Below are 72,089 nucleotides of genomic sequence, written 5' to 3'. Positions count from 1 at the left end.
AGGATAAGATCATGGATTTGCTCCTGGAGGAACTCAATGATCGTGTTGCATTGAGTGATTATTGCATCACTCTCATTGATCTGATCCTCCCGTTGAAGAATAGTCTCCTCACGTGCGGCGATAATCTCCTCCTTCTCGGTTACCAAGGCTTGAAGCTCCACTATCTGCGTGACCTGTCGATCAGCATTGCGATAATGATCTTGAGCTATGCCAATCAACTAACCCATATCGCGACGTAGCAGAAGCTGATAGTGGTGCTGGACATTCACGAACCTAATGGTACCACGAAGCGTTTCTTCAGCTGAATCTCCCAACATATGGCCATAATGGGCTATCCAGAACTTCCACCCAGGATCACTGGAATCTATTGCAGGAAACAGACCGATGGGATGCCCACCAACTTCCATGGGATGCTGGTTGCAGAAGATATGGATGGCCTCAAGAGCGGTAGTCTCGATGGTGTCGACAAGATGATAGCCAACCACATCGACCTCAATGGGCTGCCACAGAGAACGAAAAGGATGCTGAGGAATAGTCATCTTGAATCTGCACTGGGGAACACCTTCCTCTCTATACTCCACTCCATCGTACTGGGGAGGCTTGGTGTAGAACAATAGACTAAGTGATTCCCATAAAAGTCGGGGAAAACCCTCCCAGTGCAAGGCATTGGTATGGAGATGCCCTGCATGATCCCAGAAGATATTTGAAGGAGCCGCCATCTGAAACAAGAATTCAGATGGTGAGATTTGGAAGAATACTAAAAATCCAACTAAGGTTGTCATAGAAATCCTATTAAAACCATACTAAAGATAGACAACACTTTACCTATCCTTAAAAGAACAACACATTGAAGCATTCATTTTGTTTATTAATGGATTATGCATGCATGTACTATTCGACCTTACAACCAAAACAACTGCCGAATATCTTTGGACTTACGTGGTTAATTTCGGTGGCACAACACATACGTCTCTCACTAATATCTAGTCGATAAGTCCTATCCGTCTTAACCTTCTAATCATGGTTCGTGTACCTGCAGACCACAATTATATAATCTGAACCTTTCATGGTAGCACATCATGAAAGCATCCCCAAACAGTACTGTTCACTATAGAAACAACATATGTACCATTACCGCCGTACAGACAATGTTAACATACGTCATCGAAACAACGTATTCACGGGGGTACCGCAAAATGCGGGGGTATGAACAGCGATCGCCATACCCTGCGCCGAACCATATACTCCCAATATACTCAACCTAAGTTGATATATTGGCAGCATCTCAAGTAGGCCACTGCTTGAGAAACAGCGTTCGGTTCGCATCACCAACGTTAACATACGTCATCAAAACAGCGTTCGGTTCGCATAAACTTTTAATTCACAGCATATTAAACATTATTACAAACCGTTTCAAATTTAAGGTAATAAACAAACATTGTTTAAAGCGACAAGCTAAACATGCCTGTCAAGTTCATAGCGGAAGAAAATTAACACGCGACTACACACGTCGTGAAGGTTGACACCACACTCAGCCCGAAGTATGGCGTCATTCAGGAGGGTCGCTGCCAGCCGGGGACGGATCCCACTCCACGGACCAGCCAAATGGAATAGAAGTTCGCCATGCAGGACTATCCGTGGGGTTCTCAAAGGTCATACCTAAAAATTCATTAGCAAGACTGAGTATACTAATACTCAGTAAGGCTTACCCGGGATTAGGGTATACTTAGCCCATAACTAGACTCATGAAGGCTTGAAATGGTTCTGGGTTTAATTTCAACTAAAAAGCAACAAAGAGTATGATCTACTTTCATGTTTTAGCTTTCAGATTCTAGTCTCATTAACCATTCTAGTTTTACCTATTCTAGACAAGCAAGGTAGAGATTATCATTCATCAAGATTATTCCAACAATAGTTACTGTTATTACTCTATGTGGCAGAAGGAATAAGCAGTCTCAATCTCCGCGAGAAACGGACGATTCTAAATCGAATTTCTAAACCTTGCAAGGGTAAACCTAACTCACACGCTTGGAACATCCAAAGATCGTTCTGAAGCAACCGTTTCCCTCATATTCCGGGTTATGGATCAGGGCCACCACAAGTGACTGCAGGACCGTACGCACACCAATTGTGCAGGACATACGTCTGTAGTGCGACTACATGATCGTACTCCTATCTGCTTTGCCGAACGTACTCCCACATGTCGGTGCGTGTGTACAACAGAAACCAAATAATTGAGTGGTGGAGACATGTCCATTTTCCGGGCCAATCAGGTACTAGGCTTGCCGCTTTACCATATTTCGCGGCATGTGGCTAATACTTTCAAATGCTTAGCCACCACTACCACACACTGCGACCTTATCAACTTTTATCAACACAGACGGGGTAACCTTCCGAGTCATGATATTGCACATACTCCCGTTCATGATGTTTATAGTGACTGCAGAATAGTAAACATTCAACTCCTATATCGCGCGAGTGACAGGAAATCACCCGACTTCTACCGGTCCTATTAGCGAAGCATCTATTCGATAAGAACTCAGACACAATACATAGGCTCCTAGTATCAATGCCTCTAGGGTTCCATTTCAATTCCTAGACTTAATGCAAGATATAATATATAAGCATAAAATTATAGTAAATTGAAATACTGGTTATGCACCGGGGCTTGCCTTCTTGAGCGGGGCTAGGGTCAGTGGTGTCAGAGACTTCCGAACTTTGGTTTGGGGCTTCAGTTATAACCTCGGCGACGTTTGCAGGATCTTCAGAAAATCCTTGCTCGTGTTCCGGGACTAGCTCGTAGTCTCCGTCGTCGAGTGTCGTTGACTCTACATGATATGCAATGCTTTGATTAGATGGTTCTCGAGTTAAGGATTTTACTTCACAATAAAGTTGCAATCCAACAAATTAACAAACATAAACTCATGAAACAAGGCGTTGGATCCAATTCTACTATTTGTGTCGTGATTCGATTATCATATTAGTTGAATTACTTTGAAGTAATTTGACTAGTTTGATTTATATTTTGAAAACCATAAAGGCTATGGCCTTGAATTTTTGTGGATAAGCTTATTTCTATTGGATAAACTTATTATGAATTTTTCATAATTTTCAGAAAATAGAAGCTATAGTGTTTAAACTAAATTCAAATTTCAAGTTTAAATACAAACTTTAATTAAAACAGTGTTGTAAATTCCTAAAATATTTACTATGGACTATTCTACTGTAGATCATCACATGGTAAAAATATCTAAGCATGAAAGGCTTAGGGACATGTTTGAATAAATTCAATCCCTTTCAAGCTTGATTTGCATAAAATTAAATTAGCTGAAGCTAGGGTGGAGTACTGGTGCTGAAATTTTTACACAAGCTTTTATTCACTTTAAACAGACTACACACCAAAATTCGCAGGTAACAAAGTTAGCATACAAAAGTTACACAGAAAACACTCTTTTGCTTGACTTTAAAATAACTTAAAAAGCTTTGGGTTTCAAACCATACTCTATTAATCAAAGTTGTAGAGCTAAACTTTAGGAGTATAACAAAGTTTGTTTGACAATTTTTGGATTTTTCTGCATTTTCCTATGGATTTTACAATTTGATAGCTTTTACAAACAACACTAAATGAGAAACTTGCAGAGAGGCCCTCGGATTTTTGCACCTGGAACCCTAATACGAAAACTTAGATTACAATGGGGTCCTTGCCAGGTCAATATGACGGCTGTGGTGTTTGACCAGCGTGTTCTCGCCGGTGGCGAGGGTTTGGCCGAGGGGAAACGGGTCCTACACGACCTACAGGATGAGGTGCACATGTTGGTGGGTGGTGTACACGAAGAAAGGCGTGGAACAATGTCGACGGTGAGGAATGGCGGCGGCCGTAGCGGCGCGTCCATGTACCCGACGAAGGGCTGGCGAACATGGAGGGATGGAGCACGCACGAGCATCGTGGAGTCGTGGGGATGCTATTCCGGTACCTGATTCGGCTGGAGGTGGGGCAGAAGGGGTTTGTCGACGTGGAGGTGGCTCGGGTTTTCACCAGCGGCGATGGCGGCACGGTGTTCTGGTGGCTGGGTTGTCGGAGGGCGGTGAAGGAGTAGCTGGAACGCTTTTGCTGGATGATGTAGTACTACTAGTGCCCTTGGTTGGGGCTGAGGGGTAGTGTAGCGTCGGGTCGACGGCGAGGCCGAGCAGCGGTGGAGCTTGAGCTCACCAGCGCTGCGGGAGACGACGCTCAGGTGCGAGAAAGTGAAATTAGATGGGCTAGTGAGCTGCAAGGAGTCACGGTGGTGCTCTAGGAGTGCTGGACTGGGGATGGGAAACAGCGTGGGCGGCTGACGACGGTGAGCCGAGGCAGCGGCAGTGCTCCAGCGGGGTGTGGTGGTCGGGAAAAGGAAATCCCGTGGAAATGCACTTCTATGAGAGCAAGGAGTCTGTGGGAAGCTCCAGGACATGCTTAAGGCCTAGAAGAAGGTGTGGTCGTGCGGGAGCAGGAGCTGGCGGCCGGCAGGAGTCGTGGCGGCTCGGGCGACGGCGGCGCGACGTGGAGAGGCAGGAGCAGGCCAGCGCGAGGCCGGGAAGGCGGCGGGCAAGGCGTAGGAGGGCACGTGGCACAGCTCAGAGCGGTGTGGAGGCAGCGGGTGCATGGCACATGGCCGGCGAGGGTGGCGAGGGCGGCGCAGAGAAGAAACAGAGGAGGGGGATTGGAGGTAGACGAAGGAGGATCTGTTTGCAAATTCCCGAAAGTATAGGGACTCCACTGTAAAGCCTAGATAACTTTCAAACCATAGCTCAAATGAAAAAGTGCCCAAAAGGAAAAGTGTAGGGTTCAACAAGATCTACAACTTTGCTTTAAGGTTTAGTTGCAAAAGAGCTAAGGATTTGAGACTAACATAAAACTTGGCAAAGTTTTAAACTTTAATTAAATCCTATTTGAAAACTACACTACACTTACATCCTATATGTAGTTTCATCTATATTTACGATTTAAAAGCAAGTTCTTGACTTTTGCAAAACAACCTTCATATATTTGGATTCTACCTCCCATTCTCACCCATTTAACACTAAAGGACCTATATTTTACAAAACTACACAAATACCCTTTTTCCTTTGCATTCAAATGTTAGCACACCTATACAAAATCAAACATACATACTTTCTACTAGCATTTAGTGTGTTTTCATTCTAAGCACCTGAATGTCACAGCAGATCATTACAAAAGGGGAGCCAATTGGTCCTAAAGCCGATCTGTCGGCTCTGTACATGGCAGTTGTGGCTAATCCTACGAACTACCACCAGTAGGTGCCTAAGACCTTGCGGCGCTTGATCGGAGGGGATGTGCTGGTGTCGCTGTCATCGTCGCTGCCGTCATCCCCGCCACGGTCACCGCTGTAGCCGCTGCTGCCTTCGGTCTCTTCATCATCATGATCTTCATCATCCTCCGATGACCCGTCACGCAGGAAGCCTCCTGGTACTAAGTCTTCTTCGGTCGATGGGGCATCAACATCTTCCTTGGAGGTGGAGAAGTCCCCCTCCCAAGACATGTCGTTGTCGCCGTCTTCATCCAGTTCCCCACCAAGGAGGAGCTGGAGATCTTCGCCGTCGGTCAGGGATTCATCATCCTCTAACCAAGCCTAGAAATCCCACTCCGGATGCAGAGGAGCGTAAGTCTCATACGCGGTTATGGGATCAAACTCCGGAGCCGCCTCTCGAGTGGACTCAGATTCGATGGAGATGACAGAGAAAGCAGAGGATGAGGAAGCCATTGCGCAAGAAAGAGGGGCGTACTGCTGCGGTTGCTAATGACTGAAGGGAGAAGATGAGTGAAAAGGAAATCTACCGGGGCAGGCTTATAAAGGCAGGAGTGGAATATGAATCAGCACCGTGATGGTTTCCAAGGAGTTAGATGCAAAGTAGTCACATTCTGCGGCAGTGGGAGTGGCACGCGTGTACGGATTTTGGAAGTCGAAGAGGCGAGGCGATGGAAAGAAAAAATGATTTCGGAATTATTATTGCTGAAACCAGAGGGGCATGTGTTATCGCCATAATTTGGCTAGGCCAGAAGGTGGGCCACGAGCAAGATGGGCTCAAAGGATAATTGTAATAGGCTTGCGAATCGGCTCCTGCGCGAGCAGTTTAAGGCCAGATTGGCCATGTATCTGGTTAAGTTAGTTTAGATATAGATAGTCAGGATTCGTGTCGTAGTCAGTTAGGATTGGTTAGGAGAGGCAAGTCTCCAGACTATAAATATGTACCCTAGACTATGAATGAAATAGCAGCAAAACAACAAGCATTCGCAAACAACTCTCGGTGCATCGCCACCCCTGTTTTAGGGTTTCTCTTAGGTAAGTGCTATGCAGCCCCAATCACGCTTCGTGATCAGGGCGGCATCGTCCCTACCTATCTATCTTTGTGTTTCTCATACTGAAGCGTTGTTGATGGCGAGTAATACTAGTTATCTTAATGTTTATAGGGGTGCATCAGCTTTTCATACTGTATCCGTGCATTGTTCATCACCTGTAAATGTTTAGCTGTCCTCGTGCCCGATCCTGGGTGTAAGGGCAGCATCTTGCTCTATTTCAATTAGTAGATCCAATCTGTTGTAGTTAGTCTTTGTTCATTAAAGATTTGGTTTAAGATCTACATGATTAGGCCCTTCAAACGAGTTAAATGATCCGGCAATATGTTTGATGCTTTATATTAATCTAAAGAGGGATTGTTCCGGGAATCGGCTTCCTGTTGGTTTTTAGGCCTCTATTTAGGTTGCTATTCTGTTATCTTTCGTATTTGTTAGGCTTAACTACTCATAGGATGTTCCGGTTATATGGTGAAAGCTTTAACCATTGTGGATTAGATTAGCTTATTGACTACAGAGCAAGTCTATATTAGTATCAGATATATGCACTTTGTTTAGATATACAGATCCAATCTGATATTGGGAGACAATTGGTTCTTTACACCCAATATCGGGGATCACCCGATGAGCCGATCGCGGCTCGGACTAACGTTTAAACATGTCTGTGCATGCAGGAAACTAACTGAAACCACATCTACACCTTCCTGATCAGGTACAAGGTCAGGTGGTACGCATAGCAAACCCAGACGCCAGGTCGTGTGCCAGATCCTGGGCTGTTGATCGAGGGACCGGGGCCCACCAGCAGTCTCGGGAGCCTCCCGGCTCCTTGTGTTGCCTATCGCTGCTCGCCGGTGGGTTTCGATCGACAACACGCGTCCAGTCCACTACCGGTGTTCACAAGCTATCTTCCCCCTGGGAAGGGCCTTTCATTGTCAGCAGCGTGGTGGTCCCAGGAACCTGTCGACTCCAGAGGGAAGACAGCACAAATGTTGGCAACTCGTGGAATACTGAACTCCTCCAATGCTTCTACCCGTAGAAGACTTACTAGCTATGTACCCAACTCTTTTTAGATGAATAAAAGTTCATATCCTTGCTTTTGTTTACTTTATGTTCAATGAAAGTAGACACATATAGTGCTCTAACTTCCCCACCGAGTCGTTTCACATGCTCTGGGGCTATGCCTCGGTCCTACGCACTTGCAACAAATCAACTCGTTCCAACTAACTCTGACTGACTGGAAACCGATCACAACCTGGTGCATCCTGGGTCCACTCCGCGTCACTCCTACCCATCATGTGCATGATGACCAGCTCTCAATATAATGGGACAGAGCACATCACAGAGTTGGCACCCTAACCACTTGGCCAAATCAGAAACTACTCGGCTTAAGAATGATAAAAATGAAAACTTAATTACACAAATGATAAACATTGTCTTTTGGCCTCCAGAAGGCCACCATTTCACCAATTCTACTTAATTAAACAAGCTACATGTCAATCTGGGTCATGATGCGATCAGCCAGAGGCTTAGCAGTGTCGAAGTGCGATGTCCACTCGTCATCGGTGCAGTCCAGCCGACGCCCTCCCCAACCGGACCTAGGTCCGCCTTGGGGATATTGGACTTCATGAGGGACATCGCAAACTGCACCGAGTCCCCAGCGGTCTTCTTGACGAATGCCTTGAGGCCTTCTCGAGCAGCCTCCATGCGGGCCAGCATCTCCCCGGCAAGGGTGACCCCCTCCGGCTCGAACCCCACCAGAATGGATTCCACCTTGGCCATGACTTGGTCCATAGCTGACCCCAACTCCGCCAGGCACGACTCCAGCTCTACAAAAATAAATGTGTCAGCCCAGTGCTGCATGCGTGCATCAACAACTCGGCTCATCCAAAGATAGGGCTATTACCTTCCTGGCACTGCTTCTCCATTCGGAGCTTGCCCTCTGTGTTGGCTTCCCGGCCCTCTGCACCCTCGCGGAGGTGATGCATCTCTTCATTGGCTGCCATGGCCACCTTGAGCTCCTGGGCCATCTAGTGGTTCACCTTAAGTAGTTCTATGACAAGACCGTCGAGTCAACTCGGCATAATTCCCAAATCAAAAACCACAAGGACACAGAAATAAACCCACCTCAGTTTTCTTCAGCGTGCTTCCTTGCTACCTTGGAGCGCTCCTGCTCTAGCTCCCTTGTTCGGGCCTCAAGCTGCGCCATCCGCGCCTCTAGCTGCTGCAATCGGTCGGCCGGGTCATCCTCGACATATAGCTGAGCTGCCACCTCCCGACTCAGGCCGGCCAGGGCCTACTAGCATCAAACATTAAAAGCATGCCTAGGCATAAAAAATGTAGCAGATCATCAAACACTTACTATCATCGCATCAACCGCTAGCTGGGCTGCTGCCAGTAGCGCCTCCTTCTTCACCAGGACAGCCTGCCGATGGGATTTCCCTTCATGAGGTTGCGTCCCAGTCAGACAAGCCAACGGCAGAATGCGCGGCGCCAGGTTAAAGGTGGGAGTGGAATCCAGCCCACCACCTCCTCCAGTAGTGGTGTCGCCGACTCGGCTTCGACGCTCTAACGCGGCACCAAGTTTGCCAACCCCTCCACCTTCTCGCCCGCTGCCGCATGGTCCTCCTTGCGGGCATGAGCAGTGGGCCACCTTGGCTGACTCGGCCTCCTCAGCGGACTCCTCTACCTTCCTCTTGGCATCGCTAAGCGATGCCTTCCTACAGCCTGATTCTTCTTCAACAAAAGGGATTACACAACATAGATAATGCAAAAGAAGGACCTTGGCTTACCTCTCACTGTGACGCGCACTGAAGCTCGTCTTCAGCGGCACCGCGGTTGGCAATGACCATGCCAACACTGTGGGCGGCGCCCGCTGCTGCATTCGAGATAGCTCCTGGGCTGCCTCCTTCTCCTTCACGGTGGCGACGTCCGTACGGCCACCACCAGCCACCTCCTTAGGGACATCCCTATCCTCCCTCGACTCCACGTATGGAGGCGCACCCGCCTTTCGACTGGGCTGACGCCTTCAACATCTTGGATGCAGCCACCTTGCGCATGGGGCATCACCGCCTCCTCATCACGGAGCCCGCTTTGAAAGCCGGACCCGCAATCTCTACAACATCCCCTGACTCACTCCCAATGGAGGAGTTGGAGGAGAAAATAGAGCCCCCTCTGTCGGCTATGCAAGACCGGCGGGAGACCTTGCTGCTCCTCACTCGGGTCGGGTTGTCCCGGCCCGAGTACTCATATCACCGGCGCGTCTCCGTGACTCTGCCAGTGACCCTACACGGGGGCTGAGCACTGCTTATCAACTCGACATGTCTCCATGGCTGCTTGGGGGCCAGCCACAGCTCACCCACTCGGTGCATCTCCAGGACTCCCCCAGCGACCCCGCACAGGGGGCTGGGCGCTGCTTATCGACTTGACGTGTCTCCGTGACTCCGCTAGTGACCCTGCACAGGGGCCGGGCGCCGCTTACCCACTCGATATGTCTCCGTGACTCCGCTAGTGCCCCCGCACGGGGGCTAGGTGCCGCTTATCCACTCGGTGCATCTCCGTGACTCCACTGGCGATGCCACACATGGGTTGGGCACCGCTTATCGACTCGGTGTGTCTCCGTGACTCTGCTAAGGACCCCGCTCGAGGGCTGGAAGCTGAGGAAACCTTGAAAGGTATCAGCAACCGGAAAAGGGGTTGATGGATTCATTCTATTGACCCTCGAAATGCCTATACAAGCCCTTCCGAGGCTCGAGGGCTACACCCAACGAGTGTGCCCAGGGGCGCATCCTGTTGAACATTGAAAAGCAGGCAGGAGATCAGCAACATCAGGACTGCTGTAGGAGCTTGAGGATTTAGAGGAGTGCTTTGATTATGATGACCACCGACCAGCTTCATGGCTTCAGCGGGAACCCTTTCAGCGATTCGACGCTCGAGGGCTTGATGGAGGTAGGCCCAGGTACCTCCCTTCCGAGTGGAGCATGATTCTTCAAGGAATGACTCCACTTAATGACCCGGCGGACAGGCACTCGGTTGGACAGCATGAAGGGTCCATTGGGATCAAGAGCAGGGCTGAATCGGATAACCTTGATATTATGGATCTAAGCGACCTGATTCCTTGTAAACAAACCCGAGTAGACTTCGACCTAACTTGTAACCCACGGCTGCTCGGATGTATAAGGGAGTCGTGGGGGTACCCATCAAAACAACGCAACTGGCCTACATATTCCCAAAAACCATAAACCTTGTCAATACAATCCAGAACACAGGACGTAGGGTGTTATGCTCTTCGTGGCCCAAACCTATCTAAAACCCTTGCATCTTTTTGTTACCATCAAGTTCTTGGCTATGCAATCTCCCTCACCTGTCTCCTCTCCTAGCTTAGCTCTCACGCAAAAGCTCTCACTTCACACTCTCTATATTCTACATTAGGGTAGAGCAACTAAACTAAAGAACTCTTCTTCTCTCCAAGGACGGTGTGTTGAGAGTGGAGGTATGGAAAGCTATTTATAGCTCTTCAAGGTCAGTTCTCGAACATGTGCTTAGCTTGTATTCTGCCTTGGCGGTTGATGTAACTTCCATGCAAAGCAGGGCACGTGGCGCTGCAGAGGGAGGCCGGTCGGCCTCTCCTAGGCTGGCAGGCCTAGGAATGTTGCTGCGTGTCACCGTCTTTCTTATGGACGCTCCTGATCTTCTCCTCAGGTCGACAATGGTTGTGTTTGATTGAAGCTGAGAAATTGGAGGCCGGCCAGCCTGGGAGAGGCCGGTCGGCCCGGCTCTGGCTCCTCTCAGCCCTCCGTTGCACTGACGCATTCATCAACGTGTGCATGCACTCTAGGAAGGCGGTTTTGAGCCTGAAGACAAGGGTAGACACTGCATGTGGGTTAGGATATCATGGATTTATGTTTGTAGGCCTACAGGTGAAGTTTGGGCACGAAAGGTCACTATGTCAGGCCGGCCAGCTTGGGGGAGGCCGGCCGGCCTAGAATCTCTCCCAATTCAGCCAAATTTTGGACAGTGAGTTCCTGAAATCAAATAATCACCAAAACTAGTCAAACTCATGAGGATAAATGATTTTAGCATGATTATGCCCTTATAAGTATGAAATCCGGAGAAATATTGGTGGTAAAAATCATGGAAATCGACCGTCAGCATGCCCCCACACGTAGACTTTGCTTGTCTCGAGCAAAGGGTTGATTTACATCCAGAGGACCAAGCAAAGTCCAGGGTCATGACACTAAAGCATTCATAAGAGTTATTTCTAAGCCTTCCCTCATACCTTGGATTCCGGGTGGCTAACACCTTCACTTCTACCTATTGATCTTCAGAATAATCAATGTAGAACATGATTCTTCCTATTCTCAGCACTTGAGGATTTTGCAAGATTCTAAAAAATTGGAGGCATACTCTCATTCTCTCAAGCCACTCAGTCGCTCAAGGTGTTTGATCCTTTTGAAGTCTTTTCATGGAGTGACGGAGGTAGACCCAAGTACCTCCCTGACTAGTGGAGCCCGGTTCTTCAGGGAACAATTCCGCTTAACGACTCGGCGGACAGGCACTCGGCTGGACGGCGTCAAGAGCAGGGCTGAATTGGATAACCTTGATATTCTGTATCTAAACCAACCCGATTCCTTGTAAACAAAACCGAGTAGACTTTGACCTAACTTGTAACCCACGACTGCTCGGATGTATAAGGGAGCCATGGAGGTACCAATCACAACAACGCAACTAGCCTACACATTCCCAAAAACCCTAAACCAATCAATACAATCCAGAACACAGGACGTAAGGTGTTACGCTCTTGGTGGCCGAACCTGTCTAAAACCCTTGCATCTTTGTGTTACCAACAAGTTCCTGGCTCTGCGATCTCCCTCACCTACAAATCTACTACCTGAGCGTACCCCAGGTGGACTTGCTGAAGTACAAATCTGACATGAAGCCTCACCCACATCTAGAAAGGTTGTATGTGGAGCTTAAGGTAGGGATAGAGAAATGCATATCTTTTCCATGTATGTTGCAAGATAAAATAACTTGTCCTTGAGAGATCATGTCAACCTTAGACTTTGGTCAAGTATAAGTGAGTGTAGAGAATGAATGTCCTTTAGTGGTGTGTGACTCTAGCTTCTTCCATCTTTCCCTTTTTTTACTCGAGCAAGATGGTTTCTCACTCTTTTTTTTTCTTCAGGGGGATGAAAAACTGCTTGAGAACCACATTTGATGGACTTTGTTCGATGAACGTCTATGTGAATGACCGAATTACTAGGTTGAGCATGCTATGTCTCAAGAGGTAGCAATGTTTGATCAAGCTCAAGATGTGAAAGATAGCTATGTAAAAGATATCAATGTGTGTTCAAAACTATAACATGTAAATGTACGGCTCTGAATAGGACTTGGCAAGGTTGAGCATGAATGAGAGTTGCCTCACTTTTCTATTTCAAAATAAAATGCTCCAAGACTTTGAATAAGGAAAAAGCATGTTCCTCATGTCATTATGTCATGAAGGTCAATAGGCAAAAGATCAAGCGATCCTATTATAAAATTCCAAAGGCACAAAGTACTTGCATAAGAAATCAAATTTAGGCACCTTTGTTAATCATGTAAAGATTTCATCTCTTTCTAGCTGTCTCAAGCAAATTTTAATTTCATTACTTCAGGTGTGAGTTTGAATGAAATACAGGAAAGGATAAGTCAAAGGGGTCGCAAACATCCGTGTCGAGTCGGAGTATCGCCAGCGGTTGACTGGTGGGGCCGGCCGTCCTGTGTTTGTGGCACGAACTTCAGGTTCAGGTGCCGCATGAACAGGCTCAGTTCCAGGGTCTTGATGCAACCATCACTCGATCGTTTTCACACGGGTGGAGACTAGCCGGCCTGGTAGAGGCCACCCGTGATGAGGACATCACCACCAACGATACATCCACACCTACACTAGCATCTACTAATCCAACACCACTTGGTCCTATTACTGGCGATCATGCTCCTCGGCTTAGCCATCAAGCAAATTCACTCTTAAGCTCAGGTGCATCATATTTAGATAATGGAGACACGTGCACTCTTGTTTTACTCAGGAACAATGGATTGGATCAAAAGGGAAGAGGCATTGCGTAGGCTGGATTCGGACTACAGGACAGACACGACTTGTGACGGCCACCACGACATCTGTGACACTCAGGTAAATAGCATGGTCACACCCTAAAGTTCTGATATGTTTTTATATGTAAAGTATGGCAAGGTGTGCTTCATATGTGCAATGTTAAGCAAAAAGTGATAGTTATGTAATTAAATTTAACTAGAGGTCCTTTTATGCAAAATGGGTGGAAATGGAGGGAAAAGTTTAAAAGCATGAGGGTTGTTTTGCAAAAGATGGTAACTTGTGTTTAAATTGCAAAAATATGAGAAATTACCCTTGGGTATATATGTAAAAGTAATTTTATCCATACGACTTACATAAAATTTGAAAATATTACTAAGTTTATTGTATCTTCAAAACTGTTGCTCAACTGCAGATGAACCTTAAAGAGAAGTGGTAGAGTTTGAAAGACTATGCACTTTTGCTTTTTGGACCATCTCCATTTGGGCACTGGTTTAAAAGTTACAAGCTCTTTACAGTGAGGTCCCTATTTTTCTCTGATTTTGCAAAACAGTCCCTAGCTTCATTCTTTTCCCCTTCTTCCTCCTGGCGCCCCTGCCCCTCTGCTCTGCTTCCTGGCGCCTCTGCCGCCGGCGCAGTGCGCTGTTCTTGACCGCCGCCGGCCACCTCCAGCTTCGCCCTCGCCCACGCGTCATCCCACTGCCCTTCACCGCTCTAACTCCCCTCGCTGGCGTCTTGCCCGCGCGCCACGCCATCTGCGGGTCTGCAAGCGCCGCCGCCGCCGATGCCTCTGCCGCCGCTGCGATCCCCGGTTCACCCCCCCCCCCCCCCCCGTAGCAACTTCAAGCCGAAGCCCTGCTCGCCATGCTTCCCTTTTCCAACCCAACCGCATATAAAAGGGCATCCGGGCCTGCTCGCGCGTGCCCAGAACCTCGCCGCCCTCCATTAGCGCCGCCGAGACTCCGGTCCACCGTGGAGCTCTCACCTCCGCCCTCGCACTCCCCAAACCGGTTGCACCATCAGCTTCCTCATCCTCCACCGCATCTCCCCAGCCCGGCCTTTCCCTTCCCCGGACGCCGGAGCACCACCGCCGCCGCTCACCTCCGGCCGCCAGCTCGGCCTCCCGTGGGCAGCCTTCCTCCGGCCACCTTGAGCCCCTCCAAGACCACCGGTGGGTAGCTTAACGTTTCCTCGTGCTCTCCCTCCCCTTGCCCCTCACCGCCGGCGAGCCCTGTGGCCGGAATTTGGCCGGCCCCGAGCTCCTCCCCCGCCGGCCATGGCCTTGGACCCAATTGCAGTGATTGATTTCTTTCCAGGGGGTTATCTGTTAAACGTAGGGACTGGTTTGTAAAGGAGTGACTGTTATTTCATGTGGGTGTATTCTCTGTCTTGTAAAATTCATAGCAATTCACAGAAAAATTCAAAAATGGCAAAACTAGTTTTGTTAGAAACTAGATTTCAAACTCTATAACTTTTGTTAATAAAATTTAGTTTGAAACAAAATACTTTTACCTCTATTTTAAACCTAAGATTAAGGGGTAGTTTATGCTTAACCTTTATATTTCTTGCTTTGTTGCTTATGAATTTTGGCATGAATGTTCTATAAGCTATATGTAAGCTTGTGTTAAAATTTTCAAACTCAAATTTTGTTTTAAACTTAACCTCTTTTGATTTGGGCATTTCAAATTTGAAAAATATTAGCTAAACTTGTTGTATAACCCTTTCTAATTGGGATCTATTGTCATTCTCTATGTGATATCGTTTAATGATTAATGTATGTTTAAATTTCCAAAACCTTATGATCTTTTATTAAAGTTTTGAACTTAAATTCTGGTTCATTTCAAATTCAAATTTAAATGTTTTAGTACTTATTTGCAACAAACTCAGCAATATCTTTATGATTCTTTTATAGACAGTGCTTCAAACCTAAACGCTCTCTATTTTATGAATTCTTGTGTGTTAATTTGATGAGTTATAACATTTGAAATGTAAAATTCTAAAATTTAAATCTTGCCTTACTTAATTTATTGCATCCCATATAGAATCAACGACGCTCGACGACGGGGATTATGAGTTGGTCTTAGGACAAGACCAAGGCTTTTTAGAAGACCCAGCGCAAGTCGTTGAGGGACTAACTGAAGCCCCGAACCCAAGTTCGGAAGCCTTTGACACTCCTGCCCCCAACCCCACTCAAGAAGGCAAGCCCCGGACATATCCCATTACTTTATTTACACTGTAATCTATGTCTATTTATCTATACTTATGCATTAAGTCTAGGAGTTGAGATGAAACCCTAGTTGCATGATCTCTTAGGAATCCAATGTATTGAACCCGAGTCCTTATCGCTTAGATGTTCTGCTAAATAGGACCGGTAAAAGTCGGGTGATTTCCTGTCACTCGTGCAATATAGGAGTTGCTTGTTTACAATTCTGCAATCACTATAAGGATAATGGATAGGGTCATGTGTTGTATCATGACCTGAAGGTTTACCCTGTCTGTTTTGTTAAAAGTGGATAAGGTCGCAGCGTGTGGTAGTGGTGGCTAAGCTTTTGAAAGTACTAGCCACATGCCGCGAAATATGGTAAGCGGTAAGCCTAGTACCCGAATGGCCCGGCAAATGGACTTGTCTCCACCACTCGACTTTTATTTTATGTTTACACGCACCGACGTGTGGGAGTACGTTCTGCATGGCAGATAGGAATACGGGTTTTGTAGTCGCGCTACAGACGTATGTCCTGCACGAGTGATATGCGTACGGTCCTACAGTCGCTTGTGCTGGCCCTGATCCATAACCCAGAATATGAGGGAAACGGTTGCTTGGAACGCCCTGTTGGTATTCCGAGCGTGTGAGTTAGGTTTACCTTGCAAGGTTAAATTCGATTCGGATCGTCCGCCTCTCACGAGGATTGAGACTGCTTATTCCTTCTGCCACATCGAGTAAAAAGTGAAATTAATGATGGCATAATCTTGATGGATGACAATCTCTATCTTGCTTGTTTAGTATAGGCGCTTACCTAGAATGGCTAATCAAGCTAGAATCTGAAAGCTAAAACTTGAAAGTAAGTTATACTCTTAGTTGCTTTTCAGTTGAAAATAAACTCAGAACCTGTATAAAGCCTTCATGAGTCTAGTTATGGATTAAAGTATACCCAAACCCGGGTAAGCCTTGCTGAGTATTAAAATACTCAGCCTTGCCAATATCTGTTTCAGGTATGACCTTCGAAAACACCACGGACAACCTTGTGTGGCCAACGTCCGTTCCTTGTGGCTGGTCCGTGGAGTGGGACCCATCCCCGGCCGGCAGTGACCCTCCGGAGTGACACCAGGCCTAGGGCTAAGCTTGGTGTCCGCCTTCGCGACGTGTGTAGTCGCGTAAACTTTTCTTTCCGCTGTGAGTTTGGACAAGCTGTTCCGCTTGTCAGTTTGAACACTGTTTGTATAAGTTTACTTATATTTGAACTCGGCTTGTAATAATGTATGTATGGCTGTAAATTAAAAGTTGACGAGCTATTCTGTGATGTGAACTCGCCTTCGTGCGAGGTAAACCTGCTTCGATCCTGTTGAACCGTGGTTGTATCGGGCGGAGACCCGACAGACCAAGGGATTGTTCCGTTTGAAGTGCGTTAAGCTGATTACAATTGTACGGTGATCATTAGCGCACTTGAGCCAGAATAATTCAGACGGTTCTGCCACAACATCTTCCAGACTCCATATTGGGAGTTCAAGTACTTCCTGGAAAGCTTATCAAATCTACTTTCCAATGGATCCAGAATCACCTCCATATCTATTCGGAGTCAACCGCAATCGCCGATTTACTACAGAGTTCTTTTCAGCCCAATGGACCGTGTATCAAGTTGAGTCCAATTTTGACGCATCCTAGGATTGGGATACGACCCTGGCACCCTTGTGGTCATTCTTCCACTTCCTTATAGCCCTTAGCCACCGTTAAGAACACTTGGGTTTTGTTAGATGCAAGTTAGCTTTTGCTACTTCCTTGTAGGCACGTGTGCCAATCCAGCCGCCCATCTACTTATTTTTGGAACCGCACCATATTTGAGATTTAGTTTGAGACCTTCAATTACATCTCATATTTTCAGTACTTATTCTACTTGTTCTTACTAGTTCTTCAATTGCTTGCAGGACGAGTACCCTAGTGGCCGGGTGTCACGCTCCACAAGATCACGGCAACCATAGGAGGTGGTGTATCGGTTGCTAATGCGCAACACCCTTAGAAACCTGTAGTCAGGCCGTGAACATGATCTCCTCCATCAATCGAGTTATCCCACGCCTCTCATCAAAATATCAGGAACAAACTGTAGTGGGTTCACATCAGCCCGGCTTAGGTTTGCTTCTGTTTGTGCTCATTTTCATCCAAGGTCTCGTTGAACTGTCACTCATTTCAGTTCTCTACACACTCATGTAGAATCAGAATAGGGGTGTGGTTGGCACACAAGTATGCACCAACCACTAGTGACAAAGCATGAAACAAAGTAACTTTTTATTTTAAATGGAGGTGCTGCTGGAATACAAATGATTGAAAAACAAAATTTGAAAGGTAAAATTCAGCACCTAAACCTAAACTAATATAGCCTACCACCCATCTAATCCCTCGGGTCCGGGCCCTGTAAAGGTCCTCATTCCCGGTCGACTTTGCAAGGCGCTTGATCTTTGAACAAACGGCCTTTTGAAGGTTGTCGATCTTGTCATCAAGGTCCATCCTTTCAATCCCAGACTCCGCCATGCACTCATCCATATTATTAAGCTTCAACTTGAGCGCGGAGAGCTTCTCCCTTAGCTCCTTGATGTCTGCGTTCTCCTCCTCCACCTCGTTGTCACTGTTGGTGTACGCCCAGATTTCTGGGGGGCCGTGGATCAGTTGTGGCAAACGAGTGTGCCACACCGAGCCTAGGTTTGAGTCAATGGACTCCCTCTCCCCCCGACCCAGGGGAGGTGAGAGAAACTTCCCAATTCCAAACTTTTGCCCAAGCACGTGATGGCGTGGCAGACTTGGGTTGGCGGGAGTGTACCTCGGTGACTTCGGTGGCACCATCTGTAGGGCGGCGACATGCGCGACGCGCCCTCCCGAAGAGGATGGCAGAGGAGCTAGCCGATCACCTTCTTGGGGGGAACAATCCCTGTAGTTAGCCGTGCTGGCATGCCCATGCGAGTGCGCACGTTGGCCCCTACCCCTAGATTCCTGGTGGGGGACCCGACGTGAGATGGAGGCGACCGACGTGAAGGTGAGGCCAGCCGGCCTCTCCCAGGCCGGCCGGCCTGGGGTGTTCTTCTCTAGCTAGCTGGCAGCGAGGGCAAAGCATCGACCATTGCCAACGTATCAATGATGTGGACACTGCCTGAGGATGTGCGGCTTTGGTTGGATTTTGAGGGAGTCAAAGGAGAGTTGTTGGCTATGGTGACCGATTTTGTAGTCGTGGGGTTGGATTGAGCAGCCATGGTCAAGGATCTCGGTATTGCACAGAAGCTTTGAAGTTGGAGAAGGCGAGAGGTTTTTGGATAATGTCACACCCTAAAATATCTAATTTTAGGATGTGAATATCTTTTAGAATGTGTTCATCCATCTTTAGGGTTTTTCAAAAATTTTCCAGATTTTTCTAGAAATTATTCTCTTTTTTCCATAGAGCTAAATCTATTTATTGGAAAGTTCTAAAATCTTTTTTCTCAAGAATTTTAATTGGATTCCTCGCGTCCCAAATTACCTCCCGAGATTCCTCAAAATTTTTGGGATTCTTCTAGATATTGTTTTTTGTGGTTTAAAAGATTTATCTAGACTTTTCTAGATTGATTTTAAGCTTGAAAATATGTTCTAGAAAATGAATTCATTTTCTTTTCATCTTGAACTGGATTCAACTCATTTTGGGTCTATTCCGTCTTAAACCCTACAAACGTGTTGCGTGCGAGCTTCAGCTCGGTCACCACCACTATCTCGTCGTGTGTCGCGTTTCATCTAGAAAATAGACCAGAAGCTTCTCTTTGAGGAATCCTAGGTGAACCCCCTCGTTTCCCTTTCTCTTTCTATCCTAGAGTTTGATTGCTCATTGAAGCTTGCGAACTGCCAGTTCCGATAACTAGAATCGCTGCTGCAAGGTCTTGAACTGATCCGCCAATCACCCAGCTTGAACTCTCTGTCTCTTTTCTATTTCACATTCTCAAATAGCCCGTTCGTGTTCAACCAGCACTATCAGCACGTTTTTATGTTCAGCCTCCACCCAAACCTGTTTTGGCCCATAACCGAACTCGCTCGCCACTCAAGTCTCGACGCGGGGTTGTTTTCTCCTTTCTTTACCTCTTCCTTCCTCTCTTTGCTCGCTAACTTGTAGGACCTGCTGGTCAGCCCAATCTTGTTTCTTCCGTGGGCAATCTGGACTCAAGGACGAGTCCCAGCCCAATGCGCCGCCGTTCCGGGCGTGGCCAAGCGAGGTTACCGAACCCCTACAAAACCTAGCTGAGCACCCTGCTCCCTGCGCGTTCCCCCTGCTCATGCCTCTTGTGCCTGGGAGAGCGCCGCCACCCCTGAGCCCTCATGTCGCACCCCCTACGCATGTTTCCCCCTCGCGTCGCCTAGGCCAGTGGTGCCGCCCCTCCTTTTCCTGTGCAGCGCCGCCACCAGGAGGCCGAGCGCCCAGGCCTCCCTGTTGCCCAGCTGCTCGCCAGGCACCATGCACACCGCCGCACATTCCCTTGCCACGGCCCGGTACACCCCACCTGCCTGTGCCCCTCCCTTGTGCTGCACACAACAACCAGGAGCGCTAGACCCCCCGACGCTGCCCCTGCGCAGCCGCCTCCTCAAGTGAGCCTCTCCTGCAACGCCGCCGCCCCCCTGCCGGCCTTCCCAGCGCCCTGCCCTGCCCCTGTAGCCACACCATCCCCCTACAAGCTGCCCCTGCCCTGTGCCGCCGCCTAGGAATAGGACAAGCAGACCGCCGTTACCCTCTTCTCCGGTGAAATCCGACCACCACGACGCACCCCCGCGGTAAGTAAGGTATGGAATCGAATCCCCTCGTCATCCTCTTTCTTTTGCCCCGCTCCTCATGATCTCTCATGCCCTAGAACGATGGGAATTTGCAAAACAGTGGGCGCCGGCCGCCATGGGAGCTGTTCCCAAGCTTTTGCAATTTAGCCCCCTGAAAATCTTGTAATTCCTGTACTTTTTCGTGTGTCTTGCAAACTTTGCAGAAAACCCCTGGATCTATTGCATCTTTTCAACCCAGCCCCACCCATGGTCTTTTTCAGATCTAACCCTAAACTTTCCTAATTTGCAGCACTATTTCTTTGTCTTGCAATTCTTTGCTGCTAGCCTCTAAAATCTATAGTTAATCACGTATAGATCCTTGCAACCTTGTTTCATGCATAGTTTCCGCGTTTTAGATCCGTTTTGATCCGTTCTTTTTTGGTTAGTCCTCTAAAACCCTAAGCTATTGTTTAATAGTATTGTTGTACCATAGTTCCTATTTTTAAAATTAAATATAGATTTAATTTGATTAATATCCTATCATCTAGTTTTTCCAATTAAAATCTAATTAGATCTATACTCCGGTTTTCATAATTAATGTTAACTTCATTAATATCAACTTAAATATATTTTAGTTATAATTTTTTAGTTCAACACGAACCATAAAATTTGACGTTTAGATGCTCTCACCAGCTTCTTTTATAATTAATTGTTTAATTAGGATAATTTGTACATAGATAATTATATATAAAATTTGACTAAGTTATACCTCGTCTTTATAAATGCAAATATAATATGAGTTAATTATAATTAGGGATATTCTCTTTTGAATATATTTTACATTAATTTTCTAAATTAAAATAAATGAAAACCTATAATTCTTTTATTTCTTTTATAACACAAATCTTCCGATAGTTGTTTCTTTTCAACCCGAGCTCCGTTTTCCGCGTTTCTTTCGTCCTCTTGACCGTAGCAACGACCCCAATCCTTTATACGCTCTTTTTTAAGCTTTTCTTTCATTTGGTGTGTTGTTCTTAGTTCTTTTTATTTGTTTGTTTGTTGTTGTGCTTCGGTCCGATGCTTGTATGACGTTACAAGGAGCGCAATCCAAGAGTTTTGAAGATTTAGAGTTTCAAGAACAAGAGTTGAAGACTCTGAGCAGCTATTCTCTAAAAGAAAGGCAAGTGTTTCCTTGATCATTCTTTTGTTCTAATAATCACAATAAATATAACTTTTTCTATATGCATGCATGTGTCCTAATTTTGACGGATCCTAATTAAGGATATGCCTAGTCTTTGTGATCATTCCTTGTCAACATGAGTTTTACCTTTGTGATCATTCTTTGTGATGATCTTATCGAAAGGGCAAGAGGGGAGTGCGTTGATGGGGTATAGCCCGATCCTTTTGAGGCTTAGATATGATCTTGGTTAAGGTGTCTTCCTCATTAGGGAGGGTTATGACCACTGCAGCCTAAAACCTTAGCGAATTGTCATAAGTTAGGGAATCTTTGTAAAGGCCTCGTAGTGAATCCCTTGCCACTCATCTCGGAAGTGTTGAAGAGGCTAGGTACCTCGGGCAAATTGGGAGACACGAATTGTGGGTAAAGTGTACAACCTCTGCAGAGTGAAAATTGATATATCAGCCGTGCTCATGGTTAAGAGCAGCTTGGACCCTCACATGATAATTGAATTTGAAGATGAATTAAATCATGGACCATGTTTATAGTTATGGTTATGTTTCTATTATACATGTTCTGTTTCTTTTAATGTCGGTTTGGGTATGAACTTATACCATGGTGATCAGGTGCTAATAAAACTTGACCAACTAAAATTGCTTATCGCAGTAAGTGAGTCAGCCTTTTCTTGCTTTTGGCCTTCATGTCATATAATTCCCAACACTTGCTGAGTACCAACCATAAGTGTATTCACGCTTGTTATAATTGCTGATCAAAAGAGAAAGTTGATATGAAGTCTTTTCAAGATGATGCTGAGTTCTAGGTGTACACAACCCCCCAATCGATTGCCTGTGAAGTTTGGAGTCTTCGTTTCCAAGATAAGCTGTATAACTCTTATAGTCTTTTAATCGTTTATTATCTTTTTGCGATACTATTGCTGATTATTCACTGATCAAGTCACTATATGTATGGAACTTGATCCTGGCATACATATAGTTATGCATTTTGTTTTATCCTTAAAACCAGGTGTGACAAATGAAGAAAAGGCTGAGAACTTTCAATTTAAAATGACGCTCCTCTCCCCAATTCTCTCAAGTTTTCAAAAAAGAGATCAGATAGAGTTCATTCAAATTTGAATTTTTGAAATCAGGCTCGGGGATACGCCGGCTAGCCTCAAGTGTGGGTCCCGATCTTCTAGAATGTTCTTCTCCTTGCTTCTACTTCTGGTATTTGGGTGGACAACAGGCTATAAGGGGAAATAAAATGGAAGGAAAAGGAAAGAAAATGTTGCCTAAGATATGGCACGTTTATGTTCCGGCTATGATAATAGACGAGGGCTCTAGCTCGGATAACTCATAGATGTGTATTTCTTTGAGTTCCAGTATTTCAGGCTCGAGGAATAATATACAGTTATAGCGCCATGATCGGCAGCGTTAATTACTAAGTAAGGCCCTACCCACTTACTTTTAAGCTTATCATGACCAAATAAACTAATGCGAGAGTTAATGAGTAGTACCTTATCTCCCACCTTGAAGTGTTTGATCTAGATATGTTGTCGTGCCATCTTTTCGTCCACTCCTTGTAGATCTTGGAGTTCTGGTAGGCCTTCTCCCTCCATTCATCCAATTTAGCTAATTGAATTTGCCTTTTCACTCCGGCTGATTGGAGGTCCATATTCCAACTCTTGATCGTCCAGTGGGATTTGAACTCAAGTTCAATTAGCAGATGGCAAGTTTTGCCATAGACCAGCTGGTACAGTGTCATTCCTATCAGCGTCTTAAAAGCTGTTCGATAAGCCCAGAGTGCCTCAGGTAACTTGCTCTTCCATCTCTTCCCCATGACATTCACTGTTTTCTGTAGAATGTTCTTGATTTGTTTGTTTGATGTTTCTGCTTGGCCACTCATCTGGGGATGGTATGGAGTTGCAATCTAGTGATCTACTCCCAACTCGCTAAGACACTTCCTGAATATCTTATCAATGAAGTGTGAGCCTCCATCACTGATCACGACTCTAGGAACTCCAAAGCGAGGAAATATGATTTTCTAGAATATTTTCTTTGAGTTCTTTGAGTCGGCCACAACGGAGGGAAGTGCTTTAACCCATTTGGGCATGTAGTCCACTGCCACCAAGATATACTCATATTGCTCTGATATAGGGAAAGGACCCATGAAGTCTATCCCCCATACGTTGAAGATTTCCACTTGAAGGTTGCTCTTCCATGGCATAGCATCTCGGGAATTGATATCCCCATGTTTCTGACATCTTGGGCATCGCCACACAAACTCCTTAGCATCTCCATCCACATTTGGCTAGAAGAATCCACCCTGCCAAACTTTAGCATGGGTCTGGAATGCTCCATAGTGCCCTCCATATGGTGAGGAGTGACAACGCTCAAGAATCATGCGGGTCTCACATAGCAGGATGCAGCGGCAAAGTAAAACATCAGCACAGACTTTGAATAGATAGGGGGATCCCAAAGGTGATATCTGCTAAGGTGAATCAACTTCTTTCTATCTTCTCCTGAAGGTATATATCCAGTCACCATGAAATTTATTAAATTTGCATACAACGGACTGGATGTAGTGAACTTCAGAAGAGTATCATCTCTCAAGTAGTCATCAATTGGTAAATCTGATCCTTTGACTTGCATCCTTGAGATATGATCATCCACACAATTGTCTGCTCCTTTTTATATCTGATTTCTAGATAAAACTCTTGTGGGAATAAAATCTAACGGATGAGTCGTGGCATGGCATCCTTCTTGGTCAAGAGGTACTTCAATGCAGCATGATCCGTGTATACTATCACCTTAGCACCAACCAAGTAAGATCTAAACTTGTCAATGGCGAATACCACTGCCATAAGTTCCTTCTCTGTTGTCGTGTAGTTCAACTAGGGTCCGGTCAATGTCTTACTGGCATAGGATATGGCATAATGCTGATTATCTTTGCATTGACCTAGCACTGCACCAACGGTGTAGTCACCTGCATCGCACATGATCTCAAAAGGAAGTTTCCAATCAGGAGGTTGTATGACAGGTGTACAAACAAGTGCCTTTTTGAGGGTGTAGAAGGCAATGAGGATATCTTCATCAAAGCTGAAAGGAGTCTCTTTGGCTAGAGGATTTTTCAAAGACCTGGATATATGGGAGAAATCCTTGATGAATCTCCTATAAAAGCCAGCGTGCCCCAGAAAACTTCGAACTCCCTTGACATTCGTCAGGGTGGCAACTATTCGATCACCTCAATCTTTTCCTGATCCACTTCTATCCCTCTTTCTGACACTCTATGTCCGAGGACAATCCCTTCTCTGACCATGAAGTGAAACTTCTCCCAATTAAGGGCTAAGTGCGTTTCTTGGCACCTCTTGAGAAATTTGTCCAAATTCACAAGGCACTCTTCAAAGTCTTTGCCATAAACTCAGAAATCATCCATGAATACTTCCATGATATTCTTGATCAGGTCAGAGAAGATTGCCATTGTACACCTTTGAAATGAAGCAGGTGCATTGCAAAGACCAAACAACATTCGCTTGTAGGTGAACATGCCGTAGGGTCAGGTGAAAGTAGTGTTACTCTAGTCATCCGGATGAATAGGAATTTAATGAGTGTTTTGCCAACCGTTCAACCATCTCATCGATGAAGGGGAGAGGAAAGTGATCTTCCAGGGTAGCCTTGTTAAGCATTCGATAATCGATGCACATCCATCATCTAGTAACTATCCTCTAAGGTATGAGCTCATTTCTCTCATTCTAGACTATTGTCATGCCTTCCTTCTTTGGAACAACTTGAATTGGGCTGACCCACTCGCTGTCTTGCACGGGGTAGATGATGCCCACGTGCAGTAGCTTCGGAACCTCTTTCTTTACTACCTCCCTCATCGCATCATTAAGTCGTCGCTGATGCTCTCTTGACAGCTTTATGGTCCGGTTCCATTGGAATGCAATGGGTGCATAAGTTGGGGCTGATCCCCTTCAAGTCTTGCAGAGAATATCCGATGACGGATCGATATTTCTCCAAGACTGCAACAAGCTGCCGAGTCTCACTCTCTGTCAGCTTATCACTGATGACAACAGGTGTGCATCTGTTGTTGTGGAGGAAAGCATACTTCAAACCAGGAGGCAGTGGCTTCAGCTCAGGAAGAGGAGGTTGCGGTTTCTCTTCTTCACTAAGCTTACTCTTGCCGTCCGGATCTACTTCCTAGGTGAAGTGAATGGCATCTTCTTCAATATTGGGCTGAGTTAACCCCTCTTGAATGATGCTCGTCGCTTCCTCCACTGGGTCTTGCTCCGATCTAGCTTCTGCAATAGTATTGCACGGACACGCTAGGCTGATCGGGATTCTATCTTTGCCAACCTTAATCTTGAGGGTTGCTCGGCCTCCGTTGGGGTTGCTAAGTGCCTCTATATATTGGTTGTACAATCAAGATGAACTCTTCACCTTTAGGGATATCAAAGATGTGAAAATCCAAGAATACTTGATTACATCCCATCTTCAAGGACATAACGCGAAGGATTCCTTTACTCTTCATCATCTGGCCGTCGATCCACTTCAGGTGCTTACGACAGGAAGTCAGGGGCTCTTATGGTGCAATGTGATCTGCCAATTTCTTGGACATCACATTCGCCCCAACTTTTGGATCATATAAGACTTCTTGCGGTGCAGCATCCCCAATAGTGTAGAGGAGTATTCTGAAATCGCGGTAGATCTGTATGATGCTACTGCTGGATTCCGCTTCCTCTGTCCATTCCTTGCTCATAATAGTAGTAAGACCTTTATCTGCAGTGTGGCATCTGGAATGAATGCCTCAGATCTTGAGCATATGCACTTGTGCTCCTTTGGCATATTAGAAGCATTGCCGAGTTCCATATACTCTTCTTCTGTGAAGAGATCAGGGATGAACATGGGCATATCTTCTATGAGTGGCTCATGATTTGTGGACTTGCTTGGTTCGGTGATTTCCTCTATGTATGGTGGAGGTGGATAGGATGCAGCTGATAGGGTGTGAACTTGCTGCTTCTCTTTAGGCTGATCAGTTGCCTTGGGTGGATTGTCAAAGACTCCCATGTGCTGAGTGCTGTCAAGGACCTTCTCCAAAATGGCTCTTACTTTAGCCACTGTCTTGTACATGACAGATCTCTCGGAGACGGCATTCATAAAATGTGCGCTCTCCGGCTTCAAACCACCAATGAAGTGCTGCATTAGCATCTCTTCTAGAATACCGTGAGGTGGCCTAGAATTTGCCATCAGTATGAATCTTTCCCACGCTGCTCCAAGTGACTCTTCGCCTTGCTTGAATATCAGCAGTTGAACGCGAAGCGTTATTTTGATAACAGAGAAGAAGAATAAGCAGAACTCATCCTTCAACTTCATCCAATCTCCTCCAACTCTCCCTACCTTCTGCTTGTACCAATTCTCGCTTCTCCCATCAAAGAGAACGGGAAGAGCTTCCACCATAAGATGTTTTGATTCATACCGGTATGGTCAACATGGAGCTATTTTGCTCGAATTTCTGCAGGCGAGCTGTAACATCCCAGTTTTCATCACTATTGAAAGAAATGCAAAGTAAGGGTGTTTGCGTAATTTTATAAAAAGATATTGATTTACAAAAAGTAACTTTTAAATCTACTCAGGACTAAAGTAAAAATACGAGTCATAATGACATGTCTATCCAACATTTATGACGAGTCTATCCCGTCATAAAGACATGTCTATCCAACATTTATGACGAGTCTATCCCGTCATCATGACGTGTCATAAATGCTTGCATTTAGGTCCTGAATTTTATAAAGTTTTACTCTTTAGGACAAAAGCAATTCAAATCCGACTTTTGTTCCAAAAATTCATGTGTAAAAACATAAGTTTTGAGTTTTTGAATTTGAGCCCTAAAGCAATGTTGTAGAGTTCGAAAAACTCTTCAACTTTCGTTTTGGACATTTCTTCATTTGAGTTTTGGATTGATGGGAAATTTCGCCTTACAGATGAGCCCCTGCAGTTTTCTGAAATTGCGCATAAGTCCTTGGGGAATTCGATTTCCCTTTCCCCTCTGTTTTCCTTCTCCGGTGCTTTCTTTATCTTCACTAGCAACACCATCCCCCTTGATCTATAAATAGGACCCCCCCTTTCTTTTGCCATCCACCCATGAGCAAGTTAGATAAGTTGTGGTAAGCTTAGTGTTGGACTAGCCACTTAAGGTTGTGCGTTCCTTCGTGACTTTGTCGCTCCAATAAGGTACGTGTTAGTCTCCTGGTTAAGCTTGAGTACTTAGTATATAGGGTGTGATTCATCTGTTGGTAGGCTCCACCTCGCCATAAATCAGGGTCGTCGCACACAGCGCCGGCCGAGATATTTTTCCGCCGCGCGGACCGCCTCACCTCATTTATAAAGGAAGCCGACGACTCTCCCTGCCGTCCCCCACCCGCGCTCGCTTTCGCTCGCGCACGCGCGACACACCGGCCCCACGACGCGACCGCGCACTGCCGCCGGCACCGCGCCGTGCCGCCCACCTCCGCGTCCCCACCTCGCCCACGCCGCTGCAGCGTCCTCGCCGGCTTTGCCGCCTCGACGCTCGCGTCTTCAGTGCTGCCACTGTGGGAGCTGTCGGCGAGCTGCCGCAGCCCACGCCGTCGCCCGTCCCTGTGCGACGCCGCTGCCTCTCCCCGCCTATAAAAGGAGCGAGGCCGTGATGAGCTCCATCATCAGCCCAAGCACACCGAGCCGTTTCACTTCACTAGCTAAACCACTTCTCCCGAGCCCAGTTCACTCACGAGACGAAGCTCCAACAGTTGATCCTCTCCTCAAATCATGTACTATCTATTTCCCCTATTTTCATCTCCATTTGAGCTTATTTTAAAGCTTGCTTGTGTTTGTTGCCGGTTGTGCCGTTTCCGCCCGTAGATCACGGAGTGACCGAGGAGGAGCCGTCCAAGGAGTACGAAGGCCAGTACAGCGGGCCGGAGCCAGAAGACCCGTACCACGAGCAGGAAGCCGCCGCCGCCGACGCGTACATAAGCGAAGGCAAGTTTCATTGACCCCTACGTGAGCGGTTGCATCCATGTGAGGACGTCTAGTTGTAGTCCTGGTTTAGGATCGATTACATATACCGATGCTTGAGTGATTGAGTGTGCTCATACATGCATGTGAGTAGTTATGCATATCCAGAGTTGAGACTAGGATATGAAGGGATTTGGTTGAGGCTAGGGCAGCTGGGTATGTTGGAGCCGGCGCTACCGTGGTGGTAGACTGGCAGGTGAGTGCTACCGTGGAGGTAGGCTCGAGTTGACATGTTGAGGAATGGTTGCTGCCCTGGTGAACCCTAAGGACCGAGTTGTTTTGACATCTCACCTAGCTTACTTTAGTACGACCACAGGTTCCGTTATGGGCCGGACTTAGCCTAATCCCACTGGTTAGCCTGGCGGTCGCAGGGATGGTTCACGGGTATAGACCGTTGGGGTCAGGACCCGAGGGTTGTGCGGCCGGGCTGGGGCGTGACCACGGCTGGGTGTCGGCTATGTCGGTTGTCCGTTCGGGCAGTCGAGCTTGTGGGTACAGTGTACGACCTCTGCAGAGTGTAGAATCCATTCGAATGGTCCGTGTCCACGGAATGGACAGGCTACGGTGTGGTCCTGACAACTAGTGAGCTACCTACTGTGGGTTGTGTCGGGAAGAGTTGCATACTATAAGTTGCATCACTAATGCTTTGTGCTTAATGTGCATCGTGCATGTCATTCCCCTCCCGTAGGGTGAGGTGGAACTTGCTGAGTACTTTTGTACTCACCCGTTTATGACTTGTTGCAGAGGATCCTGATTTCGTGCCTGAGGAAGGCGAGTAGTTCATGCCCTATACCCAAGTCTGGAGTGGTGCCGTTGTGGTAGAAGCCCCCATGTCCGATGAAGAGTTTACCCTTGCGTTTATCATCGCAACTATTGTATTTCTAGTTTATATTATTATTGTAATCGAACGTATTAAATAAGGCTATGTATGACTGTGGCACCACTTGTGTAATGTATTTTCACCAGGGACTGTTTTCTGGTGTTTAAATACATGTTTAGCTCCGGTTGTTTAGGCCGGGGCGTTTCACGAGCATAGGGACTCTCATCCTTTCTACTAGAAAAGGATTGCGCAGCTATGAGACTAGGATGGATCTCATAACCATCAAATAGTATGGGGTGGAAAGATGGAGGCAGTTCCAAATACTCGCGGGATGGAACTGCCGGATAAATAGGAGAAAACTCCATGTGGCTGTGTGGAAATGTGCGGAAAGTGTACAGCTAAAAAGCTCTAAACTAGTATTGCTACCGGTCCCCGGCAATGGTGCCAAAAAGCTTGTTGGCACTCCTTAGCCTATACGAACTAATCCGCAAGCGCACGGATACCGATATAGCTTTCACCAGGGTGTTTACCTGGGATATCGAATCCAAGGAACGATAAGTGCAACTAGACCTAGAACTATTCAACCGGATCCACTAGGAGAGAAGAGGTAAGAGGATTGAAGGTCTAATTTTAGTTAGCCAACTCATACCCAGATAACTTGCTACTTACTAACTTCATCTGCTTCGGCAGTTGGAAGAGGAAGGACTTCAGAAAGGGGGAGTGGGGAGTCCAACGGCAACCTGCTACTACTACTATGAAAGCACCCGAATATGGTGGACTACGAGGGATGGACAAGACTGTCGCTGCCTGCCAACTACCATATTGTTTTGTCGGGGTGGAACACAACCCAAGGTAACTAATCAAGTCTAAGTACCATGCCTAAACAATTGAGTCACTTACTCCTATCTCACGTTAAGATAAAAAGCAACCTCAAATAGACAAAACTTGCTGCCTATGCAGATAGGGGTTCCCGTAGATCAAAGAAAGTAAATAAATAAATTACTGAAAGTAAAGAGAAGATCTAGCAAGATACTGAAGATAGACGAGGAACTTACTTAAAGAAGCTTTATTCCTTCGAGGTGGCTACAGAGTTGGAGTAGGACCGAGGGAACCCGGGTCTTCTCCTAGCTTGGCTCTCACCTCACACTCTCCCTATTCTACACTAAGGTAGAGCAACTAAACTAAAGAACTCTTCTTCTCTCCAAGGATGGTGTGTTGAGAGTGGAGGTATGGGCAGCTATTGATAGCTTTTTAAGGTCGGTTCTCAGACATGTGCTTAGCTTGTACGCTACCTGGGTGGTTGATTGAACTTCCACATGAAGGGGGCACGTGGCACTGCAGAGGGAGGCCAGCCGGCCTCTCCGAGGCTGGCCGGCCTAGGAATGTTGCCACATGTCACCGTCTTTCTTGTGGACGCTCCTAATCTTCTCGTGAGGTTGATAATGGTTGCGTTTGATTGAAGCTGAGCAATTGGAGGCCGGCCGGCCTGGGAGAGGCTGTTCGGCCTGGCTCTAGCTCCTCTTCAGCCCTCCGTTGCACCCATGCATTCATCAGTGCATGCATGTACTCCAAGAAGGTGGTTTTGAGCCTGAAGACTAGGGTAGACACTGCATGTTGGTCCTTCAATCCATGGCTTAGGCCTTTCGACCGTATGGTCTTTTCCTTCATGATGTGCTTGTCAGGATATCATGGAACATTGTTTGTAAGCCTGCAGGTGAAGTTTGGGCATGAAAGATCATCGTGTCAGGCCAGCCCACTTGGGGGAGGCCAGCCAGCCTGGGATTTCTCCCATATCGTCCAAATTTTGGACAGTGAGTTTCTGGAATCAAATAATCACCAAAACTAGTGGAACTCATTAGGATACATGATTTTAGCATGATTATGGCCTTATAAGTATGAAATCCAAAGAAATATTAGCGGTAAAAATCATGAAAATCGAATGTGAACAATGATCTCGTCGAGACTGTCGATCGCAACCTGCGCACCAAGAAGTCGGGGTACCAGCAGGAGTAGTTTGAAAAGATCCTGCACAAACAATGCCCGATGCACCCAAAATCCAAGCACACACTATTCCAGTGCATCAACCTCTTGCCTCCCGTTGGCTTTTCTTACGTCACAAATAAATCCGCAAGCGCATAGAACACCGTTGTAGCATTTTACCCTTGAGTAATCTCGGGTGTCGTATTTATATTTCCGTATGGAAGTCGGTGGTTGTAGAATAGGTAAGTTGATGATTAAATCTTGGTTGGATATTCAATTGCATAAACAGGGATAAGATAATATATGGATAATGAGATAGTGTGACACACAAGTTACTCAAGCTCAAATCAAGGAAGGCCTAGGCAGGGAGAAAGGAAGAAGAAAGCTAGCTACTCAGGACTTATGTACTTCTATCTGGATATATGGCTCATACTATACACTTATACATATACACATGATTATCCTCACCTATAGGCTCCCATGCACTACCGGGAGAACCGCACATGACCGGTAGAGGAGCCGCCAGCCAACTCAGCTACTTTATGGATCTCCTACAACCACTACCCAAACGGGGAGGGTTACGCTAGACGGATAGGACTGTCACCACCTGCCGCCTACCTCAAAGTTTGAACTGAGGAATCAGCCAGTTGTAACTGCATCAGTGTTGGAGTCAAGTTTGCATAATTCAGCTGATCAAAGACCGCCTTGGGCATAACACTGACACTGGCGCCCAAATCACATAAGGCCTGGTCAAAGTTTTATGTCCCAACTGAGCAACTAATTGTGGGAAATCCTGGATTCTTCTTCTTCTCAGGAAGCTGTTGGAGTATAGCTACACTACACGCCTCGGTAAGCTTGATTACCTTAGTGGTGGGTAAAGGCCGCTTGTTGGTGAGTATGTCCTTGAGATAGCGAGCATAAGTTGGCACTTGCATCGCATCCAACAAGGGCACTCTAATGATGATGCGCTAGATCATATCCACAAAGTGGTTGAATTGCTCATCTGGTGTTAGCTTCTTGATTCTGGTGGGAAACGGAAGTAGTTGAGTGCTGTAGAATCTGTTCAGAGCTATTTCCCCCGTGCATCTTGTCGGTGTCATCATTGTTGCGCTATTCTTTCGCTATCTTGTTCTCTTTTTCCCTGCTGACATGGATAGGATAAGGAGGGTCACGAGTAGTTTTACCTCCTCTTGTAGTTACTGTGTTGATGTTTTCCAGGGAAGATTCGGGTTGCCCTGGGATCTTTCCTATTTCAGCAAAAGGAACAGTAGTAGCCAGCTGAGTTAGTTGAGTTTCAAGCATCTTGTTGAAGCTCAGCTGGTTCTTCATAGCGGAGGAGATGCCATCCATCTTTGCTTGAATGGTCTCTTGAGATTTGTCGTTGGCGGCCAGCTTCTTTTGTAGTGATTCGTTGACTTTTGCTTGGCCGAGGAGATGATCCCTCAAGGAAGGTTGGTTAGGATTAAATGAATTTGAACTACCATTACCTCCTTAGTAGTAGGGGTACGACTGAATCCACCCCTAACCTCCTTGTGGACAAAACCCATTGTTGTTGTTGTTCATGTACATGACATCTTCATGGGTTTCAAGACAATCATTACCTGAATGTCCGGTGTTCCTGCAGACCTTGCACATCATGCGAGTGTCTAAGGCTTAGAGTGCTTGCGTAGGAGCCTTGTCTTGGGGACATTCCTCTATCTTCTTGAGGAGAAGGTCAACTTAGCGGCTAGCATGTCCGTCTCCTTGATGGTGTGCATGCCCTGCTGGCGTGGTTGGAGACGTTCATCATTCCAACCTTGGTTGGACACCATCTTCTCGATCAAATTTTTGGCCCTGTTAATGGTTAGTAAGAAGAAAGAACCACCTGTAGCAGCGTCGATGTGGTCGCGAGCTGTTGGAGTCAGCCCGTTGTAGAAGTTCTGAAGAATAAGCTAATCATCCATCCTGTGGTGAGGACAAGCAAGGATGTACTTCTGAAGCCTCTCCCATGGTTCAGAAATTGACTCATTAGATGCCTGCTAGAAACTGGAGATTCTTCCTCGAAGAGCGTTGGTTTTGCCCCTCGGGAAGAATTTAGCGAGGAATGCCTTGGTACATTTTTCCCATGTGTTCACTGCACTTCTGTTGGCATAAAACCACTACTTTGCCTTCCCCAGAAGAGAAAACAGAAATAGTCGGAGTAGGATTGCATCTTGAGTGACTCCCTTGATAACAAAAGTACTACAGAGTTCTAGGAACTGTTAAAGATGTGCGCTGGCATCCTCATTGGCCTTACCATAGAATGGGCAGGCCTGCACTATCTTAATGAGACCCATCTTCATCTCAAAATTTTCAACTCTAGTGTTGGCAGATGGCCCAACTGAGACATTGTCAGCGGAAGGAGCAGAGAATTCACGGAGCGTCTTCTGGGCCATGGCGTTAGAAGTTGATGGAGCAATAACAACTGATTCGGCTGCCGAGAGTGAAATCTGAGGAGGCACGATATGAGGTTGAACTTTTCTCAAAAAGTGACACCAGATCCTGAGTGAAATTTTGCGGCAGATCAAAACCAGTCATACACTACCCTGTTTTCACATCAAAGAGGGAGAAAACAAAACCAAGTTAGCCTGTTTAGACAATGAATACCAACTAAGAGAATAATCAAGAACTTTATCTATTCTTTTAACCAATACCTTTCCCGGCAATGACGCCAAAAATACCTGTTGGCGTTACTTACATCAGAATAAATCCGCAAGCGTATGGAACTATGTTGTAGCATTTTACCCATGAGTAATCTCAGGTGTCTTATTTATATTTCCGCAGAGAAGGCGGCGATTATAGAATAGGTAAGTTGATGATTAAATCTTGGTTGTATATTCAATTGCATAAATAGGGGTAATATAATATATATGGATAATGAGATAGTGTGACACACAAGTTACTCAATCTCAAACTAAAGAAAGGCCTAGGCATGGAGAAAGGAAGAAGAAAGCTAGCTACTCAGGACTTATGTACTTCTATCTACATATACAACTCATACTATATACTTATACACATACACATGATTATCCTCAGCTCTAGACCCCCAGGCACTACTGGGAGAACCGCGCGTGATTGGAATAGGAGCCGCTAGCCAACTCGTCTAGTTTATGGACCTCCTACCACTACTACCCGAATGGGGAGGGTTATGCTGGATGGATAGGGCTGTCACCACCTGCCGCCTACCTCATCAAACCATAGGATAGGACCACATCCATCAACACTAACTAAACTAGACACCACGTCTGCATTAATTAGCGATACTCTATTGCCCCACACGGAGCCCCCACCATCTGGATGGATAGACATCACACTACAGAAAACATACGAATACCGGAACTGTTGCCGTAGCACTAGATTTACTCTTCTGATCATGCAAAGTACAAGGTACATGTATAAACTAATCATAGCATACATGTCTGACACCGCAGAATATAAACTATGCCAATATATAAATCTAGATGATAACTCTATTAAAGATATCCGAGATTTACAAAAGAGAGGAAGAGCAAAACCCATACCGAATACTCCTAGGCAACCACGGGTACCCGAAGAAGAGCTACTTTAGCCTAAACTCCACTAGCCTATGGACTAAGCAAGAGAGGAATGAGAGAATGAGCAACTTGAGGTGTGTTCTAAGTCTACCCCCTCCCCTCATATTTATAGGTGTGTTCTTACTGTGCAAATAGGTGAAGCCTTGGAGAACTGACATGGAGGAGTAATGGGGAGGCGCCACGTCGCCACGTCGAAAAGGTAAGTCGGTGGAGCTGGTTTTAGTTCGGCCGAACCAGGCCTGGCTACAACCAGCCTCAGCTTTTACTGAGTGGCTGACAGGTGGGCCCTTAGGTTAGTGGTGCACGGCTTGGCGCTATCCTAAGGTGGTTGCATATCCTGGTGGGCCCTTTGATCCATGTGAGGCCGAACGGTGTGTTCTGATTGGTTGGTGCTTTTTGCCTTAGATTCAAGGGTGTGTTTTCCCTCCAATTCTGCTTAAATTCTTGCGTAGCACTAATTTCCAAGGGACGTGTGGAAATTGCATTATTCTAGATAAATATGCGTGTAAGAATGCTAGTTCTCCTAATTTTCAAATCAAACTGACGGTCGAAATTGTTCCATATCGAGCGTCAATACCTCCTCAGGTGAATACCTTCCCTCTACCTTCCCTGTACCACAAATCCAAGCACACACCGACAAATAGACCATGCAAAATCTGCATGGTGATATTTTTATCTAATGCTCCCCTTGCCTCCTTAGGTGAATACCTTCCCTTTGACAGCTCACTGCCTATCATGGTCATATACATCATGCCAGCAACGTTTGGACTGTAGAGATACTGATTTGCCGAGTTGTTGCACCAAAGTGACCTATTTACAAATTGTTGGACCAGTCTGCACCCACTTGACAAGTTGAAGCACTAAATTGAGCAGTTTACAAATTGTTGGATCAATCTGCACCCATTTGCTAAGTTGTTGTTTGATAAGTGCAATTTACTATTAAAATATTAACTAAGAATTTGATCAGTATATTGATTTTTTTAATTTTTGTAATTTATGGAATTAATATTAACCATTTGTTTCTTTAAAATACTAGTTTGATATGTTTTTATCCATATTAAAATATTGTTTAGTTTTAAAAATGAAGTATAATAATACTTTGACAGTTCATGTACTGGTAAGCTAGGCACATTACTTGTTAGTGTAAAATACGTGCTTGCTAGTGTAAAGCTTGTGTGTGTTTATGTGAAGCTTTTCAAAACTTAAATGGAAGTCAAAAGGGTATTTTTATAATTACGGAAAAACTAGGGTTGTTTTTGCAAAATGTAATTGGATAGGAGGTAACTTCAAAATAAGTGAATGTAATTTTACAAAAGTACAAGTCCTTTTATGCAAATAGTTGAATTATAAAAGTAACTTTCAAAGTTACTAAAGGCTAAAGTGTAAAAAGGTGCAAGTCATCATGACATGTCATAAATGCTTGAGTCATCTTGTCATAAATGCTTGAGTCATCCTATCATAAATGCTTGAGTCATCATGACATGTCATAAATGCTTGCATTTAGGTCCTAAATGTTATGAAATTTAACCCATTAGGACAAAAACATTATAATTTTGATTTTAGTCCAAGGGTTTAAATTAACACTTCATTCTTTGAGTTTTTGAATTTAAACTCTAAAACAAAGTTGTAGGATTTGAAAAGTTGCACAACTTTTATTTTAAACACTTTTCTTTTGAGCTCTAGAATAGTGGGAAAACTTGGTTTACAATGAGGTCCCTGTATTTTCTGTAATTGCAGAAAAGTCCCTGGATGCATTCCCCTTTTCTTCCTCCTCTGTTTCTTCTCTGCGGGCTCTATGCCGCCCTGCCACCGCCGTGCCGCCGCTGTCGCCTATGCCGTGCCCCTGCCCTCCTCCTCCTCCTATTTAAGCCTGCAAACAAGTGCCATCCGTTGCATGTACCAATTCGTATAGGAGTAGTACTAGTTGGAATAGTCGGAACAGAAGGAAACTACCCGATTAGTATTCGGGTAGAACTCCTAACTAGTATCGGGCTAAGATTTTCATGTAACCCTGTCCCCCAGACTAAGTGCGACAGGGACCCCCTCCAAGACATCAACACACAGGACGTAGGGTATTACACTCTCGGCGGCCTGAACCTGTCTAAATTTTATGTTCCTTGCACCTTCAGTTCCTGATCTCGGTGACACCCCACCTACAATCTACCACCTCGGGCATATCCCTCGGTGGGCTTGGTGGTTAAACACCGACAGTTGGCATGCCAGGTAAGGGTGTTCATCGAGCATCCACTGGAGAACTTGATGGCATCTTTCAACTTCACCAGCATCATGCCCAACGAGGGCACCACGTTCACCATCGGCTTCTAGGTCTGCATCGCCAACGACTCAGGTGGTTTCAATAACCACCTGGCCAACCCCAAGAAGCAGGAGGCATCTGCTCCAACATCCAGCCACGACATCGACAGTCTTACTGATGATCTCGACGGGATCAAACTTTCCGATCTAATTGGAAGCTATGCAAGTCATATCTAGGCAAATCCTTATCCATTGACTAGTCCTGACAATCTAATTGTCGGGATAGATCAGGTGGACGACGGCACAGCTGAATACATCAAGCTCGCAGAAGCCGCTCTCCATTAGCCTGACCCGAGCATCCTCGACATGGAACTGCTCTGAGACTCCTCACCATCCTTCTATCACTACTGGCGACATCTTCTTTGGCATCGAACGAGTCGACCAAGGTATCGTAGAGTGCATCAATCTTGTAAAAACCACCATTCAACGCATCAACCCTAGGGAGCCGAAGGCATTCGATCGCAATTTCGATGACTTCATCGACAAACTCAAAATCCCCGGACCAAGTCCAATTCGGTCTGAGGCGGTCCTACCAGAGACCCTTTCCGCACTGGAAGAGGACTTCAATCACCTACTGCAACTCGGAGAAGAAGAAGCCACTAGATGTCGGTGGGCTACCGTTTACAACAACCATTCAGATTCGGCTACTCACACAACACCTATAATAGGCAGCTGCCAGAGTCTGGCAAGAGGATCAACTCAGTCGGGTGGGCTCGAGCATTGAAAGGGCGGAAAGCCCTCTAAATTCCTCGAATCAAGCCCACCACGATCCATTATCAACTCTGGTGAACCCCCCATTCCAAGAAGGCAGACCTCTCGCTTCTTCCAACGACAAAGAAGGTTGGGCTGCGAGTACCAAAAGCTTCACACCAGATCGTGAGGTATTCATGATTAACATCGACAAAGACAGTGAAGGATCAGAGTATGTTCTATTGGACGACTACTACATCAACGATGATGACTACATCTTCGACACACCCGGTCCAGACCCAGACGTAGCAAGGGCATTCGCCCATCATGATCTACCTATACATGCTCTCAACACTGTGGGAACCATGAAGATCGAAGATGAAGACAGTGTCCAAAAAGAGCGGTATAAGCTCAGGAACGCCAAGCGTGCCGCGCGCAAGTAGCACGTACCAGAACAACACCAACATCAACCTGGCAACCTCTATGACTGCTCCACAAGCGACCTCCGCACTATCATCAATGTTCGTCGGGACGCCAGCAACGTCATCATCGCCAGGCAGCAGGAGCACGACGAGGTGGAGGCCTATAGCCCCACCAACTATCATACCCCCCTCGACTATCCGGGTACAACTCAAAAACGCAAGCCAAAAGTCAGGGAACAACCAACCCGAAGAAAGAAAACCCCCACCATGAAGGAACGATCCGAGGAGGCTCTCCACAAATGATGCTCATGGCACCCGAAGAGCAAGCCTTCCACCTTCGAATGTCAAACCCTTCAGAGGACCCTGAAGCTCCGCCACTCAACAAAGACTACGAAGAAAGACAACGGGACTACCCGAATAACGATTTATTCATAAATTAAGTACCCAATTCAAGGAGGTTTTCTTAGGGTCTTTTAGGTGTTTTGTTTGTTCAACCATTGTTTTGGGACTATATCTGGAAATAAGAGGTTCGGAAACCTAAAAGCACCTCTTTTTACCACTTAGTCAGGATTGCCGTTTATGTTTATTATTCGGGTTAATCATAACTTCCTTGCTATATTACTCTCAGACGTGCCCAATGAATGTCCAGCCTAATTAGTGCAACCTTTTTTCCAGTCGATCTCCTTTCACCTATTCCTCATGTTACGAACCTTTTTTTACCAATGCTCGGGGGCTAAGGATAGGGCCAGCAGGGATGGGCTCGGGAAAGAAGAAAATGATTCAATTTCTTCAAGGCTAAGTGCAGTGAACCCTATCACAGCCGAGCCATTGGACTGCCAAAAGTGGTCGCCTCGTTTGGCAATGACTAGTGGAACCTGTTAATTAGCCAAATAAAGCATCTATGTGATTATCTATCAAATATTTCACTAACACTCCATTTACTAGTTTCCGACTAGTACTCTTTGTTGCTGAAGGGGCTTCACTCCATACTTCCAATAATGCTCCATTTACTAGTTTCCGACTAGTACTCTATGTTACTAAAGGGGCCTCGCTCCCATACTTCCAGTAACACTCAGTTTACTAGTTCCCGACTAGTACTCTATGTTACTGAAGGGGCCTTGCTCCCGTACTTCCAGTAATGCTCAGTTTACTTGTTCCGGAGTAGTACTCTTTGTTTCTGAAGGGGCCTCGCTCCCATACTTCCAGTAATGCTCCGTTTACTAGTTCCCGACTAGTACTCTATGATATTGAAGGGGCCTCGCTCCCATACATCCAATAACGCTCAGTTTACTAGTTTCTGACCTAGTACTCTATGTTACTAAAGGGGCCTCGCTCCTGTACTTCCAGTAACGCTCCATTTACTAGTCCTGACTAGTACTCTATGTTACTGAAGGGGTCTCGCTCCCATACTTCGAGTAATGCTCAGTTTACTAGTTCCCGACTAGTATTCTATGTTACTGGAGGGGTCTCGCTCCCATACTCTCTGACCTAGCCAAGGCTCCCATACTCTCTGACCTAGCCAAGGAGATCGAGGAGGAGTTTGCTCTCACAGGACTTCGACTCGTGCTGCACCAGGACTTCTTGGGTCAGATGGAATCCGATCTGAGGGAGGAGCGTACTCGACTCCTATTTGGGTTACGAAACGCAGCTCCTGTATACCAGGAGTCCATGCAATTTGAGTCCCATCCAATGCTTAATGGCATCTGCTCAAGAAGGCTGTGCAGTCAACATGTGGCTTCATCAATCGACTCCGACTAGTTGGCTTCATCAACAACTACTACGGCTTCATTAATAATCGCCCATGAATCAAGCTAAGGAATTAGACTTGGACCAAACCGCCGGGTGAGGTATGCTCCTAAGAACTGCCTTGGCCATCACTTCGTCGACACATATGATGCGAACCCGCTAGGGTTTGTTCCTAATCTTTCGATGAGAGGCGTGGGATAACTCGATTGATGGAGGAGACGACATTCAAGGCCCGACTACAGCCTTCCAAGGATGCTGCGCCTTAGCAACCGATACACCACCTCCTATGGTTGCCGCGATCTTGTGGAGCGCGACACCCGACTACTAGGGCACTCGTCCTGCAAGCAATCGAAGAACCAGTAAGAACAAGTAGAACAAAGTACTGAAATTACGAGATGTAATTGAAGGTCTCAAACCGAATCTTAATTATGGTGGGGTTCCGAAAACAAGTGGACGGGCGGCTGGATCAGCACGCGCGTCTACAAGGGAGTAGCAAAAGCTAAACTTGCATCTAATAAAAACCCCTGTGTTCTTGACAGCAGCTAAAGGTTATAAAAAAGTGGGAGAATGACCACAAGGGTGCTGGGGTCATGTTCCAACCCTAGGACGCATCCGACTTGGACTCAACTTGATACACGGCCCGTTGGGCCAAAATTAGGGTGACGTAGCACCGTGGCTGAAAAGGACTCTAGTAAATCAAGGATTGCGGTTGACTCCGAATAGATATGGAAGTGATTCTGGATCCGTTGGAAAGTAGATTTGATAAGCTTTCTAGGAAGTACTTGAACGACCAAAACGGAGTCCGGATGAAGTCATGGCGACCGTCATAAGTCATGCTTGTCCTGCAGTCCGAATCCAGCCTGCGCGATGCCTCTTCCCTTTTGATCCAATCCATTGTTCCTGAGTAAAACAAGAGTGCACGTGTCTCCATTGTCTAAATATAATGAACCTGAGCTTAAGAGTGAACTTACTTGATGGGTAAGCCGACGAGCACGAGCACGAGTAATAGGACCAAGAGGTGTTGTCGAAGTAGATACTGGTGTAGTGGATGTATGGTTGGTGGCGATGTCCTCATCATCCTCCCGTTCTTGCATTTGAGTCATCCTCAACTCAAGCTCATCATCCTCTCCCAAATATAGCTTCAAATCTGCAATGTTAAATGTGGGACTAACCCCAAAATCTATAGGCAGGTCTAGTTTATATGCATTATCATTAATTCGCTCTAGCACTTTAAACGGACCATCAGCCCAAGGCATCAATTTAGACTTTCTCAAAGCAAGAAACCTATCTTTTCGCAAATGCAATCAAACCAATTCACCAGGTTCAAAAATCAATTGCTTTCTACCTTTATCACCAGCAAGCTTATACTTAGAATTCATGCGCTCTATGTTTTCTTTAGTTGTTTCATGCAGTTTTAACATCAGTTCAGCACGTTGCTTAGCATCAAAGTTTAATTTTTCAGAAGTGGGCAAAGGTATTAAATCAATAGGAGCATGAGGTATCAAGCCATAAACAATCTCAAAAGGGCACATCTTTTTAGTAGAATGCATGGAACGATTATAAGCAAACTCAACATGAGGCAAACATTCTTCTCACAACTTAATATTCTTCTTTAAAATATGGTAGACAAGGTTCAATTAACAACTTTAGTTTGACCATCAGTTTGGGGATGACAAGTGGTAGAAAATAGAATCTTAGTTCCCAATTGTGCCCACAAAGTTCTCCAAAAGTGGCTAAGAAATTTGCATCACGATCAGAAACAATTGTGTCTGGCAACCATGCAAATGAACAATTTCTTGAAAGAACAAATCAGCAACATGTATAGCATCATCAGTTTTATGACATGGAATAAAGTGTGCCATCTTGGAAAATCTATCCACAACCACAAAAATGCTATCACGTCCCTTCCTAGTTCTAGGCAATCCCAACACAAAATCCATAGAAATATCCTCCCAAGGAGCACTAGAAACTGTTAAAGACATATACAAACCATGCGGATTTAAACATGACTTAGCTTTTTGATATGTAGTGTAGCGTACGTGACCAAATGTGAGAAGAACTCGAAACTCCAAAGGACTACAACTAAGACCAGCAACTCAACACAACCGATGCAACCGAAAACTCAACAAGCCCTAACTAAGCAGTACTAGTAAAGGCTCAAAAGGGTCTATAGGATTGCGGTGAGGGAAAAAATTCTACTATTTTTGGCTTTTTCTGGACTGTAGGAAAATAAAAATTGCGAAGGATTGGAAGTCTCTCACCGAACAACCTTGCTCTGATTACCAACTGATGCAAACCCGCTAGGGTTTGTTCCTGATCTTTCGATGAGAGCCGCGGGATAACTCGATTGATGGAGGAGACGACGTTCACAGCCCAAATACAACCTTCCAAGGATGCTGCGCCTTAGCAACCAATACACCACCTCCTATGGTTGCCACGATCTTGTGGAGCACGACACCCAGTCACTAGGGCATTCGTCCTGCAAGCAATCGAAGAACTAGTAAGAACAAGTAGAACAAGTACTAAAATTACGAGATGTAATTGAAGGTCTCAAACCGAATCTCAATTATGGTGGGGTTCCGAAAACAAGTGGACGGACGGCTGGATCAGCACGCGCGTCTACAAGGAAGTAGCAAACGCTAAACTTGCATCTAACAAAAACCCCCGTGTTCTTGACAGCGGCTAAAGGTTATAAAGAAGTGGGAGAACGACCACAAGGGTGCTGGGGTCATGTTCCAACCCTAGGACGCATCCGACTTGGACTCAACTTGATACACGGCCCGTTGGGCCAAAATTAGGGTGACGCAGCACCGTGGCTGAAAAGGACTCTGTAGTAAATCGAGGATTGCGGTTGACTTCAAATGGATATGGAAGTTATTCCGGATCCGTTGGAAAGTAGATTTGATAAGCTTTCCAGGAAGTACTTGAACGACTAAAACGGAGTCCGGATGAAGTCATGGCGGCCATCATAAGTCGTGCTTGTCATGCAGTCCGAATCCAGCTTGCGCGATGCCTCTTCCCTTTTGATCCAATCCATTGTTCCTGAGTAAAACAAGAGTGCATGTGTCTCTATTGTCTAAATATGATGAAACTGAGCTTAAGAGTGAACTTACTTGATGGGTAAGCTAACGTGCACGAGCATGAGTAATAGGACCAAGAGGTGTTGTCGAAATAGATACTGGTATAGATGTGGATGTATCGTTGGTGGCGATGTCCTCATCAATATACCACTCAGCGTGCATTCGGCAACTCGTCCAGCTCCTTGGCTCAGGGGCTGGGCGCTAAAAACTACATGGTTGCTACAGCTTGCCTAGCTCATACGTTCGGGGGCTGGACGCCGCAAAACTACTCGGAAGACTCGCAAAAGAACCCAATTTAAGGGGCTTTTGAGGATTTATCACCGCAAGATAATTGTTTAACCATTATTTCAGGAATTTTATTCCAAATAAGGGGTTTTTCACATTTTTAACCTAAAGGTCTTTCTAGCCATTAAATCAGGGATAATATTTATTTTGAGCGGTAATTTCAGGAATTCTTTGGGAAGTTATTTGCTTAATTTTTTTTTAGAATACCGTTCCGAAACAAAGGGGTTTTCGAATTTCTGAACTAATTTATCCATTTTAACCATCAATTCATATTCTTAGTATTTTATACAACCCATGCCACGATTCTTTGGATCTTTTTCCAAACCTTGGGATTTGGACTCAAGGTTCTGGGGCTGCTGGACACGTGTCACCGATGCTTTATTTTTCAAATTTTTGGAAGATAAGAGCAGAAAATTCAAGACTAATTTGATTCTCAGCCTAATTCTTCGATTCAACCTAAGGTTTAGGGGCTACTTCATATGGAGTGCGTATTTCGTTGCACCCCATGTAAAAGAAGACTTGACAACTACTCGGGGCATGAGCACCTCACAGCTTCGATGCAGTCAAGAAAGTACTCGGAAGATACCTTCAAGACGGAGTTAGGGAAAACTTGAAGACGCCTTCAGAAGTACTCAGAAGCCTGCAGTAGCCTGCAGTACTCGACTACAAAAAGCTCGGGAGCTTGTCAAACCTGGGGTCACGGGACTGCGCACATGGCGTACATATTCTAGGATAAGAGATGGAATATGGTTCACACCCTACATCAATTGTAACTACTCGTACAGAAGTAGAACTAGTCGGAACAGAAAGAAACTACCCGAGTAGTATTCGGGTAGGACTCCTAAGCTAGTATCGGGCTAGGATCTTCCTGTAACTCTATCCCACAGACTATATAAGGGCGGACAGGGACACCCTCTAAGACATCAACACCTAACGCAATACAAACCACCACACAAAACGTAGAGTATTACGCTCTCGGCGGGCGGCCCCTAAATCTTATGTTCCTTACATCTTCGAGTTTTTGATCTCGGCGACACCCTACCTACAATCTATCACCTTAGGGATATTTCTCGATAGGCTTGAAGGTTAAACACGATACTGGTAACTATATACAACGAGTTTTTATCCATATAAAATCCAAATCTTCTCTTCCCTCATAATTAAATTTCACATCATGTCACCGTTTCTATATATGTTGTATGTCATTTAATAAGAATGCAATTTGCATTGAAAATGATTTTATCCTTGGTCTTCCTTTTAACGAAACAAGGGAAATAAGTGAAAAGAAAGTTGTGCTGCATGGTAAGACCCACGCGGAGAGCGCGCGACTCACGAGCGGGGGTGAGAGCTGCCCTACGGCCGGCCGCCCACCCACACGTGGGCCCTACGGCCGGCCGCTAGCACGGAGACGGGGACGACACGAGTCCCAGGGAGTGTGATCGGCGCCGGCGCGGCGGGGGCTTTTTTCCCCCTCGAGTGGTGGGGACGAAAGGTCGACGTCCAGAGGAACTTTCCGCAATTAATAAGGTGATCCGATTAGCATGCGCTGCCCGGCATCTGCAGGTGCGCACTCGGGATTAGCAGAGACGTCTTTCCTGCTTCGACTGCATTTCTCTGCGTCTTAACTGTACTGCATTACATTCCACCCTGTCCAACGAAGTGGAGGCCCTTCTCGCTGATTTGGATCTACGCGGCCAAGGTTTAGTGGGAGTAGTCTCTTCGAGCGAGCTTGCCTTCCCACATGCATGCTACCCTTCATCCTGCAGTTTCCTTCTGAAATCCCGGGGAAAAGGAGCAGCTAACGAGTCATCTGAAAGGTTTTTTCTGTCTTCTGAGGTGGGCTTCTATTCCGATCCTTTTCCTTCCCCCAAAGGGAATAGTTTCGATGATTTTCTTCTTCTTTTCTGTGTGATTTAGTGGCACGAGCTCTGTATTCTTCGTTCTTACTCTTCTTTTTGGTTTTTAGTTATTTGTCCCCCTGTTCCGTTAGTTCATCTACTATGCACAGGCTCACGATTGATTTTCTGTTATCTAGAACACGGTAACAGAGGTTCCGCCCTGACTTGTTGTCCTTTGGTTGTTGTTAACTTGACTCTCCAGTTATCTCCGCCCAAGAATCACAGATAATATAGAGTGAGTGATTTGTAAGAAATTTTTCTTGAACCCGACTGCTTTATCAGAAATCAGAAAGATTTCTTACAAAGTATCCAATAATCCTTCCATTTTGGTGCCACCGATTCAGTCATGGTACGGAAATGGAGTATTCAGATAGGTTTCGGAAGACCTATAGCTTTTGGTTGACAGAAAACATAAATCCAAAAATATCATATTAGGATATGGTGGTCATAAGACACTTTTAGTATCTCTACTAAAAAATAGGATTAGTTCGTGAAAGCTTTAGAATCAATGTCCCTTTTGTGAAACTTTGATTTTTGACTCAAAGTTTAGTGGACTGTTGGAATTTGTTTGAAGAGAGGAAGGTAGCGGTTTAGCCCACTGCTGGTGTTCGTAAACTTAAGTTTTGGTTCTTTGGCATTTCATTGCAAATAGACGCTTATTAAAATTTAAAGGAGTTCAATTAGCTCTACCCTTTTAATTTGTCCACTGATACCATATTGTTTATCTTTGGCTCTTTGACAGTTTGGAAATCTGTTAGTTGCCTATTCCTTTTATGCATGGAGAATAATAGTGATGAAGCAATGGGTGCATCTCGGCATAACTCTCGCCCAAAGGTATGGATATTGGACTTCTATCACTAGATTGACATAACATAAAGATTAATGCAATTTTCATGTTTTGTTCTGTATATGTAATGTTGAAGTCCATATGAGTATAGTTTTTTGTTCCTAAGGATATAGGAAAGAGGCCATGGGTTCTTTTCTGAAATTTTCTGTAAATTAAAATGACTGATTGTATCTCAAGATCTGGTCCGACATGCAAAAACCAAAAACCAAGCCTATGGTGCTGCTTGGTTTGAGTAATCAGATCTTGCCATCCATATGTTCTGCTTATTGTTAGTAGTTGGTCGATGTGCAGGACCAGATGTGAGTTGAAAATTGAAATTTTTTCGTGAAGATGTTGCTAATAATATTTGGTTATTCTTTAGTACATTGTTGCTATGATCTTTTTGCTACCATTCTAAGTTCACTTCCTTCGAAACTTTCATTTTTAACATTAAGTCCATTCTAAATTTCAAGTCTTTGTTATTGCAATATTATCAGTATCCAGCCCTGTTTTAAAACTTAAATATTTGTATTAACTTTTGGACCAATTTAGAACCATTGCAAAATAGAACATGATGTCATAACTCATTTTCATCAGCTACTTACGCGGAATATAATTCCAGATTTTGTTCTCCATACCTTACCACACTGTGTGACTATTTTAATAATTTAATTACCTTTGGATTCTGTTAGGTTCACAGCACAATGTGCAATGAGCTGTCTTTGATGTTAGATAAGGTTTCCTCTATTCTTCCATCAATAGAAGCTGCTCAACCAGGATGCAAAGCAGGTGTAGAGGAACTATGCAACCTATACAGCATAGTTGACAAAGGGAAACTCATAATCCAGAACAGCATTGAATGTAGCAGTCTTTACTTGGTATGCCATTCTTTTGTTTTGATTAGAAAGAAAAACCAGCTATGTGTTGCTTACTGATACAAGCTATTTTATAACCCTCGAAGATGTGCCATATTTGTTAGTACAAATTTTGGAATCCTCGAAGATGTGCCATATTTGTTAGTACAAATTTTGGAATCCTCGAAGAGGTGCCATATTTGTTAGTACAAATTTTTGTACCTTTGAAAAGGATTGTAAAAACGCTCTTCTAATATTTGAATATGTAATTTCAGGCTATTACTAGTGAAGCAACTGCAATGCGGTGCGAAAGGATAAGGAACTCACTGAGGCGGAGCTTGTTCCTGATCCAGAACATGGTTGAACCATTGTTAGCTAATGAGGTTAGTTTGGTATATCAAATGGTAGTACATGAGCTGAATCATCGGCAGAAATAGCAGTTCTGGATGAACGAGTCTTTTGCAATTCCCTGTCAAAAGGTTTACAGTGTCAGGCAAATTCTTTAATCGAAAGATATGATGTGTCTCAGTGAATGGCTATTTGTTAGAACACCAGCAAAACTTAATGTAATAGGTTAGAGGTCAAGCTCCTAGCCTACTACTGCATGTATACATAAATGTTCTATAAAAATCATTACCTGATAATAATTGAATTTTTTCTATGACAATTGACAAATTCATTTTGCAGCTTTCAGACTACATGTTTACATTTATTCAACTATATATTGCAGGTGGCTGACGTTCATAATGATCTACGAGATCTTAAATTCATTGTTGATCCAACAGAAGAGGATGCTGGAAATGCTATTCTGGAGATGCTTCGGCAATCTGAAGTAACCCATCAACTGGAACTTGAGACCTTCCTGTTAGCAGCTTCGAAGTTGAACATTACATCACCCAAAGCTATCTTAATTGAAAGAAGAGCAATCAAGAAATTACTTACCAAGATCAATGGCACGGATCCTAAAAAGGAAGGAATTCTTAAGTATCTCCTATATCTTGTTAGGAGATACGGGAAGAATACTAAGCCAGAGACTGGTGAGAAGAATAACAATGTGAATGCTGCAGCTGAAATCATGAGTTCGGACTTAGTTAATGGTATCAGTACTCCTCAAAGATGCATTTCAAATGTAGAGTCTGGCAATGTGAGATACGACGATCAGAATAATTTAGTGGGAGCAGCACACCGCCTCCAGAGTTATGCTGCCCAATGTCTATGAACCTGATGCGAGATCCTGTTATAATAGCATCTGGACAAACATATGAAAGAGAAAATATAGAGAGATGGTTCAAGGAGGGATATAGTACTTGTCCTAGGACACAGATGAAATTACAAAACTTCACGGTAACTCCAAATGCTTGCATGAAGGCTGTTATTTATAATTGGTGCAAAGATCACGAGCTTGATCATAATTATTTGCCTGAGCGATTTCATAGTTGTTACTGTGTATCAAGTGTGCACAATGTGTCGGCACCTCTAATTACTGAAAAGAATAGTGATTACATGGTTGAGTATAGCAACTCAGCTTTTGGGTTATCAGGTAGTTATGTATCATCCCCGATGAGGGAAGCAGATCAGTCAAAGGCTAGTTTTGATCAGTATTATTCGAATGCCAATTACTGTTAGAGATCGCCGAAGTATCGACGGCACCGCGTCGCTGGCGAGCTCACGCACACACCCAAAACTAACGCAAAACTGGAACACAGAGACGGGGTCTCGTTTTGGTGCTGTTCAATCCTTTTGGAAACTGATTACAGCTAAGTCGGGGCCTTGACCTCCGACAAGTGCGGCACGTCCGTCATTGACGCCTGCCATCCCAAGCACCTAAGACATGCCACAAGACGACTAAGTCGGGGCCTTGACCTCCGACAAGTGCGGCACGTCCGCCATTGACGCCTGCCATCCCAAGCACCTAAGACATGCTGCAAGACTCAGCTCCCTAACAAACGCAGCGCAAGTCAGAGCACACGATACGCACAGCTTAACAACCAGCCATGCGTCCACTAACTAACCAAGGGAAAATTGAACGACCGAGACTCTAGCTAGGCACAAGAGTTATTCAACAAATCTCCTCCTAAATCTTGTGCCCTGAACTCCTTACAGGTATGAAGGCCGATCTTGGTGCAGAGTTTCTGAAACTTGGTCTTGCAAAGAGGTTTTATCAGGACATCACCTAGTTGCTCACTTGTTCTGATGAAACTCACCTCAATCTGCCCATTGTGTGCATATTCCCGGATTAAATGAAATCTTATGTCAATGTATTTGCTCCGGTCATTATGCACAGGGTTCTTGACAAGCGAGATTGTGGACTTGTTGTCCACCCTCAGCACAGTTCTGCTCACAACTGAATTCAGGATCTCAGCTAGCAGCCATGCTAACCAAACAGCTTGACAGGCAGCAGTTGCAGCAGCTATATATTCAGCTTCACAACTTGACAGTGCTACAACCTTCTGCTTTGCCGACTGCCAACTGATTGGACTGTCCCCAAGAAAGAAGATGACCCTAGAAGTGCTCTTCCTGCTATCAACATCATCACCAGCCAGATCACTATCACTGGAACCCAAGAGTACAGGTTTATCTCCCTTCTTCCTTGTATACCTGAGCCCCCAATCACTAGTTCCAGCAACGTATCTCAGAATGTGCTTCACTGCTGCTAGATGCTCTTCATGGGGCTCCTCCATAAATCTGCTCACATACCCAACTGAAAAAGCCAAATCAGATAAAGTATTTACCAGATACCTCAAGCTCCCAACCAAGCTCCTGTATTCAGTTGCATCCACTCGAGGGCTATCACTCTCCTTACTGAGCTTCAGCTTTGTCTGCATGGGTACCTCACATGGATTACATTCCTCCATGCCAGCTTTCTCAAGAATTTTCTGCACATAGCTTCCTCGAGATGGTGTGATTCCCTCATCATTCTGCTTCACCTCAATGCCCAGATAATAGGTGAGTAGCCCAAGATCACTCATCTTGAAGATCTCTGCCATCTGTGCCTTGAACCTCTTGATGCTATTGCAGCTAGATCCTGTGATAATTAAGTCATCCACATAGACCCCCACAACATGCCTCTCAAAACCCACACCACGGCAGTAGACAGCATGTTGAGATGGACACTTCTTGAATCCCAGAACACCCATTTTCTCATCCAGCTTTTGATTCCAGGCACGAGGAGCTTGATGTAAACCATACATAGCTTTGTGTAGTTTGAATACCTTGTGTTCCAGTCCGGGCTGAGCAAAACCCGGTACCTGCACGAACACGTCCTCCAGCAGGTCGCCGTTCAAGAACGCCGTCTTGACGTCCATGTGGTGGACTTCCCATCCTTCATGTGCCGTGCCACTAGAGCGAACACCTCGGTGTAGTCAATGCCTTCACGTTGAGTGTACCCCTTCATGACGAGCTGCGCCTTGTGCCTAAGGATCGCGCCGTGTTCGTCCTTCTTCACCTTGAACACCCACTTGAGGCCTATGGCATGCTGGCCTCGAGGCAATTCAGTGAGCGTCCAAGTGCGGTTCTTCTCGATTGACCGCAATTCTTCCTCCATCGCCCGATGCCAGCATGCCTCCTGTTGTGCTTGAGCCAGGGACGCCAGCTCCTTTGCGCTCACCATGAGCAGCCGCCCGTGGCCAAGATCGCGCACAACATAGGTCGGAGGCAATCCCGGCCCAACGACATCATCCACCGCCCAGAAGTGAAGCGACGCGTCCTCGTCGTGGTCAGCAACCAGCTCCTCCTCATTGAGGTCTGGTGGTGGGGAGACAAACTGGACACCAGCCCGTGTTGCCGTTGTCGTGCCTGATCCTCCCTGCCATGTTGGTGTTGGGGCATGAGGCGTCATCAGCATTCCCGGCTCCATCTCCGGCGTGTTCTCCTGATTGCCATGGCCAAGCTCCGATGTGAACTCGACGGTGAAGATGTCATCGCTATTCATCGTTGCCACGTCCTCCTCTGCACCTTGGGACCAGTCCCACTAGCCCTCCTCATCGAACATCACGTCCCTTGTCACGTGAACGCGTCACGAGACGGGGTTGTAAGCCTGAAATGCCTTGGAGCCGTGCTCATAGCCAACGAAGATCATCTTGCGCCCGCAGTCATCGAGCTTTTGAAGGTGCGGAGTCGTGTTCCACACATAGACGATGCAGCCAAAGGTCCTCAGATGGTGAACTGCCGGCTTCTTCCCGTACCACGCCTCAAACGGGGTCATTCCCTCGACGCTCTTTCTCGGGCACCGGTTCAGGATGTACACAGCAGTGTTCACCGCCTCACCCCAAAACTAGCCCAGCAACCCCTTCGCCTTGAGCATGCTGTGAGCTGTGGCCACCACCGTGCCATTCCGTTGCTCCATGATGTTGTTCTGTTGTGGGCTGTAGGGGGCAGTGAGTTGACGACGAACCCCCTCAGCCGCGCAGTACTCTGCAAACTCGATCAAGGTGAATTCACCACCCCGATCAGTCCGGAGCACTCCCAACTTGAGCTCGGACTCGCCTTCTGCTCTCGCCTGGATCGCCTTGATCGCCTCCACCGCACGGTCTTTGGACGGCAACGCCGCCGTCCACATGTACCGGCTCCGTCGTTGACGAGCAGCAGGAAGTACTTGTTGCCGTTAGGCATCGCAGGGGAGATGGGCTACGCACACTACTCCACCTGCGCTGGGAACGAGGAGCGCCTCTGCTTTCCTGCCAGGCACACCTCGCACAGCTGGTCCACCTGCTCCACTACCGGCAGCCCGTGCACCAACACTTCCCGAGCCATCTTGCGCAGCGCCGCCATGTTGACGTGGCCCAGCCATGCGTGCTAGCACCAGGCGTCCTCCTTGCCGCACGCCGCTAGGCAAACTGGCTGTGCAATGTTGATGTCGAGCACGTACAGCCAGTTCGCCGTGCACGTCACCTTCACTAGGAGCCACCTGCTGGGCTCCCAGATCCTCATCACGCCGTCGTCAATGTCAATCTTGTAGCCACCTCATTGAGCTGCCCAACACTCACAATGTTCGTGGTGAGATTGGGAATGTAATAGACGCCGGTGAATGCTCTATGCTTGCCGTTCTTGCACTCGAAGAGGACGGTTGTGCAGCCTTCAATCCTCATGACGGAATCATCGCCGAAACGCATCGTGACGCAGATGGCCATGTCCAGCTCCGCGAATGCCGCTCGGGACCCCGACATGTGGTTCGTGGCCTCGGTATCCAGCACCCACGACTTGGCGTCGCGCTCTCCCTCTTCTCTGAGCTGGACGAACACCTTCTCCACACGCAGCTTTTGATGCTTTGAAAGAAAGGCTTACTTCGGTGATGCTAGTGGAGTTGACATTGGTGGCTTATTGATGCAAGAAGGTATACCTATTGCTCATTTTAGCGAGAAAATGAATGGGCCTATTCTCAATCATTCCACGTATGATAAAGAGTTTTATGCTCTTGTTCGTTCACTAGAGACATGGCAACACTATTTGTGGCCTAAGGAATTCATTATTCATTCTGATCATGAATCTCTTAAGTACCTTCGCATGCACAATAAACTGAACCGTAGACATGCTAAGTGGGTTGAGTTTATTGAATCTTTTCCCTACATTATTAAACACAAGAAAGGGAAAGATAATATTATTGCTGATGCTTTGTCTCATCCGTATACATGTTATCTCAACTTGATTGTCATATCTTTGGACTTGAATCGATTAAGGGACAATATGAATTTGATGCTGATTTCAAAGATGTGCTTTTGAATTGCAAAGAGGGGCGTGCTTGGAATAAATATGTGCTGAATGAGGCATATTTGTTTAGAGCTAACCGCCTATGCATTCCAGTTGGTTCCGTTTGCCTTTTATTATTGCAGGAAGCACATGGTGGAGGTTTGATGGGGCACTTTTGTGCCAAAAAGATGGAGGATATATTGGCCATCCATTTCTTTTGGCCAAATATGAGGCAAGATGTTGAGAGATTTGTGACTGTTGCACTACATGTCAAAAAGCTAAGTCACGCTTGAATCCACATGGTTTGTATATGCCTCTTCCTGTTCCTTTTATTCCTTGGACAGATATTTCTATGGATTTTGTGTTAGGATTACCTAGGACTAAGAAGGGGAGGGATAGCATTTTTGTTATGGTGGATCGATTTTCTAAGATAGCGCACTTTATACCATGTCATAAATATGATGATGTTGTTCATATTGCTGACCTCTTTTTCAAAGAGATTGTTCGCTTGCATGGTATGCCTTCTACTATTATTTCAGATCGCGATGCAAAATTTTTGAGTCACTTTTGGCGAATTCTATGGAATAAATTGGGTACAAAATTGTTGTTCTCAACAACATGTCATCCACAAACAGATGGGCAAACGGAGGTGGTCAACCGCACTTTGGGCACCATGTTGCGTGCAATTTGGAAGAAAAATCTGAAGATGTGGGAAGAATATTTGCCTCATTTAGAATTTGCATACAATCGGGCAACACATTCTGCCACAAGGTGAGTCCTCTTCCAGTAGTGTACGGTTTCAATCCCCGTGCTCCTATTGATATCTTGAAGAGAATTCATAATGATGCTAAAGAACATGCTGATTTTATTTTGCAAATGCATGAGACCACTAAGCACAACATTGAAAAGATGAATGAAAAGTATAGGGTTGCTGATAGTAAAGGTAGACAAGAACTTAAATTTGAACCGGGTGACTTAGTTTGGTTGTACCTAAGAAAAGGATAGATTTCCAGATTTACGAAAGTCTAAGTTGATGCCTAGAGCTGCTGGTACTTTTAAAATTATTGAGAAGATCAATGATAATGCATATAAGCTTGCATTGTCTCTGGAGTTTGGGGTTAGTCCCACCTTTAATGTTGCAGATTTGAAGCCCTACTTGGGTGAAGATGATGAGCTTGAGTGGAGGATGACTCCAATTCAAGAAGGTGAGGATGATGAGGACATCACTCCTTTAGATATACACGACAATCCTCCAATGAGCATTCAAGGTCCAATAACAAGAGCTCACGCACGACAATTGAATTTAGAGGTGAGCTCGTTCCTAAGCACTTCTTTGTTTGGTTTTAAAAATAGATTGCTACCTTATGATTATGTTATGATTAGGAACCAAGGGGAGGACCAGAAAATACTCAAGGAAGAGCTTGGAGGCGTGGTGGACCAGCAATGGAGCCCAAGCCGAGGTGGAGCCCCAAACCAAGTAGACTTCTGGGCTGTTTCGGAGTCCAGGAGCAGTCTACGCGAAAACTGGTCTCACGGTTGCATACAGGCTCGGATTTGGGCGTTCTTTATATGTACGAAAACTTAAGAAGACGATGGTTCCAATGGCTCTGGTCTCAGGCCTAAATTCATCCGGAGTGATCAGGAATCATCAAAGGATTTTGACGTCCAGAATCTGATTCGGTGCTGCGAGCCATATTTTGGCCTTTGGTCTTTGTACTGTGTTGGAACCCATTAGGGTTGCGTCCAGGCAGTTTTGCTTTAGATTACTCTATCTTCAAACAGTCGCCATTCATCCGTTTGTGAAACCCCAACTTCATGTGCTTAATCATTCATCTGCAATTTGTCACTTTCAATTGAGAGCTACGTTCTTTCAAGTTCTTGCTTGTGTTCTTCATTTCGTAGGCAGGGTTTAGCCTTCATGGTGAGGTCAACCAGATTGTGATATAGTTGATAACCAAAGGAGTCGTGGTGCTAAGACTGCAGGGTTCGAGTCTACTGACTTGAAGCCAGATTGGTGTGTCATGCTCCACCAAAACGAGAGTTATCCTTCACCTAACGGAAGATCAGGCCCCTTAGTTCCCATCAACCATGCCATTTAGTTGGAGCGCGAACTCCTCCATGGACTCGCTATCCCTGAATGCTGCCAGCTCAAACTCGTGGCGAAGCTATTGCGCGGCGTTCTTCTTCACGTGCCCATCGTCGACGCGCATGGTGGCGATGGCATCCCACGCCTCCTTCACCATCTCCTTGTTGGCGATCACGGATGTGAGCTCTGGAGGGACGGCGCTACAGAGGGCGTCGAGAGCCATCATATCCTCCTGCATGTCGACATCGCCATCGTCGATCACCCGCCAGAGCGCCCACGCCTTGAGGCGTAGTTCGTCTTGGTGAGCATGGGGTAGCTAGTCCCGCCGCCCACCTCACGAACAACCCGCTAGAAGATGGCACTGCCATCCTTGGTTCCGCTCCCGCCTGGGCTGCCCTCCTTGCTGGTGTTCTTCACATCTCCCTTCGGCGTTTGTGACAGAGTAGTCGACATCCCCCACCCGATCACGCGGTCACGATTCCAACGGCGATAACGCACCACGATCGAGTCTCGGCCCGCAACCGGCTCTAATACCACTTGTTAGAGATCGCTGGAGTATCGACGGCACCGTGTCGTTGGCGAGCACACGCACACACCCAAAAGTCACGCAAATTTGGAACACAGAGATGGGGTCTCATTTTGGTGCTGCTCAATCCTTTTGGACTCTTGATTTACATATATGAAAACTGATTACAACTAAGTCGGAGCCTTGACCTCCGACAAGTGCGGCACGTCCGTCATTGACGCCTGCCATACCAAGCACCTGAGACATGCCACAAGACTCGCTTCCTCGCAAACGCAGCGTGAGTCAGAGCACACGATACGCACAGCTTAACAACCAGCCATGCGTCCACTAACTAACCAAGGGAAAATTGAACGACTAAGACTCTAGCTAGGCACAAGAGTTATTCAACAATTACTAGTTGTATTTGTCCTTCTGCAACTTTGACAAAGTAATGTTCTTGGATTTCTTCCATGAGCTGTCTGAGCTTCCCTTGAAACTGCAAAGCAAAGCTACCAAAGTTTTGAAGACTGTTCTTAATGGTGAAAAACAAATTTGGCATTCTATGGTCTGCAATGGGTTTTTAGAAGCATTCCATGAATTCCTTAAGAATGACAGTGGAAGATACACATTGCAAGCCCGGAGAGCTGTAATTTAGTTTTTTCTTGCTTTCCTTTCTAGTATGAATACCGATGTATATATTCTCCATGTCACTTCTTATTGGGGTTCCGAAGCTTGATCTTTTCCTGTACTTAGGTATCCTTCTCTACACATTCTGCAAACTAACTGCCCAATGTACAAATGGTAGCAGGTAGCATTGTCCAGATGAAATGCCTCAGGCATGCTTTTTAATCCACTATGTGTTTCAAAAGAGTTTGTATTAGGTTTTTTATTTTCTTTAGTAGGCGTGTTGGGCCGAGGGAAGTTAGTGGGGTAGTAACCTTAAACCAGGCATGCCGTAGCAAAAAACTAACTCAGACCGTGGATTTGGCACTGTATTCGAACTGCTTTCTATCTTTTAATACAATCACATGCAGCTCTCTTGCGTGTTCAAAAAATTACTAGGCAAGTTGGCATGATAGTAGATGTAGTTCAGTGCATGTGCTCTAAACTGGTCAATGTAGCTGCAAAACTTGGATGCCGGTGGATTTGTATCTACTTGACCACAGAAATTAAGGGAATGTGTTAGAAATATGCCCTAGAGGTAATCATAGAGATGATCATATTTTGTTGTATCCATGATGTATTATGTGTTCATTGAATATCCATGAAAGGCAACTTGTATTGATTGACAATTATGTGAATTGTTTGTGAGACTCTTTATTTGTATGATTATTCTAAAGTTGTTCCTAGTTGGAGTTCATGTATGGACACACATGAATATTACACTAGCACATGTATTAGTTGATGGCTGTGTTTCAGAAGTCATAGACATGGATATGTCAAACTAATAATGTGGGCGCATGTATGAAATGAGGCTGGACCGGCCCAACTCTAGAAATAGTGATTTCTCATTACACAATGTGTACGCTGTGTCCTTAGACCTGAGATTGTCACATGTACTCAAGATGTGAACTGACCTACTTAGGAGCCATCAAATGCTACTCCATAACTGGGTAGTCATAAAGGTGGTTCTCGGGTTTGTCAAGAAGCATGCTGTGAGACATGGTCAGTCAACATGGGATTTGCCCCTCTCTACTTGAGAGAGATATCTCTAGGCCCCTCGAGTGATCGGATCAAGAAATGCATGGCCGTTCTTGGGTTAAGTGTTAACCAAGAATTCTGGATCACGACATCGAGAAAGAGAGGTTAGCTTGGAGCTAGACCAAATATCGTGAGGCAAAGGGAATAGCATGTATATGAGATTGTGATGGCTCATCTGATATGATCTTTGCGCACGCATAGGAGTTGACATGTCTTGCTAGAGGCCATTGTCAACTATTGGTCGAGTAGGAGTACTCGAGTCATGTCTGTTCGTGCGTGAGCCCATAGGGTCACACACTTAAGGGGCTAGAAGCCTAATGAGGATATGTTCCAAATTAGACTGGACTTAGGTGCACTAATGGGCCTCATTTAGGAAGCCCATTAGTGGGCGCCTATAAAAGAAGGGGTGGGGACACATGGAGGACCTAACCCTAATTCCACACCTGCTTGCAGCCGCATGTTCCCACGCCTGCACCCACGGTTGCTCTGGCGAACCTAGCAGTTCGGAGTGCGATGCTTCTTCCCCGTACGTGTGGATACCTCGGAGGTGTTGCATCTGCTGCACGAGGATGAGCCGTATGTGAGGAGGTTTCACAACTGCACTACCCTGACGCGCTATACAAGTTCCACACCCGCACGTCTAGTGGTAATTCTGTGATCTATAATAGTAGTTTTCCTGGTTTACGTGGTGGAATTTTTGTTTATCGCTAGCGTAGCCCACCTCATATCCCTTTAGAAAGAGCAAAATCATTTATATTATTCATGGCAATCACAAAATCACAATGTTGCTAGCATTGTTCAGCTTTCAGTTAGCCCAAAATTCAGGGTTTATAAAGAGGTGAAAGGACAACTGATCCCCCACCCTTGCGGAGAGAGAAGGTGGCTCCCCTTACCATGTTTGGAGCCTGCTTCAACTGGGTAGCCCTTCAACCGATAAAGAGCTCACCACAAATTCAAATGGGGGGAGATTCCAAGGTAGCACTCACATACTTGGATGGACCGGGCGATGGAGTTGGGCTTCAGGTGGGTCGCTTTCAAGCCATAGTAGTTCAGCAGTCCCCAAAAAGAATGCTCCGGTGTGAAGGCCGAACCCCTTCTCGAAGAAGGGCTTGAAGACCACCATCTCCATGCAGTCCTCTGAGGGGAAATCCTCCTCGAAACAGTATCTCCGCCCCGCTAAATCCATTTGGGGGGGGGGGGTGGACTCCGCACCTCACCATGTCCTAGAGGTCCTCCTCTATCACCATCGAGCGACGCAAGTGGAGGCCGGATCCAGGATCTGGCCCACAGGTTGCTGATGGAGAAGGTGAAGTGAAGGATCGGCTCGACATCTTGATGAAGGCCAGGAACTTCGCACGAATCCAGTGACTAGCGACAGAGCATTGGAGGTGGCACGTGTCGGTGTTTTACTCCACGCCCACTGAGGGATACACCCGAGGTGGTGAGTTTGTAGGTAGGGTGTCACCGAGATCATGAACTTGAAGGTGCAAGGAACACAAGGTTTACACAGGTTCGGGCCGTTGAGAGCGTAATACCCTACGTCCTGTGTGGTTTGTATTTCCTTAGGTGGTGATCGGGTGATCTCCTCTGTTTGGAGGGGGTCCCTGTTCGCCCTTATATAGTCTGGGGGACAGGATTACATGGAAGTTCTAGTCGAGTACAAGCTCAGAAGTCCTACCCGAGTACTTCTCGGGTAGTTTCCTACCGAGTCCGACTAGTTTCACTACTGTACGAGTAATCTGACTACACTACCAGTAGTTACAACATATGTAGGGTGTGGGCCAGGTCCCATCCCGTATCCTAGGAAAAGTACGCCACGTGCACAGTCCCGTGTCTTCGGGTCTGACAAGCCCCTGAGCTCTTCGTAGTCGAGTACTACAGGCGTCTGAGTACTTCTGAAGGCGTCTTCGAGTTCTCCCGAACTTCATCCTGAAGGTGTCCTCTGAGTACTTCCTTGGCTGTGTCGAGGTTGTGAGGTGCTCATACCCCGAGTAGTTGTCAAGTCTTCTTTTATATGGGGTGTGATTAAACTCGCGTTCCATATGGAGTCTACCCCGAGCCTTAGGTTGACTCGTAGAATCAGGCTGAGGGTCAATTTAATCTTGAGTCTTCTGTCCTTATCTTCCAATAGATTTGAAAAATAAGTCACTGATGACACGTGTCCCGCAGCCCCCGAGCCTTGAATCCAAATCCTCAAGGTTTGGAATGAAGGATCCAAATAATCGTGGCATGCAATATATGAAAGCAAAGATTTGATGGTGAAGATGGGCAAATTGATTCAGTAAATTCGAAAACCTCTTTTTTCGGGTTGAATTCCCTAAAAAAATGGTTAAACAAATAACTTCTCCAAAAAATGCCCAAAATTACCTCTCAAATCAGATCTTGTTCCCTGAGTCAATGGCTAGATAAGACCTCTGGGTAATAATCTGAAAAACCCCTTATTTCAGAATAAAATCCTAGAAATAATGGTTAACAATTATCTTCCCGAGATAAATCTTCAAAAAGCCCCTTGAATCGATATCTTCTGAGTAGTTTTGCAGCATCCAGCCTTAAAGTGTGAGAATTGTCGCTGAAAGCAGGCGAAGTGCCCTATCACATCCAGCCCCCAAGCTTGGGAGCTAGATGAGTCGCATAGTATATGCCTAGTAGTTGGTGGCACCAGCCCCCGAGCCTAGGCATCGGCCAAGTTGCTGCTGAATCTTGAGCTGGCAATGAAGCCGACTAGTCGAAGTTGATTCTGACTAGATTTGTAGGCAAGACGAGTAGTCAAAGTAGTCACCAGCATGTCACCGAGCAGAGTAGATTTCGACTAGTTTTGTAGGCGAGACGAGTAGTCAAAGTAGTCGCCAGCATCTCGCCGAGTAGAGTCAATTTTGACTAGTTTTGTAGGCAAGACGAGTAGTCGAAGTAGTCGCCAGCATGTCGCCGTGCATTCTTCACGAAGTCAAGTAGTCGACAAAGGTTGTCGATGAACCCAACTAGTCGGAGTCGAATCCGATGAGTAGTCATTGTAGTGTGTGACGTGTAGTCGAGCGTTCTTCCGAAGTTGAAGTAATCGTGGGCGATTGTTGATGAAGCCAACTAGTCGGAATTGAATCCGACTTGCCCAGCAGCATCATCCAGATCAGGTCCCCTGCAAGGTAAACATAAAAGTATGTTGTAACTGATATACGTGATATCATGTTGGGAGAAACTCCAAGCATTTGTAAAATGCATGTAAAATTTTTCGCGTTGTACTCTTGCTAGGTCGCATAAAGTTGCCGGGTAGGTAGCCTATTATGCTAGGCACCTGACCCCTAATTGCCGTAAACCATTGCGCAGGGAGCTTGGCCACGTGCACACGTAGTTGCATAGGCGTACAGAAGAGTCGAGCTTTCACGAAAAGCGTATGCTACCGGGGTATTGTAGTAACCGTTGAGAGGAAACTAGAGCAGTCGGTGCTGCGCGAAAAAAGAGAATGCTCGTGGAGCGCACTTATAGGGTGCAACCCGACCACCCGTGTTGCAAGGCAGACCGTGCAGGCAATCGGGAATAGGCATGACATGGCCTGTGAGCAGAATGCGCGTTGCGCAAAAAAGTATCTGATCCTGTGAAGAACAAGTCGGGAAAGATATAAGTGACTTAGCCTGATTCGTGGACGATTGTTGACGAACCGCAACGGCCGTTGATGGAGCCATGATTGTTTGTTTATAAAGCTAACTAGTCGGAGACAATTCCAACTAGTTGTTGACAGTGTGAAATCCAGTCCCGACTAGTTTTTCTGCCGAAACAAGTAGTCGGAGTAGTCGAAACACGCCCACTCATGGATGGTTGTCGACAAAACCGCAGTAGTCATCGATGGAGCAGCGACGATATGTTGATGGAGCCAACTAGTCGGAGTTAATCTCAACCAGTTGTTGACCGTGCCGAGCTTGTTGCCAAGTAGTTTAAGGCTCGTCCACAACCAGTTCCTTGTCGAGATGAGTAGTTGAAGTAATCGTTGGCGATGCAGATTAGTCAAAGTAGTTGTAGCCGATGGCAGCAGCGCGTCTGCGCTGTGGCGCTAGCTGAAGTCGAGCCACATCGTCACGGTCGGCGGTGATGGCGCATCGCCGTTGTGGCACGAGCTGAATTCGAGTCGATCATGAGTAGGAGCCGGGTTGGATCTAGACTCGTCTGTGATATTTCTGGTACTTGGGAGTAAGACACACTAGAGTTTAGTATAAAGTTTGTGTTTGTTCTTGTGAATGGGTTTAAAACCTAAATGCAAGTTATAGGGTATTTTTGTAATTATGAAAAAAATTAATTAGAGTTCTTTTGTAAAATGTGTTTGAATGAATGGTAATTTCAAAATGTATGACAGTTTGTTTTGCAAAAGCAAGTATTTACTTTTAAACCACTGTAAGAAGTGGAATTACCCTAAGGTTTCATTTGAAATGTGAAATTTAAATAGGTTTTATTTGAAATTGCATAGTTTGTCGGATTTTGAAATAGTTTCAAAACCCTAACTCCTTTGAAGCTAATCCTTAAAGCAAAGTTGTATTTCTTTTTAAGCCCTACACTTTTGATTTTGGGCAAATTTTCATTTGGGATACGGTTTGAAAGAAAATTTTACTTTACATTGAACCCCTTGCACTTTTGGAAAATTACAGATAAGTCCTCATCATCTTCCTCTCTCCCCTCCCTCTCTGTTTCACTGCTGCGCCGCCCGCCGCCCCCTCGCCGGCGATCTCCCTGGCCGCCAATTGCCCCCACGCCGCCCTAACCGCACCACCTGGCCTCCAGCTCGCCCGCCCGCCGCCCGCCCGACCCCACTAGCGTGTTCCCCGCCCAGCCACATCGCACATCCGCCGCCCGAAGCTGCCACGTCGCACCGCCGGCCGCCAGCAGCTGCTCCCCGCTCACCCGTGACTCCTCTTGGTCTTGCAGTGCGTCCAGGAGCCCTCCTCGACTTCTTTTCGCCTCCTCTTTTTCTTCTCCGCTCGACTACCGTCGCAAGAGCTCCGTTGCAGTCCTACTTGCCACCGTTAGCCGCCTCCGCCGCCCCACGTCCGCAACCCAGTGCTCCCCTGGCACTGCTGTGGCAGAACCAACCTGAATTACACCAGCTCAAGTGCGCTGATCCTTTCTCGGAAGGCAGTAAGTACTCAACCGCACTTCAAACGGTGTAACCCCGTGGTCTCTCGGGTAAAGTCCCAATAAAACCACCTAACTCAGGATCAAAACAAGGTACCTCACACGAAGGCGAGTCCAGAGATACAAACATCAATAATTTTACATCACTGGCAGAATATTACATTAGTGTTCAAACTTATATGGTAGCAAAACCTAAATAGTACGAATTTGTACAAAACTTTTTAAACTTAGAGTATTTGCAGTGGAAAGTAAAATACGATACTACCAGACGTTTGAGCTAAGCCCAAGCTCAACATCATTTGGAAGGACCTGTGTTGGCCGGGGACGGATCCCATTCCACGGACCAACTATCGGGAAGAGCATAGGGCCAGGGCACTGGCAGAGTAGAGTCCTCAGGGGGATTACCTGGAACAAAAGTCACATTGCAAGGCTGAGTATTCTAATACTCAGCAAGGCTTACCTGTTTCATGGTATACTGAGCCATATAGCTAGACTATGAAGGCTTGTAATGGTTCTAGGTATAGTTTCAGCTGAAAAGCAACAAAGAGTAGATCCTTAATTTCAACTTTTAGCGTTCAGGTTCTAGTTAATTATCCATTCTAAGTAAGCAACTATAGCTACTCAAGCATGGTAGAACTTTTTAAGCAAACATCATCTTTGATTATTATCAGGTTACTCTTTTTACTCTATGTGGCAAAGGGATCAAGTAGTCTCAATCTCCGCGAGAAATGGACGATTCTGAATCGAATTTCAAAACCTTGCAAGGGTAAACCTAACTCACACGCTTGGAACATCCAATGATTGTTCCGAAGCAACCGTTTGCCTTTCATTCCGACTCGTGGATCAGTTCCACCACAAGCCACTATAGGACCATACGCACATCCAATGTGCAGGACGTACGTCTGTAGCGCGACTACATGACCGTACTCCTATCCGCTTTGCGGAACGTACTCCCGCACGTCGGTGCATGTGCGAAAAACCAAATTACGAGTGGTGGGGGGTATGTCCACTCCTCGGGCCGATCGGTTACTAGGCATACCGCTTACCATATTTCGCGGCATGTGGCTAGTATTTTCAAACGCTTAACCACCACTACCACACACTGCGACCTTATCAAATTTTCATCAACACAGATGGGGTTTCTGCCAAAGTCATGAATCATAATCATAACCCCATCCGTCATCCTTATAGTGGTTGCAGGAATGTAAACATTGCAACTCCTATAAAGCTCGCGAGTGACAGGGAATCACTCGACTTCTACCGGTCCTATTAGCTTAGCAGCTAGTCGGACTCAGGTTCTAGTATTCAATACATAGGTCCTAGGAAGATGCAACTAAGGTTTCAACACAATTCCTGGAAACTTAAATGCACAAGTAGATATATATGAATCTATAAATTGCAGTGTAGTAAAAATAGCGGATTATGTCCGGGGCTTGCCTTCTTGGGTGGGGTTGGGATCAGGGATGTCAAAAACTTCCGAACTTTAGTTTGGGGCTTCAGTTAATTCCTCGGCGACGTTCACTTGGTCTTCCGAAATGCCCTGCTCAGGTTCCGGAATCAACTCGTAGGTTCTGTCGGCGAGTGTAGTCGAATCTACATGATATGCAGTGATTTGAAGCAATGGTCGTTGATTTAAGAAACTTTACTTCACGATAAAGTTGCAATCCAACAAGTTAATTAACCTTTTCTATGGGTAGTTATTTATCGAGTATTAACTTACATTACCTAACCTCATTAAATGACATGTGGAGTTACTCTAAATAATTAAGCAAATTACATTAAGTAGCATTGGAAAAGATCCTAATTTATTTATATCAGAAGTTCTATACTAGATCTTCTGTTGAAATTTTGTGAACATATTACACTACTCAAAAGTAACACTCTAACTTAATTTCTTAAATTTTCATAAACCAGAAGTATTATTCATGGATTATCTTTGAATCCAAGCTTAAATTCATAACTTAAGCTACTCTATGCTACTGATGTTCAAAATTTTATCATGGATTACACATGCTGAAAGAAGGTTAGGGTAAAATTTTCAGCTACAAACACTAATAGATTTACCCTTGAATAAATCATAAAGCTTTCATCAATTTGAAACAAAGATACTTGAACACTATAAGTTGGAAACAGTTCTGAGTCTACAAATTTTATATAGATCTATACATGAGACACACATCCTATGTTTCAATTTTCAGCAACAGCATAGCTACGGATCAAGAGATCTAATTAGCACACCCATTTCCTAGTATTTATTCTAATTCAAAATATTGACTTATTCAGCTCAAGTTTATAGCACAAAAGTTGTAGAGTTTACTTCAAAGATTCAAACAAAACTGGTTTGACATTTTTCTGAATTTTCTACAAATTCCTACAAATTTCTAAAGATCACTGATTTGAATTGGAAAGGAGGGACTGAAATCTTGCAGCCAGGCCCTTAGAAAGATTTAAATCAATGCAATCAAGTCCCTAGCTCGTCGATGAAGAGGAGCCGAGATTCGCCGGTCAGATTCCGGCGATAGTGGTCGCCGGCGGCGAGGGGGAACCGGCCAGGGAGGATCAGGGGACTAGGGCGGTCCTCGCTGGTGGTCATGTGATGGTCGGGGTCGACCGGAAGGGTGGAACGACGGTGACCCGAGGCGGCGGCGATGGAGCTTGACTGCGGTGGCCGTGTTCCGGCGAGGGGGTTCACCGGCGGTGATCCAGAGGTTGGCAAGAAGCTCGAGGGGAACAAGGCGGTTCGATTGATCACCTTGGCGAGGGTTGAGGTGGTTGGAAAGATGGGTTCCCACGGCAGACCGAGGCGGCGGCGGAGAGGTCAACGGCGACGGTGATGCTCCGGTGATCAACGTCGGCGAAGGTCCTGCGCACGAGCATCGGTGAGCCATGGGTGATGCACTGCTGCATTCAATTGAGGCTAACAGCTACGGGAAGGAGGTGACCGACGGTGACCGTGACGACGGTGGAGGAGAAGAACACCGGCGAGCGTCGGGAAGGCCAAATTGGAGCTCAAAAGTAGTCGAGTGAAGGGCGGTGAGCTTCACGGGATCATGGCGAAGCTAGAGGAGGGGCTGTCGTGGATCGGGAGGGGTTGTGGTGGTCTGCCCACGGTGAACAGGGAGGTCGCCGGAGAAGAACTCGAGCGGCGACGGCGTTCAGAGGCTCAGGGTGAAATGAGAGTGCAAGAAAGAGCAAAATGGAGGGAGGGGGAAACAGTGAACGTCTTAGACCAGCAAAGAAGGGTGGGGGACGCACGCACGGGTGCTAGGCACGACGGCGGCGAGGTGGCGGCCGGGCAGAGCTCGGGCAGAGGCGGGGCGACGTGGAGCGCGCAGAAGAAGGTCAGAGGAGAGAAGCTAGGGCGGCGGCCGGCCTGGGGGTGGTGCGTGGGAGCTGCCAGAGCAGGAGGTGGTGCCGGCAGAGCTGCAGCGACGGTGAGCGGCGGCGGCATGCGGCGGTAGAGGGGCGGCTCGGTCGGACGGCGTGGCGCGCTCGGGGAAGGTCAACAAGAAGAAGGTGAGGAGGTGGGCGAGCTCGGGGGCGACGCGTGGAGGCCAGGAGAAGCAGGCGGGGGCCTCGGGCGGCATGGCATGGCAGCCAACGGTGGCGCTGCTGCGCGGCAGAGGGGAAGCAGAGGAAGAAGAAAGGGGGGGGGGGCGCTAGGGGTTGAGATGTAAACTCCAAAAACTCAAGGGACCTTGGTGTAAAGTCAAGTTTTCTCACTATTTTACACCTCAAATGAGATAATGGTCAAAATAAAAGTTGTAGAACTTTTCAAACCCTACAACTTTTATTCAGAGTTCAAAACCAAAAACTCAAAGAATAGAACTTTATTTTAAAACTTTAGACTTAATTCAAACTTTTTAAAGTTTTTGTCCTTATTAAGGTAGATTTCATGTATTTTTGGACTGAATTGCAAGTTTTATGTAATGTAATGATGACTAACAATTTTACACTTTGACCCCTAGTCAAAATTGGAAGTTACATTTGTAATTCACATATTTTGGATAAAAGGACTCATACTTTTGAAAAATTACACATAAGTCCTTATTTCCACACATTCACTCAATTCAATACAAACATTTCCTAATATTTTACAATTTTGACACCTAGGGTGTCACAACTACCACATCCCACTGAAACTTCCTAGCCAGCTCTTCTCCATCCTCACGCGTTTACGCCGCCCAGAACGTCGCGCCGGCGATCCTCTCCACTGCCGCCGCTCGGTCTCACCGTCGTCCCGACGCTCCGCCCCCTCTTAGCCCTCGCCAAGCTCACCACTAGCACCACATCTACGCGTAGAAGCTTCCTGGCCACTTTCCTGTCGCCCTCCTGCATTCCGGCCGCCGGAACGCCGCCGCCGCTCTCGGAACTTCGCCGCACTAGCTCGGACCTCCGTCGAACCATCACCTCTGAGCCTTTCATCTTCGATTCCGGTCATCCCCGAGTCCGCCGTGAGCCCCTAAAACTTTTCCACCAGTTTCCCCTCGCTGTCGGTGAGCCGCCTCGCTGGAATTTGGCCGCCGTCGTTCGGTAACTCTGTTCAAACCAACCAGAGACCTAATTGCAAGTCTTCTTTTCTTTCTAGGGTCTTTTCTACAACAATATCAGTACCCCCTAATTCAAATCTGCCAACTTTGAAAATCTATAAAAATTTGTAGAAAAATCCAAAAATTATCAAACCAGTTTTGTTGTACTATAAGAGTCTAGCTCTGCAACTTTTGTTACTAAAGTTTAGTTTGAAACTTAATGTTTTAAGTGTTATAGTTTGAAACTTAATGTTTTAAGTGTTATTTTAAAGTTTAACAAATGGGAATCTTGTATGTATCTCTTGCTTGCTAGCTTTATTTCATGTAATCTTTGGTTTACAACTTGTATGTGGCATGAGTGAACTTGTGTGCAAATTTCACCATCAGTACTAAACTATAACCGGAACTCATTTAAATTTATGCAAATTAAGCTTGAAATGAATTAAGACTATTCAAGCATGTGTCTGGTGCTTCCATGCTTAGATCTTTTTACCATATATCATTCTAATGTTGAGTAACTGATAGTAATTTTTGAATAATTTATAGCACTGTTTAACTTAAGGTTTTGATTTAAACTTAAAATTTGAATTTGATTCAAATACCTTAGTTTCTGCTTTCAAATATTGATAGAAAATTTATGGCAAGCTCATCTGATAGAAGCAAACACACTCAACAAAATTCAAAGCCAGAGCCCCTATAGATTTCAAACTAAAAATAAAACTTGTTAACTTAAGTTTGAATTTTTTATTTTTGTACCACTAACCTATTAGGTTTACAAATAAGAAATTAACAGAAGCTTTGTATCAACTTCAAGTGTGTGTAGTTAAATTCCTAACCTCAATACTCTTACGCTTGAAGTTATAGAAATTATTTATGATACTAGTAGAGTTAATTGGATTAATGTATAATAAGTAAATTTGAATTCCTGTAATTCAAATCCTTTGCTTTGTGGTGTTTTGAATGTGAATTGTTGGATTGCAACCTTATCGTGTAGAATCAACGACGCTTGAAGACGGAACCTACGAATTAGTCCCGGAACCCGAGCAGGGTATATCTGAAGACCAAGTGAACGTCGCTGAGGATCTTACTGAAGCCCCGAACCAAAGTTCGGAAGTTGTTGACATTCCTGACCCCAGCCTCACCCAAGAAGGCAAGCCCCGGTGCATAACCTAGTTTTTCAAATTATGCACTTATTATGTTATATGTCTATATTGTGCATTAAGTTTTAGGAGCTGTAATGAAACCCTAGATGCATGAAACTTAGGAACCTATGTAATGTTTTTCCGAGTCTTTACCGAATAGATGCTCTACTAATAGGACCGGCAGAAGTCGAGTGATTTCCTGTCACTCGCGTGATATAGGAGTTGATTGTTTACCATTCTGCAATCACTATAAGGATAACGGACGGGGTTATGTATGATATCATGACTTGAAAGAATACCCCGTCTGTGTTGATTTAAGTTCGATAAGGTCGCAGTGTGTGGTAGTGGTGGTCATGTGTTTGAAAGTACTAGCCACATACCTTAAATATGGTACGCGGTAAGCCTATTACCTGATTGGCCCAGCAAGTGGACTTACCCCACCACTCGAATTTTGGTTTTTGTCACACACATGCACCAACGTGTGGGAATACATTCCGCGTAGCGTACATGAGTACGGCCATACAGTTGAACTGTAGGCGTACGTCCCGCACAGTGAATGTGCGTATGGTCCTGCAGTCGCTTGTGGTGGCCTTGATCCACGCCACGGAATAAGATGGGAAGGGTTGCCCGGAAAGTTAAGTTTCCGAGCGTGTGAGTTAGGATCCCTTGCAATGTTATGAAATTCGATTCAGAATCGTCCGTTTCGCATGGAGATTGAGACTGCTTAATACTTCTGCTACATAGAGTAATAACAGTAATAGTTAATGGAATAATTTTGATGGATGCTTAATATCTACCTTGCTTGACTAGTATAGGTGCTTACCTAGAATGGTTAAAAGAAACTAGAATCTGAAAGCTAACATATGAAAGTAAGGACATACTCTTTGTTGCTTTTCAGCAAAAGAAAACTAGAGCCGTTCAACCTATCATGGTCTAGTTATGGGCTAAGTATACCCAAATATCCCGTAAGCCTTGCTGAGTATTAGTATACTCAGACTTACTAGTAATATGGTTTTCAGATATGTCGTTCATGACCCAAGTGGATAGTCTGACTTGGCCCGGCACTATTCCGCTTGGCTGGTCCGTAGAATGGGATCCGTCCCCGGCCGGCAATGACCCTTCGGAGTAACGCCATGCTTTGGGCTGAGTATGGTGCCTAACTTTGCGACGTATGTAGTCGCGTTGTTGTTTTTGTTGCTAACTCTGAATACTGCCTGGAAAACTTGAAGTTTCGAATAATGCTTGTATAAATTTGTATTAGCTAGGATGAAACAAAACCCCTATGTAATAATGTTTAATTATCCTGTGGTGTAAAAGTTGCAAGCTGTTGTAAGGCTGGACTTGTCTTCGTGCGAGGTAAACCTACATCGATCCTGTGTAACCGTGGTTGAATCGGGCGGTGACCCCATAGACCAAGGAGTTGTTCTGTTTGAAGTGCGTTGAGCTTCTGTCGCCTGCCTAGCGATGACTAGCGCGCTTGAGCCGGAATAATTTAAGCGGTTCTGCCACAGCTGGTAACAGAGCTGTAGGTTTACGCTTACAGCCGGTACCAGAGATATAAGGGTACCCAGGATTGCAGCAGCTCTTAAAAATGCTTTCAGAATAAAAATTTATTTAACAAAAGAGTTTATAAATTACGTTGGACTCGTTAAGGTTTGTGTTTAGATCGTAAAGCCCTAAGGGTTTATATGGGAGTTATCAGGTGGCTACTAATATATATATAGTACTACTCTAACTTCCAGCACTATATTTTTATCAAAATTTACTTTCGAGCACAACCAATCTTAGATTTTACATTCGGGTGCGTTGTTACTCGACGTTGAGGTAAGAAGGTAAGGATCCTCAGCCAACTGAGAGAGATTGGCCTTCCCGTCGGTGATGCGAACCGAGCGCTGTTTCTCAAGCAGTGGCTTACTTGAGATGCTGCCAATATACCAACAATTAGTTGATCATATTGGGAGTATATGGTTAGGCATAGGGTAGGGTGATCGCTGTTCATACCCCCGTTTTATACGGTACCCCCATGAATACGTTGCAGACGTAACGTATGTTAACGTCATCTGTACGGCAGAAGTTGTACGGATACTATTTCTATAGTGAACAGTAATGTTTGGGGACGCTTTCATGACATGCTGGCATGAAAGGTTCATGATATACAACTGTGGTTTTCTGCAGGTACATTAACCACGATTAATAGGTTAAGACGGATAGGATTTATCGACTAGTTATTATAGAGAGAGACGTATGTATTGTGCCACCAAAATTAACCACGTAAGTCCAAAGATATTTGGCAGTTGTTTTTGGTTGTGAGGTCGAGTAGTACGTGTATGCATAATCCATGATCAAACAAAGTGAATGCATTGAATGTGTTGTTCTTTTAAGAACATCTAGAGTGTTGTCTATCCCCAGTGCAGTCTCGATATGATCCTTGTGACAGCCTTAGTTGAGTGTCTCAGCATCTATTGTTTCATTCTCAAGATCTATAACATTCATCTGATTTCCAACCTTTACTGTTACCAGAATCGGTTGTCTCGTTCCATTTACCTTGTGAGTTCTCGGCAGGGTAGTTGCATTCCAGCCATCCCATGCATCTAACTCACATTTATTGTCCCAGTCTATTCAACTATTTGTTGAAAACCTTCAATCTCACCATTTGAATTCTTGCTTCAGATGGCGAAATTTTCAAAGATCTTTTGGGACCACGAGGGACATGCTCATACCAATGCCTTGCATTGGGAGGGTTTTCCACGTCTTTTGTGGGAGTCACTTCAATTATTTTGCTACACCGAGCCCCCACAATAAGATGGAGTTGAGTATAGTGAAGAGGGTGTTCCTCGGTGCAGAGTAAAGATGACCATCCCCCAACATCCTTTTCGCTCTCTATGGCAGCCCATCGAGATTAATGTGGTTGGTTATCGCCTCGTTGACACTATAGAAGCGGCAGCCCTTGAAGCTATCAACATTTTCTGCGACCAACATCTAGAAGAAGTTGCCGAGTATCCTATTGGCCAATTCCCTATAGTAGATTCTCGTGACCCCGAGTGGGTTTTCCGAGTATCACATTGTGGCCATTTGCTGGGAGATCTGGCCGAAGAGACATTATGTGCTATAATCAGATTCATGAATGCACAGCACCACTATCAGATACTTCAGCGCCGTGGTATGAACCAACTGACCAGCATAGCTCAAAGTCATCACAGAAATATTGACCAACAGGTTACTCAGATTGAAGAGCTCCAAGCCACGATCACTGCTACAGATGTGGTTATCGCACAACGAGATGAAACCATCACCCACTGAGAGGATCAGATCCTTGAGAGTGATACAGTGATTATCCAGCGCAACACCATTATTGAGTTCCTCTAGGAGCAAGTCCATGACCTCACCCTTGAGCTTGACGACGCCATCGCCCACATCAATGTGCTCCATGAGCAGCCGGCACCTCCTGATGTACCTGAGGAGCCTAAGAGTGAAGATGAAGGAGAAGACCCAGAGGAAATTGAAGGAATTTCAGATCTCTATTCCGAGCATGGAGATCCAGAACCTAACCCCCAACCAAATCATTCTTCTTCCGGCAGCCAGCCTTCTGTGGGCAACCTCGATGATTTCTAGTTCATCTGTATCATCGATATCCTAGATGTATTTAGTGTAGAATAGTGTGACATAGGGAGTGGGTAGTCTACTTTAACCAAGGGCCACTTTGTTGTACTATATGTGGCATGCGTATGTATGGCTTGACTTGTAATAAGCAGACCACCGGGATGTGATATATTAAGGACTACCAGTTTCTAATCTGTAACCTGAGTTTGTGTATCTTTGCACTTTGAATGTGTTGGTTAAACAGAATATGCGATACGCATATATGTTAAGCAGTGGTGTATCTTCTAAAAATGGGAGCAAGAATTGGTTGTCTATAATGGACACCTTCTTTTTCAGATGTTTGGCACTACGCGTGGAACCCTTGAAGGTTTTAGGATAGACCAGGCTAGCGGTTCCCAACAACCGCCACCAGCATGGCCAAATCTAGCAAAAGTGATGGCACGGCAGACTGAACTACTTAATCAGCTAGTGCAGGCATAGATGAACCAATACCATCACCAGCAACGAGGTCAGGATGAACCTCCATCTGCTGGTTATCAAGACTTCTTCAGCACACAGCCCCCACTTTTCCACAAGACTGAAGAGCCTCTCGACACTGATGCATGGCT

At 45.7% G+C, this 72,089-nt stretch overlaps 2 protein-coding genes and 1 non-coding gene across 3 annotated transcripts; 2 read left to right on the top strand and 1 right to left on the bottom strand.

Moving 5' to 3' along the window:
• Window positions 1-33,373: 33,373 nt before the first annotated feature.
• On the top strand, window positions 33,374-33,480 carry LOC112891286. The gene has a single exon (XR_003228507.1). It is a non-coding gene; the product is annotated as a small nucleolar RNA R71 (small nucleolar RNA).
• Window positions 33,481-45,091: 11,611 nt separating this feature from the next.
• On the top strand, window positions 45,092-48,485 carry LOC112888541 (U-box domain-containing protein 6-like). Its single transcript, XM_025954768.1, has 5 exons — window positions 45,092-45,376; window positions 46,181-46,272; window positions 46,957-47,142; window positions 47,394-47,501; window positions 47,849-48,485. The coding sequence occupies exons 2-5, from the start codon at window positions 46,216-46,218 to the stop codon at window positions 48,335-48,337; spliced, it is 840 nt and encodes a 279-aa protein (XP_025810553.1). The 5' UTR covers window positions 45,092-45,376; window positions 46,181-46,215; the 3' UTR covers window positions 48,338-48,485.
• A 675-nt stretch (window positions 48,486-49,160) lies between these two features.
• Window positions 49,161-50,255, bottom strand: LOC112890410 (uncharacterized mitochondrial protein AtMg00810-like). The gene has a single exon (XM_025957305.1). It carries the CDS (start codon window positions 50,253-50,255, stop codon window positions 49,161-49,163), a length of 1,095 nt encoding a protein of 364 aa, XP_025813090.1.
• Window positions 50,256-72,089: the final 21,834 nt, after the last annotated feature.

Source organism: Panicum hallii, chromosome 4 (genome assembly GCF_002211085.1).
Source record: "Panicum hallii strain FIL2 chromosome 4, PHallii_v3.1, whole genome shotgun sequence".
Taxonomy (NCBI): domain Eukaryota; kingdom Viridiplantae; phylum Streptophyta; class Magnoliopsida; order Poales; family Poaceae; genus Panicum; species Panicum hallii.
Note: the sequence above shows the minus strand (reverse complement) of the source record. Positions and strands in the feature narration are given on the sequence as shown.

Coding starts and splice junctions, on each gene's coding strand:
- LOC112888541 (XM_025954768.1), top strand. CDS start 46,216: ATGGAGAATAATAGTGATGAAGCAATGGGTGCATCTCGGCATAACTCT. Junction 46,273..46,956: donor GGCATAACTCTCGCCCAAAG/GTATGGATATTG, acceptor GGATTCTGTTAG/GTTCACAGCACAATGTGCAA. Junction 47,143..47,393: donor AATGTAGCAGTCTTTACTTG/GTATGCCATTCT, acceptor ATGTAATTTCAG/GCTATTACTAGTGAAGCAAC.
- LOC112890410 (XM_025957305.1), bottom strand. CDS start 50,255: ATGGGTGTTCTGGGATTCAAGAAGTGTCCATCTCAACATGCTGTCTAC.